This window comes from Brienomyrus brachyistius, unplaced genomic scaffold (genome assembly GCF_023856365.1).
Source record: "Brienomyrus brachyistius isolate T26 unplaced genomic scaffold, BBRACH_0.4 scaffold51, whole genome shotgun sequence".
NCBI lineage: Eukaryota > Metazoa > Chordata > Actinopteri > Osteoglossiformes > Mormyridae > Brienomyrus > Brienomyrus brachyistius.
Window position 1 is genome coordinate 1,819,379 of NW_026042326.1, and position 72,089 is coordinate 1,891,467.

Genomic DNA, 72,089 nt, shown 5'->3' on the forward strand with positions numbered 1-72,089 from the left:
TGGTTAACGGTTACAGTTCAGATGGAGAAAAGTTTCTCAAATATGGTTTAATAGTATCATGGTCCTAGATGCCCAATGCCAGGTACAACTTCTCTACACTGAATTTGTAGTAAATTAAATTTACAATTCAGAATTCAAACAGCACTTCAAAATGGCTGACTCACTATATAGTTGACACTTGGACATTTCAAACACAGCCAAAGATTCTCTAAAGGCGGTAAGAAAACCTTGAGAGTAAAGGGGTGAGACTTCAAGAGAAGGGACACAAGTAGGCAGGGCTGTGCAAAGAGTTTTTGAGGGACAGATGATCAAAGGTTATAAGGGGCACTCAGTATCTTAAAATCTCATGCCAAATGGGCAGGTGCTCAGGCACCCTCCCCCCAACCTCAAAAAAAAAATGTGTCTAGAAGCTGAACCATTAAATGAAAAGGATGGAAGCTGATATGTACATTTATTAATATAGTAATCCATCAACAAAGAGTCTCAGATAAACATTTAACAGATACAGTTAAGACTTCAACATCATGTATATATTCAAAAGGAAACTTGACAGCCGTAACCAAACCAAGTGCAGAGTACAGCTGGACAGGAATAAGACGGCAGTGGGTGCAAACACTGAAGGCCTATTATATACACAGTTACCATCACATTGCCCATAATGCCAAAAACGTGTATGCAAAATACAACCCAAAGAAATTACATCTACAATGATAAATCAGCAATGTTTCTCTTCAAATTGCAGGAGTCACATTATCATACTCATAGTTCACCCGATCACAATATGCATCTCATCACAGGAGAGCTAAACAAATAAAGGGGAAAAATAAATTTAAAACAATTCTTTATATTTACAGTTAGGATACACTTTTTCCAATGGTGACATTACTCTGCTGACCAAGGGATTTGAACAAGTAGCAATCTGAATTGTAACCCACAGAGCCAAACCATTACAAATGTCCCTCTCATATTACACACAAAATCCAGAGCACTAACAAGACTGCTTAATAAGGCAGTGACTAGCCCATACTCAGCCCACATGCAGGCATTTATTCACATTAACTTACAGAACTAGACAATGCTTCAGAAAATAAATAGTTATTGTAGATGTGATTGAACAGAAATTTAAGAGAGTATATTTGTAGAAATACTTGTCAGTACATTTCACGAGGCAAATACATTAAAAAAACATACATGTTGTTTGAGTCCTTGAATCACAAAGTACAAAAATATTAGGTTGAATAAGAAGATAAAACCGATGATATAAAACAGAGATGATAAACTCCAAATTTACCTGGGTGTGTTCCCTACCCTCTTTCAACATGATGGAGCACTCTGAATAGGGGCACTTTCTCAAAGACCATAACCATTCCCCATGGACTCCACTCACTGGACTTTAATGTTAATAGTTCCACAACAGCTTTCCCTTCCCTGGACAGGCAGCCCTCAAAAGACCTTTGAAGGAGCCAGGTAGCACATATAAACAGTCCAAAAGACCCAGAAGACGGGGTAAAAATGACCTCATACACTCCAGCTGTCATGCCCGGCTCGTCCGCTCCTCGTGTGTGCCACGCCCCCTGATTTCTCCAGCTTTGTCCGTTTCCTTTGATTAGTCCATGTGTATTTAAGTCCTGGTCTGACCTGTTCCCCTTGTCTGTCATTGTTGTGCTAACTGTTGTTGTACGGTTAGTCATGGATCTTGTATGATTTGTTCCTGCCTGATGTCCTTTAATCCCTCGTCCCTGATTAAACCCCGAGTTACCCCGATCTCGACCTGTCTGCCTGCTGCTTGCTCGCCTTACCCGCACGATCGCTGCATACCTCCACCGTGATCGTGACACCAGCTATCTTGACACAACGGTGTCAACAGGCTGCCCGTAACAAAGACAGTGATCCAGGCAATGGATGAAATAGTGCACATTATATTCAGCGTAATGTTCTTGAATGACTCCTTGTTTTATATTTGGTAACTGAAATGGTACTTGGAGAGCATGTGTTTACATTATGCACAAAAAGCTTAATAATCTATTTTTCAGGGTTGTAGTCAGACTCAAGTTCTGTCTCAAGACATTTTTCTATCATTTTGGACTTCTTGGTATTAGCCCTTGGACTTGTCTGAATCTTAACCATAGGTCTCACCAAATATTATTCTCAACCAAGTCCAACTGCTTTTAAAAATGTTTATATATTTTTTTCTCAAACAACTCCTCCTTCAAACAAAATCATTGATTAAGCAAACTTATTCAGAAAACAAGCATTAGTTTAATTAATTCAAAATCCAAAATGGGTAGACCGGCTGGTAACCAATTTTATGCCTGCCAAATCTCCACGATGTATCCATGCTCATCCTGCAGTACTGTTATACTGCAATTGCTTTTTGATCTTAAAAAAATACTGCAGAATGATCATCTTAAAACAGAAGATATACTCTGTCTCAAGTATTACACAAAAATTATAAACAGTGAAGTAAGTGGTATAAAAGAGGATTTTTTTCTTTCTCGGTCTTGATCGTCTCTCTCATTTGGGTTTGGTATTGACTTGGACTCAAACCTCTCTGGACTTGACTCAGTCCTGGTTCTGGGCTTGTCTTGAACTTGACAAAGGTGGTCTTGACTACAGTTCTGCTATTTCTGAAGTATAGCACATCTCACAGGAATTTTGCATGTTTGTGGACTTGCACTTCATGAGTGTAAGCGCCTAAAGTACACAACCTGAAGATCAGAGTTAGAATTTACAAGTACACACATCCATGCTTTATACAATATGTAACTGAATAAATAAAATACAGTAACAATGAGACAGGTTCAGAAGACTACACAGCAAACTGAAATATAATGTGTACAAATCATAACCTCATATGCTTGTAAATCATTATATATAACAAATGTTTCAAAAATAGAGGGTACAACAGGCTAGGCTAAGAGCATTAAAAATTGCAAGGGAATTTTGGGTAGTCCTATAGCTGTGATCTGTGATCTCGAGTGAGCAACCTTGAAGATCCTGTTGACCTGCACCATACAGTAAAAGGGTGGGCTAGTTGTGGGCACAGATGGGATGTGGTTCTCCACCAGGTTCTTCTGTATGTTTGCTATGTTGTCCTTTGACAGGTTGGCCTTGAGGTACAGCAGGGCGCAGACATGCTCTTCTCTTGGAGAGGGAACATGATTATCACACCACATGGATTATGATGAAGATCATGCCAGTAGTGATACTTAATATTGGAGGCTTTAAGGGGTCCTACTATATCATAAATTTACTATCCATCAATATTTATTCTGTCTATAATTCTATCTGAGCCTTAAGTGTCACCCCGATGAGTCCAGTGTGCTCTGATTAGTCAGCTTGCCCTATACGTTCCACCCCTGTCTTGCAGTTTGCAGACGGACCTTTGCAGAGTTACACCTTTTGGCATCTACTTTAGGCCTTTAAGACTTTGCAGATTGCTTATATGCGCATAAAGCTTCATAGCACACTAAAGGATAGGGAAAAGCAGGAAAAGCGTAATAAGGCCCAATTAATGCCATTTATTATTTGCTATATGCTTGCCAGGACTATTCACTAGCTCATTTTCTGTATAATCCTCAGAGATGGGAATGTCAAGGAGGATATTTGGCTCCAAATCAGGGGCAGAGTATTGTGACTGTGGTCTAGTGGTCTTTGAAATGTGCCATCCCACAGGCCCTCACCTGATGTCTGGATACTTCTGAGCCAGTGAGACAACCTCCAGCTTAATGGCCTCTGGGTCTTGCAGCTTCAGAAGTTCAGCAATTCCAAGGAGAACAGAACTCAGCCACTCCTCCTTGGAGCCCTGGATAAAAACAAAGAGTCAGAGGGCTATGGAAGTTTTATTGGACTCTATTATTTGTAACCCACAGAAAACAATCCAAAAATATGTACCATGCTGCACAAATATTTCACTGACCAAAAATATGTATTTCTTTTGTGTTGTGTGAAATCATATTCACAAAAATAAGGAGCAATTTGTACATGTGAAACATGTTTTGCACATAGATTTTAACAGGTCTGGATGCTGTTCAGCAATGGCTATTTCACTATTAGTTTAAATACTAGAACTCGTGGCCATAAGTGGAAATTAGCAGGAGAACATTTTTAAATGAATTTGAGGAAGCACTTCTTTACACAGAGTGTAGTTAGAGTATGGAATAGTCTTCCTGCTAGTGCAGCCCTGGGTTCCTTTAAATCAGAGCTAGATAAGATTTTAATAACTCCAAGATATTAGTTACGATCTCCCCAAACGAATTTGATGGCTGAATGGCCTCCTCTCCATTGTAAATTTCTTATGTTCTTATGTTACATGTATTACTTATCTCCTGTTTATTTGCAGATTTTTGCCCAATGCATATCACAGCTGATCGGTAGAAAAAATCCACAAATATGAGGTGCAGTTACTAGCTACACCAGCAGGTGCCGCAAAAAGATTTAATGACAAAATCAAGCAAAGCCTTGCTGCATTTTGTCTCAGCAAAAGACTAAATAAACGTTGTTACTCCACAAAAGCATCATGTGAGTCAGTTGATTTCCTTGGCCATCTCAGGTATTTCTGAGCTCATTTCTATGGTTCACCAAACTAATTTTCAATGATGTGAAGAATTTCCCGATGGTAATGCGCCTATAAGCAATAACAACTCTTCTAGAATATGAGTACATTTACTCCTTAAGTCTTCTGATCCCTCCTGGTGACGGCCCACCAGTGCTGCCAATCAGAATACATTACAGCACAGGATCTGCAGACATAGCCGGTGTACCAATGACTGTGGGGGGTGGGCACTAACACTAACCTCCTGGCTGAACAAGTCATTCAGGGACTGGCTATCCTCACACAGCCTCTCCACCAGCCTTTCCTCTTCTTGTCGCGACTTCAGCCTCAGCTTCCTCTTCATCAGCTTCCTCACGTACTCCACCATCATTTGCAGGTGCAGGTGTGCTACCAGTGCCTTACGGTGCACACATATGTAATGAGTAACACAATACCCTGATAATGCTATCTGTGTAAAAATGTCCCTGAAGCGTCCAGATCAGGCATGGCAAAACTATGGGGCCAATGCATTTTGCCCCAGCGTGAATTTTAAAAATAAAATGGAATATGACCAGTTAGAACATAGTATCTAACAATAAATTGCACTATATGTACACTGCACTTCTTCATTACAACCACAGTCAGTTCTGCTACAACTTGTGATATCAGTACCCAAGTCCAATAGAAAGCGGAATCGCATTTTAATTTTATGATTTTTAATCGGAGCAAAAAGCACTTCTCGAACTACAATGCCATATACTCTGAACAACAAATACAACTTGTGCACAAAAACAACTATCCAAGTGAACAAATCATCCCTTTAAATTGGTTCTTTACAATGAATTGACCTAAATGATTGTCATATCTAAAAGAATCATACCTTTTGTACATCCACGTATTGCACAGGTCAAAATTTTAAATTCTTAAAATGGTAAAATATCTGACAAATTATAATATACAAACACTGCAGCATTTTGTAAATTTACTTAAATTTGCTCTTTGCAGACTGTCTGTAGCCATGTTGCCTTCAATGTCCCTCCACATACTGTAATCCATTGTGCTTGTGGTGTGTTCATGCCCAGAGGCAAGGTGACCCTGGCTCACTACACCCAACTAATGATGACCAAAACGGTTTTGGCACGTTTGACTGCAGCGCTTAATAAGCAATTCTCGCGAGACCCATAAGACAAAGGAGATGTTTATCACATAATTTATTAATGTGATATTATTATTATTTATTAATTAAAATGCATTGAGTTACATATTTGGTCTCTGGTATGACTGTTTTTATAATTAAATTCATTTTCTTTGATGTAAGTTGCTAAGTTTTGAAGTCGAATTTCCTATCCCTGATGTTCCCATTGGATATGTGTATTTTAGTAAGTGATTTTAGTGAACATGTGGTTTTTAATGAACACATTAGTCACGTTAGAGCAGAACTACTGTACTATACTACACTGGCAAACACATCTAGTGTTGAAACTAACTTGTACCATGGTGATTAAACATGGCATAACTGAGAAGATGGGAAAAAGCAAGGGAGTTCAGAAAATTTCAGACACCATCGCAAAATGAATAATTTTCATCATAATCATTAAGTTGGACACTTGGACCCTGCAGTGTATTCACTAAGAGCTATGTAGGAATGGTGGAAACTGCCTTGTCACTTTCATCATCTTTTCTACTGTTTCCGTTTTGCACTCAGCTTATTTTGCACTGTTTTTTGAATGAGAGTTTTAAAGAGTTTTATTGTATTAAATTAAATTAAAGATACAGAAATGCCTACTGTAATATATATATATATATATATATATATATATATATATATATATATATATATATATATATATATATACATATATATATATATATATATACATATATATATATATATATATATATATATATATATACTACATTACTAGGCTACTGTAATGTCAACAGTTAAACTGTTCAATAGCATCATATGGTTATTATGATATAAAATGAATTTTCAATGGCACAGGCGATTTCTGGTCTAAGAATAGTTTTTCTTGCAGCGTAACTGGTAGAAAATGGCCACACTTAATATTGTTTGGCCCCTGACTACTTGAAATTTTTCTGTTTGTGGCCCAAAACCAAAAAAGTAGCCACTCTTAATCTAGATCATTCTTCTAAAGGGAATCAGACCTGCAGGCAGTTGGGCCTCATGTCCTTGTGGTCTTCCACATTTTCTCTAATCTTCATTAGCAGCTTCTCCATCATGCTGCCATCACTCAGCCATGATTCTGTCCCCAGATGTCTATAATGTGGCTGTGGGAATATGAAGGCACATGCGGGCTTCAAGTCAGGTTCCACGACTGTCCACTTGTTCACCATACCCCGACTTGCAAAAAATTTTAGAATTTTAGTGATTGATTGTCATTGTTGACACATGATAGCACACAATGCACAACAAGAAATGTGTCCTCTGCATTTAACCCATATGTGACAGTGTGACGTAGCATGGGGCAGCTAATTCAGCGCCCGGGGAGCAGTGCTTGGGGGTGGTACTCTGGGGGTGGTTAATTCAGTGGTACCTTGTTGGTCATGGATTTGAAATATATACAGTGCTCACAGAAAGGCCTGGGAACATTCGGCGGAATTCACTAAAATTCTGACTTGCTTAATTCCATCAAAATACTGCAAATTTATTGGTTTTACAACAAAAATCTGTACCACTTTAAAACAAGGTTCTGTTCTGCCACTTATAAATGAAAGTAGCTCATTAATAAAAAAACTGTGTTATAACTTGTTTATAATTGTCTATTAATGATTTACAAATTTGATTATAAACTATTCAAAAACCCTTTACTGTATAACGGTAGTCGTATTGTAATGTGGTATCCAACAGAAGTGGAGATTTCAGGTCGGGGGTACAAATCCAGACCAAGTACTCTTTGGACCTGATATATCCACCCCTGGGTTTACAAAAATATATATATTGCATTAGAAACAACCAGTAATATTAAGTAGAACATTCATTTTGAGTTGTAATAAATTGAAATCCAAGTTATAGTTTTAAAAGAGCTGCTCTGAGTTAAAAGGTCATTGCCAAGCAGTCTGATTGGGTTCTTTTTAATTAGCAACACTGTTGCAATACCATGGAACGCCAAACATTAGCATTTAGTATGTCTTTGGGTGCCAATGACTACAATTATAATTAAAAGCAAAATGGTAAGAACAGAACTGAATGAGTCAATCAAAAAATTATGAAACTTAATAAAAAGAAAATGTCTGTGTGGAAGATATGCGCAGATATGTTAAACATTGCCTGTCAATGGGCTTATGAAACCAATAAATTTGCACAACTATTACAAAATTCAGCAAGTGTCCCAAGACTTTCTCTGTGCACTGTACAGTAAGCTATTCATTATTTAGTTCATCTGAGAGAAAGTGACGATGTGGCTGCCTGTGAAGTGAAACCATTTTCCAGTACCTTTATGTCACTTTGTATGCTGTTTAGCAGGTACTTATAGCACTGCTTCTCCATGTCATTTACTATGTTCAGGTACCTGACCCTCACATCGGCAAGCTGGGGGTCCATGGAAACCACAATATAGTCCCTGTGGAAAATTCACCTGTCTGGTTATTGTAAAAAAAACAATGCACTCCATCACTGTACTACACACATAAGCTAGTACTGTCCTTTGGAAAAAGAGATTCCACTACAGTACAGGAAGAGGTAGATAGATCAGGTCCAGAATCAAAATTTTGTTTCAGTCAACCAGTTAAGTATAAAAATACACAGATTACTCAACTGGCTGGTCGAAACAGATTCTTGGTCTGGATTTTTTATTTTTGGACCTGAACTATCCACATCTGAGTATAAGCCTTACTTTAAGACAGTGGAGCAATTTAATAAACAATGGCTCTTACTTTTTAAAGACACATTCCTTTCTTCTGCACGACTCATTACACATGCAATTTTTTATATAAGTAGGTAGACCATGACCTTCTAACTGTAAATAAGAGCGGGTGTCTTTGGACTGACATGCTGCCATGATCCGTGACCAGATACCCAGTGCATAACCACACAAAGCTCCAAATACAAAACCACTGCACAAATCAACTCCACACCGGACCATCTTCAGTTAGATTTTGCATAGAACTGTAACAACACTGTCACATTGGTATCTGAGTTTGATGCTTTTGACTTTTGGCATTTTTAGATTTTTTACTTTGTTCACAGATTTTTACAAAATTCTTGTGGGGACAGAAAAAATGTCCCCATAAGATATGAAGTTACAGGTTTTTGTCACATTGTGGATACAACTGGTCCCCAGATTAAAATAGTTAAAAAAATATACAAACACACACATGCAGCTAAAGCCTCTTGTATTTAGATGACTTACCTGAGCTGGAAGATGCCTGCTAAGCTGCCCTTTACTATCGGTTTCACATTGATCTGTTTGACTTTCATTTGATTCTTCAGGGATTCCCTATAGCTGTAATGCATAATGAGGCAGGTGCCTTAATAAATATACAGACCCAGCAGCAAATTGAAAGACAACACATAGGTCCTGGGAAGTAGCTATACATTTCTGTGAGTATATTTCTATATTTATTAGTTAGTAAAAATGTTGCAGATTAATTGGTTTCATAACAAAAGTCAATTGACAAGCAATGTTTAACATATCAGCACATATTTTTTGCACAGATTTCTTTTTTTTTTTTTTTTTGACTGACACTTTTCAGTTCTGTTCTTGCAATTTTGAGATTATTTGCAATTCAGGTCAGATCCATCCATCTCCCAGATGGATACTAAACGCTGATGTTGTGGCCAAAAGTTTTGAGAATGACACAAATATTGGTTTTCACAAAGCTTGCTGCTTCAGTTTGTGTAAATCTTTTTGTCAGATATTTGTATGGTATACTGAAGTATAAGTACAAGCATTTCATAAGTGTCAATGGCTGTTATTGACAATTACATTAAGTTTATGCAAAGAGTCAGTATTTGCAGTGTGGGGCCTTCTTTTTCAAGACCTTTGCAATTGGTATGCTGTTAGTCAAGTTCTGGGCCAAATCCTGACTAATGGCAGCCTAATCCTGCATAATAAATGCATGGAGTCAGAATTTGTGGGTTTCTATTTGTCTACCCTCCGCTTGAGGATTGCCCACAAGTTCTCAATGGGATTAAGGTCTAGTGAGTTTCCTGGCCAGGGACCCAAAATGTCTTAGCCTTATGGCATGGTGCTCCATCATGCTGGAAAAGGCATTGTTCGTTACCATACTCTTCTTGGATGGTTGGCAGAAGTTGCTCTCAGAGTAGGTTTTGGTACCATTCTTTATTCATGGCTCTATTCTTAGACAAATTTCTGAGTGAGCCCACTTGCTTTGCTGAGAAGCAACCCCACACATGAATGGTCTCAGGATGCTTTACTGTTGGCATGACACAGGACTGATGGTAGCGCTCACCTTTTCTTCTCCAGACAATCTTATATCCAGTTGGCCCAAACAATAGAAAAGGGCATTCATCAGAGAAAATGACTTTACCCCAGTTCTTAGAAGTCCAATCCCTGTACCTTTTGTAGAATATCAGTCTGTCCCTGATGTTTTTCTTGGAGAGAAGTGGCTTATTTACTGTCCTTCTTGACACCAGGCTATCCTACAAAAGCATTCGCATCAATGCAGATGCACTCACACTTTCCTGTTGCCATTCCTGAGTAAGCTCTGCACTGGTGGTTCCCCGATTCCACTGCTGAATCAACTTTAGGAGATGGTCCTGGCACTTGCTGGACTTTCTTGGGCACCCTGAAGCCTTCTTCACAACAATTGAACATCTTTCCTTGAAGTTCTTGATGATCCAATAAATGGATGATTTAGGTGCAGTGCCTTGCCTGTGAAGCCCTTTTTGTGCAAAGCAATGATGACTGCACATGTTGCCTTGCAGGTAACTATGGTTAACAAAAACAATAATTCCAAGTACCACCCTCCTTCTAAAGCATCCAGTCTGCTATTCTAACTCAGTCAGCATGACCGAATGATCTCCTGCTTTGTCCTCGTCAACACTCTCACCTGTGTTAACAAGAGAATCACTGAAATGATGTCAGCAGGTCCCTTTGTGGCAGGGCTGAAGTTTAGTAGAAATGGGTTTCTTGGGATTAAGTTCATTTTCATGGCATAGAGGGACTTTGCAATTAATTGCAATTCATCTGATCATCTGAACAATTCATCTAAAGTGTATGCAAACTGGCATCATAAAAACTGAGGCAGCAGATTTTGTGAAAATTAATATTTTGTGTCATTCTCAAAACTTTTGGCCATGACTGTATGTTGTTGTAAAGGTGTTACTAATTTAAAAGCATCAAATGAAACTGCTTGTTAATTAACTTTTTAACTCGGAACAGCTTTTTTAGAATTACAATTTTGGTTTCCCATTAATTACTAACTGAAATGAAAGTTTTACTCACATTTTTTTCTAATGTGATATACACTGCTCAAAAAAATTAAAGGAACACTTTTTAACCAGAGTATAGCATCATGTCAATTAATCTTTTGGGATAGTGATCTGGTCATTTAAGCAGCAGAGGGGCTTGTTAATCAGTTTCAACTGCTTTGGTGTTAGTGAAATTAACAACAGGTGCACGAGAGGGGTAACAATTAGATGACCCCAAAAACAGAATGGTTTAACAGGTGAAGGCCACTGACATTTTCCCCTCCTGGTCTTTTCTGACTGTTTTTGCACTGGTTTTGCATTTGGCTACGGTCAGTGTCACTACTGGTAGCATGAGGTAATACCACTCTGCAGAGGTTGCACAGGTAGTCCAACTCCTCCAAGATAGCACATCAATACGTGCCATTGACAGAGGGTTTGCTGTGTCTCCCAGTCATAAGGGCATGGAGGAAATTCCAGGAGACAGGCAATTACTCTAGGAGAGCTGAACAGGGCCGTAGAGGTCCTTAACCCATCAGCAGGACCAGTATCTGTTCCTTTGTGCAAGAAAGAACAGGATGAACACTACCAGAGCCCTACAAAATGACCTCCGGCAGGCCACTGGTGTGAATGTCTGACCAAACAATTAGAAACAAACTTCATGAGGGTGGCCTGAGGGCCTGACCTCCTCTAGTGGGCCCTGTGCTCACTGCTCGGCACCGTGAAGCTCGATTGGCATTTGCCATAGAATATTCGAATTGGCAGGTTCGTCATTCGTACCCTGTGCTTTTCACAGATGACAGTAGCAACACCAACACAACCCTCGGCAACCTTCAGGGTCTTATCACGGAAGGTCTCCCACATCACATTACAAAATGTGTGCAACCTCATCAGAAACAGCTTGATCTTGGAGTCCGGCTAAGTCCAGCCTCAATTTCCTAGTAAGTGGTAGATCTATTCTGGATGTTCAGAGTAGCAACTACAAGTCTGTAGTTAGAATTCACAAACTGGGTACTTCTGTAGACCCTACGTTCTGCAGGAGCCTCCATCTGCCCACGAGGATATGATCAATCTCCTTCACCGCACCATCAGTTTTGGAGTACCAAGTCCAACGATGTGGCTCAGGACGTTGGAACCAGGATTCAGCAACCCATAGCCCCTGACCTTTTGCAAAGTCAAGGAACATGGAGCCACTTTGACCCCGGTCTCCAGACCCATGGGGACGGACACAATCCTCATAACCAACTCTGTCAGTGCCAGTGATCGCACTAAATTCACCCATGACCAGAGGAGTGTCACCTCATTGGCACCCATCAACCACCGAGCAAAGTTGCGAGTAAAATGTCTCCCTCAATGACAGATCACTCACCATGGTCGGAGTATACACTAAGACAACAGACAAGACACCGAAGGAGTGTCTTTGCCTGAGTCTCATTATACGTTCATTGAAAGGAGTGACATCAGACACCATTGGAAGGAGCCGATCCAGTATAACAACAGCTACTCCCTGAGTATGACAGTTATCAGACTAACTAGACCAAAAGTAGATATACCCACCTACAGAGATTTGGCCACTCCCTGGTCTGCGTATCTCAGAGAGTGCTGCCACTGAAACATGGAGTTCACAAAGCTCCCCCGACAGCAGAGGAAGTTGGTTATCGTGTCGGAGAGACAAGACGTTCCACACGCCTACTGAGATGGGTTGCCTTAAACTGAGACCCAAGTGCCGCCATGCAACAGGCGATGCCTCAGCTCCCCACCAGCCTGATCCCCAACAGGCCTGACCCTATTGGCTCTCCGACGGTTTTCAACTCGTTCGGGGGTGGGGCGCCCGAAGGCTTCCCCCATCTCCTTCATGGTGGAGAACATCCCACAGAGAGCAGAAGAGTAATGTGCTTGTTTAAATTGACCAGTTCTGAGTCGTTTTACAGTGGCTGGAGTGCCAATCCCACCAGCAACCCCCAAAGAAATTGTTTCCCTGCAAGTTGCAGGATCGCTAGGAAGGTTGGATGCAATTTAACGTCAGTTGCTACGATGAAATTTTGGCAAAATGGACTAGCCTGCTGCATCATTTTTTCACTTCAATTTTTTGTCTTTGAATTCAGCCCTCTGTAGGTTGAAAATGTTAATTTCCTTCAAATAATGTGGCATCCTTTCATTCCTAACACATTACCCAGTCCATATCAGTCTAGATATCCAGTATGATTGTTTTTCGCATTGAGATCTGATGTTTTCAAAATGTTCCTTTAATTTTTTTGAGCAGTGTATAAACATAATCCATAACCCATTCTTAATAAAGCACCATGTTTACAGACATTTCACAAAATGGGGTAGAGTGTAAAACTTTTTAAAGTAATCCTATTATTTTCTTTAAAGGAACATGATTTACAGCAAAGGTGGATAGTTCAGGTCTAGAAAGTACAAATCCTGACTAAGATTTTGTTTCAACCAACCAGCTAAGTACTCTGTGATCGTACCTCGTAATACTCACCTGGTTGGTTGAAACAAAATCATTGTCTGGATTTTTACTTTCTCGTAGTGTTGGGGAGTAGCTAAACTAAAGTCATCAATGTTACTATCTTTACTTTTTTCCAATAGCTTATGTTTTTTCTGTAGCTTTTTTTTAATAAATAACGATGAAGTGTGGTAAAACGCTACATCATTAAAAAATACTACAGGTTGTTATGGACTTACGACCTATATAACTTATGACTGATCAATTTTATGACCAACCGAGATCGCACATATGTGACCACAACTGCACCGCATTGCCCACCGTGAGAGTATGACAGTTTCACCCTGAAATGCCAGCAGCATGAGCGTCCCACAAGATGCTCATTGATTCATACTGTGCTCAGGCTACCATTCGGAGCGCTCACAATACAGTTTATATTCATGCCTGTTTGTGTTTTAGCAGCTTAAATGGTGATAAAAAGGTCAAACAATGCCAAGTAATATGACTTAAAGATGATATTATTTTATTATACAGTATAGTACATATGATAATTTTTGCATAGAAAATAAAAATCTGACAGTCGGAACAAATTGTTGTCTTAAGTCAAGGAAAACATATATTATTTTTCTCTCTTTACAAAGATATGTATTTTCAGCTAGCAGGCGTTTCTGATTGGTGTTTTTTTGCTTGAATAATCTGGGGATGGATGTTAAATGGTTGAAAAATAAATAAGAAAACAATATTTTAGACACTTTCATTAAAATGCATAGGACCACTTTAGTTCTTCAACAGATTCTCAAAATGTCTTTTTTTTTTGTTGTAACCCTTCTAATTTTCAAACAGCAATTGTGATTGCGAAATGTCTTGGTTTACACAAATTGTCATGCCCTGCTCGTCGGCTCCTCATGTGTGCCACGCCCCCCTGCTTACCAACGTGTGCTTCCCTGATTGTTTCCATCTGTGTCCGATTACTTTGATCAGTCCTGTGTATTTAAGTCCGAGTCTTGCTTGTCACCGTGGTTCGTCATTGCGTGACTCTTATGCGTAGTGTTGGTCTTCCCTAGTTTCCATGTTCCCGGTGTTCCTTTCCCCTAATAAACCCCCGATCTCCCCGATCCTGCCGCGTCTGCCTGGTTTTTGGCCAACCGCCCGCACGATCACCTGTTCGCCCGAACCGGATCGTGACACCAATACAGAAACTGTTTTGAAACCTAATTATGATTTCATGTTACGTTGTTAAAAAAATTTAGATTTTCATTTCCACTTTTAGCATCATGTTTCATATTTTTTAATCAATTTGCTTTAAGAGTATCCTACAGCACAAATATTAAATATTACCAGATGAAATAGCTTCGATGTAGTTCGCTACTTTTTCTCTGTAGCTTGTAGTGTAGCTAGCTACAATACTAATACAGTAGCTTGGCTGTTGCTTAGTTACTTTTAATCATAAGTAACTTGTAGCTTGAACAGCTACCATTTAAAAGTAGCTTCCCCAACAGTGCTTTCAGGACCTGAACTACTCACTTCTGAATTAGTTTGTTTGTCAGTCAGTGGTCATGGCTGGATTTTAAGCCATACCTTTGTAAAAATGGCCCCAGCTGACACACAATCCTCTGAGCCTTCGCATTGTCTCCCAGAATGGTGCCTGCCTTCTTTATGCAGTCATCAACAAGCTGTGATAGGGGATGGCAAAATTCAGGTAACGTTAGGGAAGTGCCACCTACAGTTTGGTCTGACACACTTTGATCAAAAAGTCAGAACAAGGAAATAATGTGTGACATGCCAAGGAAGAACTGAGAAAATAATCACACAAACAACAAAGAGACAGACAGGAATTAAATGAGCCATACACAGCTCAGTCTACAGATCCTCAATCTCAGCTGGGAATTAAAGGAATTTAAATTAAAATTCATACTGTCCTGAGTCCCCCCATTAATGATTATTGTATTTTGCGTTATGAATGTTTACTGTGTATTTGTACAGTATACAGTAATATTTATTCTGTTACAAGACAGCAGCTGCACATACTGATTATTATGAGCTGAATGCGGGTACTATTAGTGACAACAGCAACCTGTAAATCTTTATAAATGTCAATGAATGTATCTGCCACTGTATGTGTAAACATAAGCGCCAGAAATATAGTATTACAGTATGAATGATTCCTAGACTCATTAGGAAACAGGAAGAAGGGGCACACTTCAGAGGAGCAAATGGTGCAGCAAAGGAAAGACGTTTTGTTTTTTACCTTAATGACTAGAAAAGTCATGGCTGTAGTATAATATCCGTCCTCCTTTTCAGGCAAATCTCTTTTTTTCCATGCCGCATTCTCATTGGTCAGGGCCTTGGATATCCACGTGCTTAGCTGGCTCTGAAAGGCACCATGACCTTGGTTACAGTGTTGCCAACTTAGGGACTTTGTCGCTAGATTTAGCGACTTTTTAGACCCCCTTGACGACTTTTTTTCAAAAAAGCGCCTAGTGACAAATCTAGTGACTTTTGGACAAACCTTAGCAACTTTCCAAATGTGGCCAGTACTGTCCTGTAAGCGTGAGGTCTTGCTTTCCCGGTACAGTTACTCATCTCCCTGTGTCTGCTCTGATCAATGAGCTCTAGCTCCGGCTGAAAGGAGCAGCATATTTCTCATGCCGCACGGCAGCTGACATAGATGCGAATTAGCTGCACATGTGCAACGGTGTTGCCACGGACCAATCACTTATCTGCTTCTCCTTTGCTTGAAATAAAACTATTTAATTTGACCGTTTCTTCTTATTTTTTCCTATTTATTTATTTTTTCTTCTTATTTCATTGCAGAGGATGTAACTGCTGGTTAATAAGTTCCATTGTGTTGTCTGGCAGAAAATATGTAACGTAATTGACAGTTTTATATTGGACACGTGAGGAAGGATTAGGGATGCAAATACATGTTTGCATACATGATGTATGCAAATACAACGTAATTATGTCATCAATATGCAAATATACGCATGACGTCATCTAGCGACATTTGGCGACTTTTCGAGCAGACTTTAGCTACTTTCCATTGAAAATAGTTGGCAACACTGCTTGGTTACACACTTACCTTTAGATACTGTCAGAAATGGTTCAGACTGCACACGCTTTTATGTTGAAGTTACATATAAGTATTGCTTAGATGCCTAAGTTGTGTCCATGGTGATTTTCACAAAATGGAGCTTAAACAACTTCATCAAAGCCAGCAGAAACTATAGCCCAAACAGAGTCTTTCTACTACCCAGGGTCTGCTGGAAATTCACTGTCAGAATGAGACACTACCTCAACATGGGAGAGGTACTGCTGTTCCAAGGGCAGGAGCACATCTTCAGGCAGTAGAGGTCCAAGTGCCTGTAGGTCTATGCTTGTTTGAAGGCTTTTGTGCCCCAATACATTGCTGAAATAAAATAAAAAAACAATTATGGGTTCAGAATCATTCAGAACTTATAAATTTTACGCTATAAATTTAACTGCTATCGAGTGAAGTGAAGCCAGAACAGGGGTAATATGCTCAAGAACCCTTGATCTTGTAAGTACACTGCAGCATTTTGTACCAACTGAAGATGAGCAATGAAAGAACTGTACGAACTGTTCAGTGAAGCAAATAGAGCATTACAGTAGTCCAAGCGAGATGGAATAGAAGTGTGTATGACTAGTTCTGTATCGTTAGAGGAAAGAAATGCTCTAACTTTCATAGTATTCCTCAGTTGATAAAAGCTAGACTGTACCTCTTTATTAACATGGGGTTTAAAATTAAACTGGAATTGGAGATCACGCCTAAGTTTCTAAATAGTGGTTTAATATTGTGTGCCAATGAACCCAAGACCTGCTTCACATGAGCTGTATTACACTGCAGCCCAATTACTAAAATCTCAGTTTCGTCGGTGTTAAGCTGAAGTTACAGGACAAGGACAAGTACAGCTGTAGATCCTCAGCATAATAAAATGAATGCCATATCACCGGGGAACATGTTCAAGAGGGAGCATAAACGGGGCTTTTTTTTTAATAGTGTGTCACATGGCATGACCTGGCCAACTGACCTAAACACAGCAGAAATGGTTATTGGAGCTAAGGGTCTGCTCAAGGACCCAATAGTGAAATCATGGTTGACCCTGCTCTGTGACCTCAGCTTACCTCACTTATATGTGGACAAAAGTATTTGCCAAATAAGTGCATGTGTGCTCCTGAGTTTGGTTCTCAAATTCATACTCATTAAACAACCATGATTTTTTAAAATTAGAAAGGGGGGCTGTCTGAACAACAGCATTGTATTCCCCGGACAGTCCCATCACCTGCTCCCCCCATTTACTCTGCCCTCATCACACACTCACCAACCTGTACAATTTATAGAATTACGGGAAGGATCACCTGGGAATGTGAAAGTTAAGAAATATGTTATTACCTGAATGCTGTGAGTCCTTGTTGTGGTTGATATGTAGGTCTAAAACGATTTAGCAAAATCTGTCCAACCAATTACAGTAAGTGGTTGCTTGTATTCCTTTGTGTATGTTTTAATGTTTATGTTTGAAAATGTAATTTATATTATTTGTATGTTTAAATTTGTTTAAATATGTTAATATTCCCTTTATTTCTCTATTGCACAAAGATCAACATGTTACGTGACACAAAAGTAAGAACTGTATCAGATACACTCATGCTGTACAGGGCCCTTTGTTTTTTTTCAGACACATGATGTACCTTTAACTCATTAACATTTAACTGACACTTTTATACAAAAAGGTTTACAACAAAGGATTTGAACCCACAAGGTCTGTTAAGCTACTGAGTACCACTGTCATTAGAGTAAGTAAATTTTTTAGTGCCCAAAAAATTACTTACTTGAGTCACGTGGTCAGAAAAAAAGAGACAAATCGCGTCCCATATTGGTTCACAATAGGACACAGAGTTTTACTTTACTCGCAATTTAAGGGATGGGTGCAAATTATGTATGGTCGGGTTGATGGCCAGTTTTTTCGCTGGTACTCGTGACTAGCGACATGGTATATTGCAACAGCAATAAAGGGTTTCATCAAAAAAAATAAAAAATTCTAATCCTCACATTTCAGAGACTTAATTCCACAAGATTTAATTCCACAACTACATGGGCATGTTCCTTCTGCGCAACAAAAAACTGAAGAAAAGCAAATATTCTTATTTGTAGTTTATACAAAGATTTAGTTACAGTCAACAAGATTAGTATTTATAAATCTGAGTATTTCTAGCTCTTGTTCTTGCACTTAGAGTATACCAATTCCCTTCCCACAAATCAATAATAAATACTGGCAAACAAGTGACTTCATCTTGTGTGATGGCTGAACTCATGTACTGAATGATTAAACACTTTCCCTTTCAGCCATACTCAGACAAACACACATATACACTTTTTAGAGCAGAGCTTGGGGTGTATGGTAAAGTCATTTATCCAGTGACAAATTTATCCATGATAAATTCCACTGAGTTTCCCAACTACCGGATAAAATTTGCCAAGCGAAAAGGCTAGCAAAAAACAAACACACACACAAAATCAACTTTATTACAGGATATTTAGAAAATCATCTTGTGTCCCATGTATTGTTTCAGAATCACTGACCTGTACATTGTTCTTGGGAAATTGTAAAAAAGATCCACAGCACAAGTTCAGATCAGATCACTGTGTTCACAAGAAAGACGGCTACAGGCACCATTTTCACTCACAGCTGCCCTAGCAGTTCTAATTTTTCAATTCTGAGGTGATTTAAAATGTACATTTTCAGGTGTAGATTTTGATCCATATACTAAGTTTGTGAAGTAATAAATAGATCCATGAAAGATGAAATACTGAGAATTCAATACTAATAACAATTAGAGTGATCCTGTTCAGAAGGATAAGACTCTAATCTCACCCTTCTCTTTGCTGTCACTAAGTGCCATTGCTTCAATTTTAAGAACATAAAAAATTTACAAATGAGAGGACGCCATTTGGTCCATGAAGCTTGTTTGGGGAGAATTCAACTAAGAGCCTCTAATGCTTGCCTCTTAGCAAGTCTAATATTTTTTTACTCAACCTGTAGTAGAGCTGGGCAATTAATCGAAAATTGAAAACCTCTAATCTAATTTTGTCACTTTGTTTTTTTGAAGAATTCTGTTAATACTTTCCCTACTGTGTGTTCATGTACTGTCCCCTTAAAAACACATCACTGCGTGTTTGGTCACATGACTCCACCCTGTCCAGTCTGCAACATTTTTTCCTTGCCTACTTTGTCTTGCGGTAACCCGTCTGCACAGAAAAAACATCAGGAAAAAGTAATTTTCTCTCAATTACGAATGCAGACTCATCAAAGTTTCTGATAAACTGCAAAAAACGAGCCAACGAGATGCAGTAGCTAAACTACCATAAGCTACATTTTATGTACAGTACTGCACTGTATTATAGTGTATTTGAATTATACATAGTTCAGTAATTTAATTTGTGCAGTACTGTAATTTGAAGTTTTTGAAACAGCTGTACTATATTTTGACAGTCAATAGCAACACAGTGTATTTTATCACCTTATATTCTTGTAATAAATATACAAATGTCAATGAGATGGCAATCTGCCTAAGACAAAGATAAAGTATCGGTTACAATGATCATCTGTTTATAGTGATCAATTTTACTCAGGCACATGATCGCAATTAATGTTTTTGTTTTGTTCGCAAGAAATGCAAACAATATATTTTCTACTTCTTTAGTGAACTTGTCTTTTACATTTAAACTAAAATTTGACCTTTTTCATTAGACGTTTTTTATTTCAAGCGATTTGTGTATGATTTCAGTTGCTCGAAATTAGGGCTGCCACTAACAACTACTGTATTTTTCAATCGGTTAATATATTGACTCTTTTACCGACTCGTCAATTACTCTAAATGATTAATTCAATTTTATTTCGACACAAACAGTTTGTTACTGCAGGGCTTTAGATAATGAACACCAGCTTTTTGTCACTTTACGTACCTTATTTATGCACACAATTCGATATTCATATTAAGCTGACTACTGCCGGAACAGGGAAAAAAAGATTGGAAAATGTCCTCCTGGCCCTGACTGGCTACCAAGCAAGGGCAACTGCGCCCTTTCCATGCAGCGCCATGTTCCCCCACTAGTGTTTACTGTACCCCTACAATGCGTCTGCAACGTTTGAATGAAATTTGCAACATACTATCAGGCTGGGTGGCACCAATATAGTTTAACTTTTAAACTGAGTTAAATCAAGATTTATGTACTAATCCTGTTGCACCAAACTTTAATTCTAGTTTAAATTTAGTTTACAATTAATCCTGGTTATATCTAAACATTTGGTAATCTCAGTTTAATTTCCACTTAAACCTAATTCAAGTCTGTTGCACCAGTGAATGTAAACCTAGTATAAAGCTGGATTAAAAGTCATATTGAAATCACCGCTTGAGGAGGTTTATGTTAGGTTTCTTTCAGTTTCATTGACAACATGGTTACATTTCTTGCTGGTTTGGATTGGAGGAGAGTCCCATATAGGGAAATTGATCGGCCAAAAACTTGTTGAGTCACAGATAAGACATTATTGATCCCACACTGGGGAAATTTACTTGTTGCAACAGCCAGTAAATAAAATGCAATAGAAAAGAAATAGACCAAAAAAAACTATAACAAATACAATAAATAATAAAATTAGTAATTAATAATCAAATAATTAATGATTGAATAAATATGAGAAATATTTATATATGAGAAAAATTTTGGAGCCACGTTCTCCCTTGCCCGGACGCGGGTCACCGGGGCCCCCCCCTGGAGCCAGGCCTGGGGGTGGGGCTCGATGGCGAGCGCCTGGCGGCCAGGCCTACACCCATGGGGCCTGGTCGGGCGCAGCCCGAACAAGGCACGTGAGTCCCCCCTCCAATGGGCTCACCACCCATGGGAGGGGCCATAGGGGTCGGGTGCGAGGTGATCTGGGTGGCGGCCAAAGGCGGGGACCTTGGCGGTCCGATCCTCGGCTGCAGAAGCTAGCTCTAGGGACATGGAATGTCATCTCTCTGATGGGGAAAGAGCCTGAGCTGGTGCGCGAGGTTGTGAAGTTCCGGCTAGATATAGTCGGACTCACCTCGACGCACGGCTTGGGCTCTGGAACCAGTCTCCTTGAGGGGGGTTGGACCCTTTTCCACTCTGGAGTTGCCCGCGGGGAGAGGCGCCGAGCGGGCGTGGGCATACTTATTGCCCCCAGGCTGGGCGCCTGTACATTGGGGTTTACCGCAGTGGACGAGAGGGTAGCCTCCCTCCGCCTTCGGGTGGGGGGACGGGTCCTGACTGTTGTTTGCGCTTATGCGCCAAACAGCAGTTCGGAATACCCACCCTTTTTGGAGTCCTTGGAAGGGGTGTTGGAGAGCGCTCCTCCTGGGGACTCCCTTGTTCTGCTGGGGGACTTCAGTGCTCACGTGGGCAGCGACAGTGAGACCTGGAGGGGCGTGATTGGGAGGAACGGCCCCCCCGATCTGAACCCGAGCGGTGTTTTGTTATTGGATTTCTGTGCTCGTCACGGACTGTCCATAATGAACACCATGTTCAAGCATAAGGGTGTCCATATGTGCACGTGGCACCAGGACACCCTAGGCCGCAGTTCGATGATCGACTTTGTAGTCGTGTCGTCGGACTTGCGGCCGCATGTTTTGGACACTCGGGTGAAGAGAGGGGCGGAGCTGTCAACCGATCACTACCTGGTGGTGGGTTGGCTCCGCTGGTGGGGGAGGAAGCCGGCCAGGCCTGGCAGGCCCAAGCGTATAGTGAGGGTCTGCTGGGAACGTCTGGCGGAATCCCCGGTCAGGGAGAGTTTCAACTCCTACCTCCAGCAGAACTTCTCCCATATCCCGAGGGAGGCGGGGGACATTGAGTCCGAATGGGCCATGTTCCGTGCCTCCATTGTGGAGGCGGCTGACCGGAGCTGCGGCCGTAAGGTGGTCGGTGCCTGTCGCGGCGGTAATCCCCGAACCCGCTGGTGGACACCGGTGGTAAGGGATGCCGTCAAGCTGAAGAAGGAGTCTTATCGGGCCTTTCTGGCCTGTGGGACTCTAGACGCAGCTGACGGCTACCGGCAGGCCAAGCGGAATGCGGCTTTGGCGGTCGCTGAGGCAAAAACTCGGGTGTGGGAGGAGTTTGGTGAGGCCATGGAGAACGACTTCCGGACGGCTTCGAGGAAATTCTGGTCCACCATCCGGCGGCTCCGGGCGGGAAAGCGGTGCAGCATCAACACTATTTATGGTGGGGATGGTGCGCTGCTGACCTCAGCTCGGGACGTTTTGGGTCGGTGGAGGGAGTACTTCGAAGACCTCCTCAATCCCACCGACACGCCTTCCAATATGGAAGCAGAGTGTGGGGACTTGGGGGTGGACTCGCCTATCTCGGGGGTGGAGGTCGCTGAGGTGGTCAAAAAGCTCCTCGGTGGCCGGGCCCCGGGGGTGGACGAGATTCGCCCAGAGTTCCTCAAGGCTGTGGATGCTGCGGGGCTGTCCTGGCTGACACGCATCTGCAGCATCGCGTGGACATCGGGGGCAGTGCCTCTGGATTGGCAGACCGGGGTGGTGGTCCCCCTCTTTAAGAAGGGGGACCGGAGGGTGTGCTCCAACTACAGGGGGATCACACTCCTCAGCCTCCCTGGTAAGGTCTATTCGGGGGTCCTGGAAAGGATCCGCCGGATTGTCGAACCTCGGATTCAGGAGGAGAAGTGTGGTTTTCGCCCTGGCCGTGGAACAGTGGACCAGCTCTATACTCTCAGCAGGGTTCTGGAGGGTTCATGGGAGTTTGCCCGACCAGTCTACATGTGTTTTGTGGACTTGGAAAAGGCATTCGACCGTGTCCCTCGTGGGGTCCTGTGGGGAGTGCTCCGGGAGTATGGGGTACCGGGCTCCCTTTTAAGGGCGGTTCGGTCCCTGTATGACCGGTGCCAGAGTTTGGTCCGCATGGGCGGCAATAAGTCGGACTCGTTTCCGGTGAGGGTTGGACTCCGTCAGGGCTGCCCTTTGTCACCGATTCTGTTCATAGTTTTTATGGACAGAATTTCTAGGCGCAGCCAGGGCGTTGAGGGCGTCCGGTTCGGTGACCTCAGGATTGGGTCTCTGCTTTTTGCGGATGATGTTGTTCTGTTGGCCTCATCGAGCCGTGACCTTCAGCTCTCACTGGAGCAGTTCGCAGCCGAGTGCGAAGCGGCTGGGGTGAGAATCAGCACCTCCAAATCCGAGACCATGGTTCTCAGCCGGAAAAGGGTAGAGTGCTCTCTCCGGGTTGGGGATGGGGTCCTCCCCCAAGTGGAGGAGTTTAAGTATCTCGGGATCTTGTTCACGAGTGGGGGAACGATGGAGCGGGAGATCGACAGGCGGTTCGGTGCGGCGTCAGCAGTCATGCGGGCGCTGCATCGGTCTGTCATGGTGAAGAGAGAGCTGAGCCAAAAGGCGAAGCTCTCGATTTACCAATCGATCTACGTTCCTACCCTCACCTATGGTCATGAGCTTTGGGTAGTGACCGAAAGAACGAGATCGCGGGTACAAGCGGCCGAAATGAGTTTCCTCCGCAGGGTGGCTGGGCTCTCCCTTAGAGATAGGGTGAGGAGCTCAGTCATTCGGGAGGGACTCAGAGTAGAGCCGCTGCTCCTCCGCATCGAGAGGAGCCAGATGAGGTGGCTCGGGCATCTGATCAGGATGCCTCCGGGACGCCTCCCTGGGGAGGTATTCCGGGCATGTCCCACTGGGAGGAGGCCCCGGGGAAGACCCAGGACACGCTGGAGAGACTATGTCTCTCGGCTGGCCTGGGAACGCCTCGGGGTCCCCCCAGAGGAGCTGGACGAAGTGGCCGGGGAGAGGGAAGTCTGGGTCTCCCTGCTGAGGCTGCTGCCCCCGCGACCCGACTCCGGATTAAGCGGGAGATGATGGATGGATGGATGGATAAATATATAAATACATCCATCCATCCATTTTCCAAACTGCTTTTTCCTACTGGAAATGGGCATGAGGCAGGGAACAACCCAGGATGGGGGGCCAGCCAATCGCTAGGCGCACACACACACCATTCACTCTCACATGCATTCCTACGGGCAATTTAGCCACTCCAATTAGCCTCAGCATGTTTTTGCACTGTGGGGGGAAACCGGAGTACCTGGGTGACGACCCAGTGGCATAGTCATAAATCCAAACTTAACTCACACCGGCACCATTCACTCATTCGCATTCCCAACAGGTTCTCCCTACTCAGAGACGCTTGTTGAAAGTGCTCTGGTATTTGAAGATTCTTTTCTAAGAAACGTGAGAGTAGCGACTCCAGTGACCATAGTAAACTGTCTTCCTGATGCCAGAGCAACTGACATCTCAACATATTTAAAAGTGCAGGCTAACAGTAAGCGTAAATACACTCATATTGTTTTCCAAGTCAGCGCTAACGAGGTCCGATAGAGGCAATAGGAGATCACCAAGACAAATTTCATAGAAGTGTGCAACCTCCTAGATGTGGCGATGAAATATACAGCAGATTATTGTCGCTGCATCGCTGGCTGTCCGAATGGTGCCCGATAACTGGTGTGACCTATATAGACAGTTGGTGAGTGTTTGGGGGTAAAAGTAGTGAATGATTTGCTTATGGCTTCTGACTGTGGCTGTATATCTTTGTTGGTATTACTAGACTTAACTGCAGCATTTGATTGCTTAACTGCAGCAATTTCTTCTTTGCGGCGGCGCCACGAGCAGGCAGCGGCTAACAGAGCTCCGGTGAATTCAGTGTTTTACTGAACTTTTTCTTTTCTACTTTCCATTTGTTTGTGATCGAATCACGATGTGTATCACCTACAACAGACACATCCTGCTCCAAATTGAAAGAAAATGCACGATTCCACCGCTAAATCTACCGTTGGAGACGCTACGGATCCTAGGCGAGGCAGCGAAGCGCAGCTGGCCGAAATGTAAACAAAAGCGAGGAAAGCGCGCGGGCGCTAGCGCGAGGCTAAAAGCTAACCCCGTCCGACCGGCACTTCCATCTGTCCTCCTCTCCAACGTCCGCTCACTGGACAACAAGATGGACTATCTGTGGCTCAAGCAGGCAAGCCAACGTGAGATAAAGAACTGCTGCGTCTTTATTTTCACGGAAACGTGGCTGAACGCGGGCATCGCGGACTCCGCTATCCAGCTAAAGGAGTTAGTATGCTATCGGGCCGATAGAGAAGCTTCATTGTCCGGTAAGAGCCGTGGAGGCGGTGTGTGCGTCTACATCAACAAACTCTGGTGCACAAACTCTGCTGAATTGACTCGCCACTGCTCACCACAGATAGAGTTTTTGGTGATAAAGTGCCGCCCGTTCTACCTGCCGAGAGAATTCTCCATGGTGCTAGTCATAGCTGTGTACCTGCCACCTAGCGTGAATGCTAACCAGGCGCTAGCCGAACTGTATGAGGCTGTTAATAAACTCCAGACTGTGCACCCGGATGGCTTTCTCATCATCGCTGGCGACTTCAACCACGCAGACATGAAGTTAGTTCTCCTCAAATTCCATCAACATGTAGACTTTGCTACGAGGGGGGAGAACTCGTCCCCACACATCGGCTCTTCTGACCACACGACGGTGATGCTACTGCCCACATACTCATCTCTGCTAAAACGCACAAGACCTTCCAAAAAAACCATCAGAGTCTGGCCCAGTGGAGCTGTCTCAGCAATCCAGGACTGCTTTGAGTGCACGGACTGGGATGTTTTTAAAGAGGCAGCGACGCTCAATGGTTGCATCAACCTGGACGAGTTTGCAGAATCTGTGACCTGCTACATCAGCAAGTGCATAGAGGATGTTACTGTCCTTAAGAACATGACCACCAGAGCCAACGAGAAACCCTGGTTCACAGCACAGGTGCGTGCACGGCTAAGAGAGAGAGACGCTGCTTTCAGGTCTGGGAACAAAGTTGCTCTTAAAACAGCCAGAGCAAACCTCTCTCGCTCCATCCGACAGGCAAAGCGAGCACACACACAAAAGATCCACAACCACTTCAGGGACACAAAAGACTCTCGCAGTTTATGGCAAGGCATCCAGGCTGTCTCTCAATACAAGCCAGCACCAAGCAGCTGTGAGGGAGATGCCACACTTCCCGAGGAGCTGAACAAGTTCTATGCACGATTCGATGCACTGAACAACACACACATGTCGAAAGCCACGCCTCCCATCACTGACAAGATCATCTCTCTGCCTGCAGCCGACGTGAGGAGAGCCTTTGCCAAAGTCAACCCACGGAAGGCTGCTGGTCCAGACAACATTCCTGCTCGCGTGCTCAGAGACTGCGCTGATCAGCTGGCTGAGGTCTTCTCAGACATCTTCAACACATCACTGAGCCAGATGATCGTCCCAGCATGCTTCAAATCCACCACCATCATCCCAGTGCCAAAGAAGTCTTCAGTCTCCTGCCTGAATGACTACCGTCCCATCGCTCTGACACCCATCGCCATGAAGTGCTTCGAAAGACTCGTCATGTCGCAGGTGAAAAGCAACCTCCCCCGATCACTGGACCCGCTACAGTTTGCCTATCGCACAAATAGGTCAACCGAGGACGCCATATCCACCGCACTTCACCTTTCCCTCTCTCATCTGGACAATAAAGACTCTTACGTGCGACTACTGTTCATAGACTTTAGTTCAGCCTTCAACACCATCATTCCACAAAGACTGTGTGTGAAACTGAGCGGATTGGGACTGAGCACCTCACTCTGCAACTGGATTCTGGATTTTCTCTCAGAGAGGCCTCAGTCTGTCCGAATCGGCAACAGCGTTTCCAGCACCATCAGACTGAGCACAGGTGCTCCTCAGGGCTGCGTTCTCAGTCCACTTCTTTTCAGACTCCTGACCCATGACTGCACCGCCCTGCACAGCTCAAACCACATCATCAAATTCGCAGACGACGCGACGGTGGTGGGGCTCATCAGCAACAACGATGAGTCGGCGTACAGAGATGAGGTTCAGCAGCTGTCCACGTGATGCAGTGAGAACAACCTGTCGCTTAATGTGGACAAAACCAAGGAAATGGTTGTCGACTTCAGGAGAACTCGCCCCAGCCACACACCACTCAGCATCCACGGTTCCACGGTTGAGATGGTAAAAAACACCAAGTTCCTGGGAGTTCACATCTCAGACGACCTCACCTGAACCACCAACACCACCTCCATCACCAAAAAGGCCCAGCAACGTCTCCACTTCCTGAGACGGCTTAAGCGAGCCAACCTCCCACCCTTACCGTGTTCTACAGGGGCGCCATAGAAAGCCTCCTGACCAGCTGCATCTCCGTCTGGTTTGGAAACAGCACGGTTTCCGATAACCGACGGCTTCAAAGGATCATCAAAGCAGCTGGGAACATCATCGGTGTGTCTCTCCCATCACTGCAAGACATCTTCAACAAGCACTGCATCAGGAGGGCCTCCTGCATCGTGCTTGACTCCTCTCATCCTTTACACGGACTCTTCACACTCCTCCCATCTGGCAGACGCTATCGCAGCATCAGGACTCGATCTTCCAGGCTGCGGGATAGCTTTTTCCCACTAGCCATTAGACTCCTGAACACACTTGCCCCCCCACACACACCCGGACTGTGAACAAATTGACTCCTGCACATCTGCACTTTACACACAAACTCTGCTACAACCATTTTTGCACTTCTGCCACTTATTTGCACATTTTCCATATACAACTATTGTAACCTCCTCTACCTCTATCTCCAAGTATAGTATATTTTTTGTATACCTTATATTTATTTACTTTGTTTACCACGTGCCTATTTGTTACATTTCTTTCTCTCGTCTGCACTGGAAAAAAAACTGGAGCCACGTCATCTCATCTCTCTATGTACCTGTACAGTATATAGCAGAGATGACAATAAAGTTTACTTTGACTTTTGACTTTGATACTGTAGATCATAATATCCTCTTGGACCAGCTAGAATCTGTCATTGGCATTAAGGAGACAGCCCTCTCTTGGTTTCACTCATATTTAACTGATCGTTATCAGTTTGTCCACATGAACCATGAATCTTCCAAGATCACCAAAGTTGAGTATGGTATCCCACAGGGATCAGTGTTGGCCTCCCTACTTTTGCTAATTGCACATTATATTTCCCCTACCCCTCCTGGGGTGTGCTACCTGGAGACCCCAAATTTACAAGATATCCTGCCTACCCTACTGCTGTCTCCACTATCTGCGACGCCCTTCCGGCCTGATCACCCTTCTGCATGTAATGTCTTCCCTGTATGCCCAGCTGTGATCTGAAGCAGATCCAGCACTTCTCTCTCATCACCTCCCTGCCCGCCACTTTGTCTCTCGTTTTTAAGACTGGGAAAAAGTACTTTGACTTTCCCTGCCAGCCCCAGAAGGACAGGCTGCCCCTCTGAGTCTGGTTCCTTCTAAGGTGTCTTCCTTCTAGGGAGTTTTTCCTTGCCATGGACGCCTCTAGCTTGTTCACTGGGAGCTTTGGGTGGAGATGCTGTAAAGAACTTTGAGACAATGTATTGTTGTGAATAAAAAAATAAACAACTGCTCTAAGTGAGAGCCGAAGGTCACGGTCCGATGAAGCCAACAGAACCACATCACCTGCAAAGAACAGAGACCTAATCCTGAGGTCACCAAACCGGACACCCTCAACACCCTGGCTGCACCTAGAAATTCTGTCTGCAAAAGTTATGGACAGAATTGGTGACAAAGAGCAGTCCTGGCGGAGTCCAACCCTCACCAGAAACAAGTCCAACTTACTGCTGACAATGCGGACCAAGCTCTGACACCAGTCATCCAGGGATCAAACAGCACCCCATACTCCCGGAGCACTCCCCACAGGACTCCCCGAGGGACAAGGTCGAATGCCTTCTCCAAGTCCACAAAGCACATGTAGACTGGTTGGGCAAACTCCCACGCACCCTCCAGGACCCGACCGAGAGTATAGAGCTGGTCCACTGTTCCAAGGCCAGGGCGAAAACCACACTGCTCCTCTGGAATCTGATGTTTGACAATCCAGCGGACCCTCCTTTCCAGGACCCCTGAATAGACCTTACCAGGGAGGCTGAGGAGTGTGATACCCCTACAGTTGCAACACACCCTCCAGTCCCCCTTCTTGAAGAGGGGAACCACCACCCCAGTGGGCCAGTTCAGAGGCACTGCCCCCGATGTCCATGCGATGCTGCAGATGAGTGTCAACCAGGACAGCTGTGCAAAAAAAAACATTACCTGGTACATTGGGCGAAGCTTAATGCTCTCCCCATCTATGACGTCATAAGCGGGAGGGGGAGTATCTATACTGGATTTCAAATATTATAACAAGTATTTATCTGAGAGCAGGACTCTGGCATAATAGATACATGTTCCACCAGGATGCCATGACTAATGATCAAATCAAGGGTATGGTTACAGGCATGAGTAGGCCCGACTACATTGTGACATACACCTACAGAGTCAAGAATAGCTGCAAACGCTATTTTTAAAGGACTACTATCCTTCTCCATATGAATGTTAAAATCACCAACAATAACAGCTTTGTCAGTACTGACCACCGAGTTTGTTAAAAAATCAGCAAACTCCTTAAGAAAATTACTGTACACCCCAGGAGGTCAATACACAGTAACAATGGTGATTTAGAGTGAAGAGCTACAAAGAGATAAGCCAGCAAGGCGAAGAACAAGAGTTTCAAATGTGCTGAAGCTAAAACTACATTTTTCAGACACTCCTAAGTTGGACTGAAAAATTGCAGCAACACCACCACCTTTGCGATTTGGTCGAGGGTTATGCTTATAACTGTATTCTTCTGGAGTAGATTCATTTAGTGCCATGAATTCATCCAGTTTAAGCCAGGTCTAAGTAAGGCACAGGGCACCAAGACTAAAATCAGTAATGCCTGCCGCCTGGACTTGGCTCTAGTTAGTCAGCGATTTGCCTGGAGACTATGAGCTATGCTTTTAGACAGGAGGTCGGCACCAGCCCGCGAGGGGTGGATGCCGTCCCTCTTCAAAAGCCCAGGCCTACCCCAGAACATTCACCAGTTGTCTATATAACCCACACCATTTATTGGGCACCGTTCCGACAGCCAGCGATGTAGTGATGATAATGTGCTGTACATTTCATCACCACGTCTAGCAGGGATATGGCCAGAGCACGTTGCTGACACACACATCTTCTTTGCAAGGTTGCACACCTTTTTAAATTTTGCCTTAGTGATCTCCGATTGCCTCAATCGGACATCATTAGTGCCAGCGTGGATAATAATCTGAGAGTATTTACTTTTACTTTTAGCCAGCACTTTTAAATTTGCAGAAATGTCGGTCGCTCTGGCACCAGGAAGAAAATTTACTATGGTCGCTGGAGTCGCTACTCTCACGTTTCTTATAACAGAATCGCCAATTACTAGAGCACTTCCAACAGATGTCTCAGTGGGAGTTTCACTGAGTGGGGAGAACCTGTTGGAAACGCGAATAGGCGAATGGTGCCAGTGTGAGTTTGGTTTGGAATTACGGCTAAGCCGCCGGGTCGTCACCCACTCACCTTGCTGCGAAGGCTCTGCTGCCGGAGCGGGGGAAGACTGACTGGCTATCGCGGACATATCCAGAGCCGCTAATACTGAATTGATAAAACTCTCATTCTCCTGAATGTTATGTAACGTCCGGATACATCCCTCTATCACTACAATCTTCTCCGTTAGCCTAGCAACTAACCGACACTTCTCACATGTATTTAGGCAACAAGATTTGAGGAAGAACCTAAATTGCGGCTAGAAATGACCGACCAGGCAGGCAGAAGTGTACTTTTATCTCACAAGCCATGAAAGGGTGGGATGGGGGAACACATAAGTGTGGGGTAGGAACTGTGGAATCAGGCAAGGGTGTGAGAATTTAGGATATATTTTTGTTTATATTAACTATCAAGCAGGCTGCAGGTCAGTTACCATTGTCAACTTAACATGGTACTCCAGCAAGCATCTCAAATAAAGCTTGTAGATGATATAAGCTGGGGCCATGGGGACACCATGTAGGATGTCTTTATTTAAACAACTAAGGCATTATTATTTAATGTTTTTAATGTGTATTCCCTGCATGATGCTAAATACAGCTTACTAGTTCCTATTAAATGTAATGAAATAATCATGTCCACCTTATTTAAAATAACAAAAATGTATCCTAAATACCCTTGCCTGATTCCACAGTGCCTATACCCCCTACCCATCCATGGCTTGTAAGATAAGAAAAGCACAATTCTGTCTGCCCGGTCGATCATTTCTAGCCGCTATTTAGGTTCTTCCTCAAATCTTGTTGCCTAAATGACTTATATCACACTCATACTAATTCAAAATCAAAACGATCCTTATACATTTTAATAAAAAACATAAAACTATATATGTCTGGTGTTTTTTGATTGAGTTTGATTATCAGTCTCTTAAGGCCCTCCCTTGAGTGCGTTCTTGTGGGCATGTCCGATACAACTGAAGTCTGCATACCTTTAAACATTAAGAAAAACAGTTAATGTCTTTTCTTAAAATTTCACAAGTCTCTTTCTGTCTGATTTTTCGCGATAAGTTAGTGAACAACTAAGTATGTTTTGGGGGTCTGAATACACATCACGGTCTTATACTTTCACAGACCTAAAGCCTCCTGACCACCGATGTGTGTGTGTGTTTGTGCACAATATTTACTCAAAAAATTGTGTTTATTAAAATAACTAAAATAACTTTATCTGTCAAAGTTTTTAAAAGAGCCCCAGAGCTGTGGTGTTAGAAATCGACTTTTATTTAAATTATAAATATATTATTTTATACTATTTACAAATAATACAGATTTATAAATAGAGTAATGTGCTTTCTGCCAAGATGGGACTGCTGGCTGTGTGCTTCTTACACCCAGGGCCAGCGGTTAAACGAGACATTACAGTCACTCTGTAGGCACCTGTCATGCCCGGCTCGTCCGATCCTCGTGTGTGCCACACCCCCTGATTATCCACGTGTGCTTCCCTGATCTAGCCCAGCTGTGTCTGATTATTTTTGCCCAGTCCTGTCTATTTCAGTCCATGTCTTGCCTTTGTTCCTTGTCCATCATTGATGTTAGATGTTAGTCTACGTCAGATGTTTCCTGGTCCCCGTTCCCAGCTAATAAATCCCCATTTTCCCCAACTTTGCCTGCTTACTGCCTGTTGTCTGCCCGTGCGATCACCCGCGTAACCAGCGATCACGCCCGCATCCTGACAGAATGACGAACCACATAAAAAGGAGAATTTGGCTCCCGACTGGAAGCGAGGAAGAGGAGGAGCCCCTCCTGCTCTCGGAACCGGAGCCGTTCACCGCGGAGCTGCAGCTGCCCCTCGAGCGGTATTTTTACCAGCCAGAGCGACTGGCCAACAAAGGGGCCAGCGCGGTGAGAGACTCCATCCCGCGGGTACCCCGGATCCTTAAAAGGGGTCTCGCCTGTGTGGGACCTGCACGTCCCGCCACCTGCAGCCGCCCGGCCCGAGGCGCTCCCTTCACCTCTGCCTGCCGCAAACGCTGAGTCCCCGCTGGAGGTCCCGGCTATGCCCAAGGCCACCATTAACCAGTACTTCACCCTCCAGGGACTTTATTGGAGGGTGATGGACGAACCAGCCATACAGGGCTCCCCGGAGGAGGACCAGCTCGCCGCACAGCTGCGGCGTGACTTCGCCGCATTCTCTCCTGCCTCTCCGCAGGGTGACCTGGAGAAATTAGCAGAGGGCCTCAGGAGGCTGATCCAGCTCCGGGGAGCCCCGGCCGCTGCTATACCGCCCGAGCTGGAGGTCCCGGTGCCTGCGCCCAAGCGGCCGCCTCTGCCTGCAGCTCCCACGCCCACGCCCTAGGCGCTCCCTCTGCCTGTGACTCCCATTCCTGACCCCGCTCCAGTCCCTTCTGCCCCAGTCCCTGGGGAGGTCCTGGACAGTCCAATCACCACTCCTCTCTCCTTGGAGGTAGAGGAGCTGGAATGGGACCCCTCGGGGACCCTCTTGGTGACTCCTCCACCCTCGCCCTGGCCAGCTCGACCCCGGCCAAGGGTCCGAATGTCTGTGTCCCGTAAGGGGAGAGGACACAAGGGCAGGGCTGGAGTCCCACCCACCCTGCCCCCTGGCTCGCCCTCCCTCGCCTGTGCTGGGGCTCGGACGGCGCCTGCGGGTCCTGGCCCGCCGGGTCAGCTGTCGCCTACGGGTCCCCCTCCGAGGCCTCGTTGCCCTGCCTCGCTCCCAGCTCCGGCGCCTCGTCGGTCGCCTGCGGGCTCCCCTGATTTGTCCCCCCTCCTTCTCTCCCTGGTCTTTGTCCCTCCTGTCGCCGTTCCTCGTCCCTTTACCCCTCCTGTTTCTGCTCCTCGTTCCCCAGTGTTCCCTCCGTTTACTCCTGGCCCTTTCGTCCCGCCTGTTCCCTCCGTATCCCCTTTCCTGATCTGTCCGTCCGCCTTCCCCGTCCTGTGTCAGGTCCTGTCATGGCTTATGCCCCTGTGTCAGTTTTGTCTGTCCATCCTGTTCCCAGTGCCTCGTTAATGTTTTTTTTTCTTGTTTTCCAGGTCCTGGTTCCCCAGTCTTGTCTCGTCCGTTGCCTCCCCTGAGGCGTGCCCAGAGAGCGTGCCTTTGGGGGGGGGGGTTCTGTCATGCCCGGCTTGTCCGATCCTCATGTGTGCCACGCCCCCTGATTATCCATGTGTGCTTCCCCGATCTAGCCCAGCTGTGTCTAATTATTTTCGCCCAGGCCTGTCTATTTCAGTCCATGTCTTGCCTTTGTTCCTTGTCCGTCATTGATGTTAGATGTTAGTCTACGTCAGATGTTTCCTGGTCCTCGTTCCCAGCTAATAAATCCCCGTTTTCCCAGACTTTGCCTGCCTTGCCTGCTTATTGCCTGTTGTCTGCCCGTGCGATCACCCGCGTAACCAGTGATCACGCCCACATCCTGACAGCACTCTACAACAATTTGTCAACCGCCAGCCATCTTGTTTAACTGACGCTTCCTTCTCATGGGCTTATCGTTCACGGCTCCAAAAGCTCTTGCTCCAAGGGCCCGTTACCCACCGCCGCAGTCATTAGCTGACCGACATGTCTAGACATGCAATACACATAAATCCCCCCCTTTTCCTTGATTCTTGTTGTCGAAAGGCTTAGGATATTTTATTTTAAATAACACATTAGCTAAAAAAGAGTTTCATTACTTAAAAAACGATGTGGTTAAAGGGTCTTATTTGGAATAAATGGGCAGCATGTGTCCCCATTGTTGTCGCCATTTTAAAATGTGTGTCTGCGTGAGTGCGCATGCGCAACATTGGTGCTGTCTCAGGCAATCATTTCATTCGCATTGTTCAAACAGGCCGGTACCAGAGCTGTGCTGTTTTGTCGAACCATTACTGAGGCTGATACACGGTTATTTAGGTTCTTCCTCAATTCTTATTGTCTAAATGATTTATAACCCACTCATACTAATTTAAAATAGCGCTATAACAAAAAGAGCTAAATGTGTCCTAAATTCTTGGACGTTTCTACACGATAACAAAAAACCCCTCTGACTATCTGGCCTATCTAGCATGACAGTACATAGTCCGAGCACTTGGGGGTTTAATCTACCAAAGTTTTAAAAATGTTTTTTGATGTATGTTGCTAAATATCGTTCACTAGTTCGTACAGCTATTAAATCAATAAACTAACAAAATACAACTGAATTGTTTTTATTTATTAAATGTTATTGTTTAAAAATTTATACTAATGTGTCATACATCTTTTCAAGTTATTGTGCCTTATTCCTTTTGATTAACCAGACGTAGATAAATTTAGCTAAATGTAGCGAAACAATCTGGGGCTGTTGTGTTAGAGATCGACTTTTATTTAAATTAGAAATTGATTATTTTATACTATTTACAAATAAGCAAGATTAACATATAGTTAATGTGCATTCTGCCAGGATGGTGGTGTGCTTCTCACAATCCAGGGCCAACGGTTAGCATCACGACAACAATTTCCGCTGGTAGCCATTTTGTTTCCAATTTGACAGCTACTTGACGCTGTAGCTCTTTAAAGAAAATCTGTGTGATTGCGCATGCGGCCACTTCAATCTATCATTTCGACTGCGTTGTTCAAACAGACCAGTCGCATATGGCTGAGCTCCGGGACTTGCTCATTTCGTCTTATTCTTCCTAAAAGTTTACTGTTTAAATGCTTTCTTCAACCTAACAACCAAATAAAATACTGGTAAATACCACTAAAGTCTTTCTTTTTCTTCTTTTAACGTTGGTTAAATATATTGAGTTTAAGTGTTGCCTTCTTTTAAAATGACATGCTGTATGTTAATTGGTTTCGCTTGTGCTTGTTTAAACTCTTTCTTTTAAAATAGGCCGTGGCGCTTGTGAGTACAGCCAGACAGACCTCCGCTGGACATGTATGCGCTAGCTTGCATTCATCCTGCTGTTTTACTACTCCTTAAAAACGTAATTAAAAGTAACACACAAATAAATACATGTGATGTATTTTTATTCTATTAGTTTAACGGCAACCCTTATCTCCCAAACAATATAGCCCCTATCGGAAACACGTGGCATAAGCATGTATGGTATATGGTGATAACCCCCCAACCAATCAGAATAAGGGATACGCCCCCCCTCCCATTTATGTCGTCATAGATGGGGAGAGCATTAAGCTCCGCCCAATGTACCAGGTAATATTTTTTTCCTGCAACATCCAGAGCTTTGAGGAACTCCGAGCAGATCTCATCCTCATGGCAATAACCTTCATCTGGTTCTTCACCCAGGACCTGTTTGCCTAGGGTGAACCTACCAAGGGCATAAAACCCTGAGCAACTTAGCTCCTGGGATCATTGGAACACGCCAACCCCTCCACCATGATAAGGTGTCAGCTTCAGGAGAGGTGTGAAGTGCATACATACAAATACTGAAATATATTACAAATGATGAAAAACATTACAGCTGAAAAACTGCATATAAGCCACTTTAACACAGTTTTGGATTTAAGGTATAAGCTCAAACCTGCTTCCTGTAATATTTCAGAAGAGATCCACATATCCATAAATATATCATCAAGCCAGAATACCTGGGAGGTATATCCGAAAGTGGTTTTGGGTTTAAACCTTATCTATCACACCGCAGTAAAGTTAGCTTTATATTTAGTGTTCTGGCTGTATTATCTTTCATCAAAAGCAAGCAACCCACCTTGGTTTTCCAGATTTCTTTACAGGCGAATTTTAATTAATATTTCTATGGGGACATTCGAAAAAGCTAAAAACATGAAAAAGCTTAATGTGGCTAAATGTACCAAAACAGTGACCAATAATCACCAAATTTCAGTCAGATATATCTAGTCATAAACACTTCTACCTGGCAAAAAATCAGAACTGAAATGGTAGGAATATGGACATTATCTCACATTAAGCATTTTCCTCCACTGAAGCCCATTATAAGGAAACACACCTCGTTCCCTCGATTGATCTATGCTCTCTCTAATTTCAAACAACCCCTGAATACAGTTAGTAAGTTATTCACCTTCAATAGCCCAGCTGTCTTTACAGTCACTGATGGTGAATAGTGCAAGTATTAATAAATACGTATAAAAACACACATATGAAAGTTACACGGTGTGCATTGTCCCCTGTAGTTTAATGCTTAAAGTACATTTCACTGGACATGTGTGTATCATTTAGATTTATGCTATTAGTCTATTAATTCTATCTTCCATACTTTAAATGGACACAGAACATTTATTAATAACAGAAAAGTATGACGAGAGAATGCAAAACTATCGCGTTCCCTTGCAATACTATTGCATTGTATTTTTATTTGTTTTGTGTAAAATCATAACAACATTTGTACACATTTATACATGTGAAAAGGGTTTTGCAGATTTGTTGATCACTTCCTGTCTATTTGTCAGTCACATTACATTTGTGACTTACCACCTATTCATTTGCGGATTGATCTATAGAAAAAAATCCATAAATATGAGGTGCAGCTGTGATATATATCATTATCAGGATATAAGATGACTCATATAAGGAAATTAGATTTTTGTTATAGCACACAGCCCTACGTCTTAATGGTATCAAGTGTCAAAACTGTCCACTTTTTTCTATCACTATGCAGTGCTGTTTCAGTTTTGGGGAAATCGGTCTCAAATTTAACTAGTTCCATTTCAGTGCCCATTCAATGCCTCTGCAGTTTGAAAAAAAGATCTTTGAAGTTATTTGAGTTATTAATCAGGAAATACAAAAGTCTGAGGGAGTATTTTATAAATCGTCATTTCAACGACGCTCTGAACTGTATAACTTACAAAAAATGTATACATTACAAAACAGTGGTTATGAGTATTAGATGAGCTTGATGAACTCAATGTCATAATTGGCTGTCCTTACTCTAGTGATCTCTACATCTTCAGCAGATTCCCCAGTAAAGTCATGTGGCCTTGTTAAAGAATAAAAGACTCAAAAGAGTAAACAGGCATAAAATTCACTGCACAGGAGGCGACTGGCTTACTTTGGGTAGTGATCATACACCCAGGAGATGAAATAGGTGCAGTCCTCTATTTCCATGGGAGACGTGGCTAAATCCTGCAGACGTTCAGAGAAAGCCTGGTGATACAACCTAGCGTACAGGTTACATACGTCAAACTCTTCTGGGTAGCAGTTCTTCACATTCTGCACCACCCTCAGCAGGTCATCTTTCACCAGTTTGCCCATCTTGCAGATGTCCATCTTCAGGCTGGAGGACAGGTTCTCCACCACCTGCACATTGTCCAGCCGGTTTATCCGCAGAGTCACAAGCTCTTCCAGCATACGATCGTGGGTCTTTCTCCACCTCTGTGGCCTCCATGGTGGAATCTGATCCTCCATTGCCTTATGCCACCGCTCATCTCGCTTCTCCTCCTCCACAATGGCACTCACTGCTGACTTGAGGGAGCTCTCCGTGGTCTTGCAATCCAGGGTGTCTCGCACCACCTCCTGGACCTTAAGGAGCAGGGCCTTGTAGTGCTTGCGCAGTGCAGCCTCCTTGGTTTCCCGCTCAGCCTCCTTCTCTCCAGTTGAACCAAACAGCTGTTCCTCTCGGGTGATCAGCTGCTGGCCTGCCTCCCATAGACGCAGCTGGGATAGATTCTCCTCAAAAGGAGGTGCAGCTGAAATGTGGTATGAGAAGCAGACTATGAAACACTATTACAACTCTCCTATTGATAAAAAGATTAATAAACTTTGTGACTAGCAGGCAAAAGGTTCACAAATCCTGGAGTAATAGTGCTAATACTAATTGAATTAATAAAATATTTGTTAATCAGAACGAGAACTAAAACTGCAAATTGCTTTTAATAAATCAACATAAGTCAATGGATGGGCGTAGATGTATGCAGCCCCCAATTTGGCTTTAATCAAACCCCAATAAACACATCCTTGCATTATTATTTATTACTGAACAGTGTGCAGCCAATATCAAATTCTCTCCTATGCCGCTGTCAACGCACGTATCTCAGCTACGGGAACCGTAGCCTACCTGTCTGAGTACCACCTTCAGACGATGTGCTTCTTCGGACACCGGTGTCACCTTTCCTTTTCTGGATAAAACTAAACTTCATCGTCAGTCTAGGGAAGAAATTTCGGCCATCTCCCCCGATCGTATTTTCAGGTGGCGCTTCAGCTCCGTCTTCTTTCATCGTTACTTCGTTTTGGCCTAGCTGTGGGCTTTCTTCACTTTCTCTTTCTCTGACTAATAATACAAGAAACATTTCCAAATTTAACTGAAATTGAGCTATTTATTTCGGCAGGCGACTATATTTTACGTGTTTTATGAAAGTCTACGCGGTCTTCTTCATGAAAAAAAAGAATCGAGCTTTTTAGGCAAAGCTGGGCGTGTACAGTAGGCTAAAAGCAGATGCGTGAAACAATGGGACAACGGGAGAAATATTTCGGAAAAATGTTTATAAATAATTTTAACATTTTTACACAAAACTTTACGAAAATACGGCACTATTTTCTAAACAACCGATATTGCCTCCATCCAAAGAATCTGTTGTGCCAAATTTATGTAAATACAAACATGTATACGAAATATATACGTAAATGTACAGAAATACCGCAAAAAATCATTAAACATTTCTTGCGATTTGATTTAAAAGTCATAGAATATGTCAATATGGAATATGCTAATAAAACTGCCAATATGTCAGTTTTCGGGACTGTGCTGAAGCATGCGTTACATTCGGAACAAAATGTTTACGTTTAAAGTAAATTCATCATATCATCAATATGATTAATGAAAATCAGATCAGGTTAAATTAAAGCTATCTGCCAAATGATTCAATTCGAAAGAAAAATTTTAAATATTAATTAAAACATCTGAAACATCCGATAGCTTATTTAAAGATTGATTTTTGGAACGATAATTAATAAAATATAAATATGTGATTCGCACCAATTTAAATCAGCTATGTACACCTACCTTGAGTTCGGTGTTTCGGACTGCCTGCTGGCGCAGATTATTTTAATACGCCTCCCCCCTCCCCCGTCTGCTTGGGCGGCGCAAGAGGAGTGGTTTAAAAAAATCAAAAGTAAAATCAGATGTTATGAGCGGCCGTTAGGGACTTTATTCAGAATTACTATACATTTACATATGTGAAACCCTGCATGAACCTATATGAAACCAGAATCCTTCACACAGTATACTGAAAACTGCACACACAAGTGAAAGTATACACTACTGAAAGACTCAGAACATAAACAACTGAAACCCTCTCATATAAACTGGTAGGATGTCTTTATTAAAATAACTAAGGCCTTATTCTTTAAAGTTTTTAATGTGTATCTGATGCATGATGCTAAATGCAGCTTACTATAGTTCCTATTAAATGTAATGAAATAATCATGTCCACTTTATTTAAAATAACAAAAATGTATCCTAAATTTTTATACCCTTGCCTGATTCCACAGTTCCTACACCCCCTACCCATCCATGACTTGTAAGATAAGAAAAGCACAATTCTGTCCGCCCGGTCGATCATCTCTAGCTGCTAATTTGGTTCTTCCTCAAGTCATGTTGCCTAAATGACTTATGTCACACTCATACTAATTTAAAATTTCACTATAACAAAGCGGCCAGAAAAATAAGAAGCGCACTAGAAACGGTGAATCGAGCCCAAGGTGGCGAGAAGGATCAGTTATTAGTCCTTTGTTTTCTCTCTGCATGCTGCCATTAGGTAGCATAATGAGACAATATGTTAATTATCACTCCTATCCCAAAAACAACAATAAATTTATTTTTGTATAGCGCATTATCACAACATTACATTGTCTCAAAGCACTTTACAGCATCCTTACCCAAAGCCCCCAGTGAGTAAGCTGTAGGCGACAGTGGCAAGGAAAAACTCCCTAGAAGGAAGAAACCTTGGGAGGGACCAGACTCAAAGGGGAAGCCCAAACCTTCAGGGGCCGGCAGGGAGAATCAAATTGGAGAGATGGCTAAGTGCCAAGTCACACCATCTAAGTCATATGATTTGAGACACAACTAGGGAGCAGGAAGGTGATGACAAGCCAGTGTCAATGCTCCTTCTGATCGCCAGGCAACCAGTAGTAAGGCAGGAGGGCAGACATGGAGAACGACGCAGGCAGAACGGCGAGATGGATACAAGGACGTCATGGGTAGTGGTGACATCACATGTAGCAGGGTGTGCTAAGGTCGATGGGAGGCTATACTGGATTTCAAATGTCAACAAAGCATAGGACTCTGAGGTATAATAGATACATGTTCCACCACGATGACTAATAATCAAACAAGGGTATGGTTACAGGCATGAGTAGGCCCGACTACATTCTGACATACAGCTACAGAGTCAAGAATAGCTGCAAACACTATTTTTAAAGGATCACTGTCTTTCTCCATATGAATGTTAAAATCACCAACAATAACAGCTTAGTCAGTACTGACCACCAAGTTTGTTAGAAAATCAGCAAACTCCTTAAGAAAATTACTGTACACCCCAGGAGGTCAATACACAGTAACAATGGTGATTTAGAGTGAAGAGCTACAAAGAGATAAGCCAGCAAGGCGAAGAACAAGAGTTTCAAATGTGCTGAAGCTAAAACATTTTTCAGACACTCCTAAGTTGGACTGAAAAATTGCAGCAACACCACCACCTTTGCGATTTGGTCGAGGGTTATGCTTATAACTGTATTCCGCTGGAGTAGACTCATTTAGTGCCATGAATTCATTCGGTTTAAGTCAGTAAAGCATAGGGCACCAAGACTAAAATCAGTCATTATTTCATTAATTAATAGTGCCTTAGTAGCCAGTGATTTTACATTGAGAAGTCCAAATTTAAGTTTAAGCCTTGCATCACAACTGTTTTTTAGTAACGGATTCATTGTCATTTTTATTAAGTTTTTATGGCATACACTACAGTGGAATAGACTTCCATGATTCAAAATGCGGGGAACAGACAGTCTCAATAAAATGAACCCTAGGTGACAACTCCAAGCGACTAGCAGTTTATGCTGGTTTGCCTGCTACCTGGGCTTGGCTCTAGTTAGTCAGCGATTTGCCTGGAGACTATGAGCTATGCTTTTAGACAGAAGGTCGGCATCAGCCCGCGAGGGGTGAATATCGTCCCTCTTCAAAAGCCTAGGCCTACCCCAGAACATCCGCCAGTTGTCTATATAACCCACACCATTTATCAGGCACCGTTCCGACAGCCAGCGATGAAGTGATGATAATGTGCTGTACATTTCATTGCCACGTCTAGCAGGGATGCGGCCAGAGCACGTTATTGACACACACATCTTCTTCGCAAGGTTGCACACCTCTTTAAATTTTGCCTTAGTGATCTCCGATTGCCTCAATCGGACATCATTAGTGCCAACGTGGACAATAATATTAGCATTTGCATTTAGTTTTAGCCAGCACTTTTAAATTTACCAAGATGTCGGTCGCCCTGGCACCAGGGAGACAATTTAGAGTCGCTACTCTCATGTTTCTTACCAAAGAATCGCCAGTTACTAGACCACTTTCAACAGGTGTCTCAGCGGGAGTTTCACTGAGTGGGGAGAACCTGTTGGAAACGCGAATAGACAAATGGTGCCAGTGTGAGTTTGGTTTGGAATTACGGCTATGCCGCCAGGTCGTCACTTACTCGCCTTGTTGCGAAGGCTCTGCTGCCGAAGCGGGGGGAGACTGATTAGCTAAGGCAGACATATCCAGAGCTGCTAACACTGAATGGATAAAACTCTCATTCTCCAGAACGTCTGGATATGTCTCTCTAACACTACAATCTTCTCCGTCAGCCTAGTGACTAACTGACACTTCTCACATGTAAATGTACTGCTAATGACTGGAGAAGAATAACTAAAAATATTGCACTCAGAACACGGAACAGGAGACATTAACATTTCAATTTATTAAAACATTTCTTAAAACATTAGAGCATTATTACCAGAAAAGGCCAATCTTAAGAGATTCAATAGGATTTCTATGTTAGACTGAAGTTAATAATCACTGCAATAGTTTTTACTTAGGTATTTCAGTGCACCAATTTGACTTTAATGTTGAAATAGATTCTAAAACATGGAATGATTTCATAACTAGAGAAAAACTAGCAAAGGTAGCTTATAGTTAAGCTTACTTCAGTGAGCAAGGAACGATTTAGCACCAGCAATATTAGACAAAACTATATCGGAATTCAATCTGTAATTCATATAGGAAAACTGTGTTGCTGCTTCTACTACCCTGGCTGCAGCTAGGACACCAAACTATTCATCCATTGCTGCGATGTATACACTACCCAGAAGAGTCCTAGCCATCACTCCTGAGCACTACTGCAGTCGTACTAGATAGAAGCACCAATGGCGAGGGTGAGGGTAGACATGCTGGGCTGTTTTCCCTGTAGAAATCCTGGGAATTGCTATTTCTTGGTAGGCATGAATTATTACACCGAGTGACCAAAGGCATACACGGTTCCTAACTAGAGCACAGCAACCAAGCTTGTGGTGGAGGAGTTCTGCTGCCTCAGCATGCCGAAGTGCACAGTGACCAGGGTTGGACTTTGGTAGCACAGGCACACGGTGAGGTCTGCAAGCACTAGGCATTTTGAAGAACTATACTACCCCTTCATCCCCAAAGTGACGTGCTGGTGGATGGGTTTCATCATACGCTTCTTCTGCAGCTTGACATCCTCATCACCCAACACTAGTGCAAATGGGACCACCACCTGTCTCTGGACCTGTGGACATATCGAATACCGGGCAATGTTGCCAGAGAGCATTCGGTTGGGGGTCACCGAGGACAGCTGACTCCTCAGATGGGAGTAATATGACATCATGGGGCCAGTCAGCAAAGACTGATTATGCGGGTTATTAGGCATGTAACGATGAATCGCGAATGTAATGTATGACAATTTAAACCAGCTGATGTGGAAAATGAATCGCTACTTTAGGAGTACTTCATGGTACTTTACTTAACAGAAAAACTGGGGTAATATTACATTTGATTTCACGACGTCAGTTTGACATCAGATGTCACTGCGTATTCACGTCGACGTCGTACATTAGTTTTTGGTTTTGATCGAAGGCGAGATGGTGAGCGAATTTGAAATTGAGGATACACCCCCTGATCTTAAATCGGTGGTGTGGCAGCATTTCAGTTTTCCGGTAATCACAAATGAAAACAGCGAGAAGAGAAAAGCAAAGCCAAGACAAAAACTGCGTGCAAACATTGTAAAAGACTGGTAACATACACAAATAGCACAACGCTTCAGCATGTCCACTGGCACCAGTGAGCTCAATTCACCACTACCACCGCGAAGATTAATAAAAGGGCAAACCACGCTAAAAAGCAGCACACGTAAGCCTTAGTTTATTTGGTAACACTTTATATTTTGAGTGGCTTTCATTGGGTTACAGGTGTATTGTTAATACAGTCATTGCTGTGTAAAAATGATTCACTGCACCCTCAACAGTATATGTACTGTGGAGTTAATTGATGTTTGAACCCTATTCAGAGTTATTGCAAATTCTGTCATCCTTTCCACAGAATCAGTTTTTATAGTAGTATATACGGAGGACAGCCCAGTGACTCAGTGGACGTCGCTGCTGACTCACAGCTCCAGGGCTGTGCTTCTAAAACCCACCCCCAGACTGTGTGCATAGATTTTGTGTGTTCTCCCTGAGATCTCTTCCAGGTACTCTGGCTTCTTCTCACAGTCCAAAAGAATGTGGTTCAGTGAAGTGATGCTTCCGCTTCACCCACACTGGTGCCCGCTGCAGGATATATCCTACCTTGTAGCTTTTGATGGGTGTGAGGAAAAATGCCTGGATGAAATAAGAGGATCTTTAACACCCTTACCAGGGCAGATGCCAATCTTGATCTTGTTCTCTCTAATAACCAGGACAGGATTGGTAAATTAGACGTTTTAGAACCACTTCACAGTAGCGATCATAACATGGTCAAATTTGAGGTTAAGTTTAGTGTTCGAAGAGCTAAGTCCAAATCAAAATTATATAATGTTAGGAAGGCTGACTTTAAGTGTATGAGACTAAAACTAGAAACTGTGAACTGGATGGAGTTAAATTGTTGAAGAGGCCTGGGAATTTTTTAAAAGCACATTATTGCAAGTGCAAGAGGACTTCATACCTGTTTCCAGCAAGAATAAATCTAGGAAATTGCAACCTAGGTGGTTTACTAGGGAAATAAAGTATAAAGTAGGGAGGAAAAGGGCTTTGTTCCAGCAATGGAAAATAACTGATGATGACAGAATTAAGCAGGAATATCTAAGTCTACAGGCTGAGTTAAAAAATGATATTAGACGAGCTAAAAGAAATGTCGAAAGGATGGTTGCATTGGAAGCTAAGGATGACGTTAAAAGTTTCTTCCAGTATTTTAACTCTAAAAGAGCTCTAAAACCTGAAATTACTAATCTGCAGGATAGTAAGGGTCTTATAATAGTAAACGACATTGATATAGTAAATGAGTTCAATGATAGTTTTGCATGGGTTTTCACTGTTGAGGACCTTAGTAATTTACCAGTTATTACCTATCCAGCATTGTCTATAGCTAATATATATATATATAACTGAAGCAGATGTTTTGCAAAGCCTAGCTAAGCTCAAAATAAATAAATCACAGGGCCCTAAAGGCATTCTACCTGTAGTGTTAAAATAGATGAGGGATAGAAGTAATTTGTCTAACTATAGGCCAATCAGTCTAACTTGTATAACTGGTAAAGTTATGGAGGCTATAATCAAAGAGAAAATGGTAGATTACCTGGACTCCAATAATATTTTGCGGGATAGCCAGCATGGATTTAGGAGAGGTAGATCCTGTTTAACAAATCTGTTGGAGTTTTTTGAGGAAGCTACTCAGGAAGTTGATGATAAGAAGGCCTATGATGTCATCTACTTGGATTTTCAAAAGGCTTTTGATGTGGTCCCCCACAAGAAGCTCCTACTTAAACTCAAAGCGACAGGTATTTTAGGTACCGCAGCGACCTGGATTGATAACTGGTTAACAGATAGGAAACAGCGAGTAGTTATAAGAGGCACAATGTCACAGTGGGCTTGCGTTCATAGTGGGGTACCGCAGGGTTCGATTTTAGGATCACTATTGTTCCTAATTTACATAAATGATATGGATACCAATATATACAGTAAACTGGTGAAGTTTGCAGATGACACCAAGGTGGGTGGTGTAGCAGATACTGAATTAGCGGCTCAGCAGCTACAGCGGGATCTTGATTTAATTAGTGACTGGGCCGATACCTGGCAGATGAAATTTAACGTCGATAAATGTAAGGTACTCCATCTAGGGAGCAGAAATATAAAGTACAGGTATTTCATGGGTGTCACTGAAATAAAGGTAGCTGATCATGAGAAAGACCTTGGTGTGTATGTTGATGCTTCCATGTCCCATTCTCGCCAGTGTGGGGAAGCAATAAAAAAGGCCAATAGGATGTGTGGAGTTTAAGTCAAGGGAGGTAATGCTAAGATTATACAATTCCTTGGTGAGACCTCACCTAGAATATTGTGTGCAGGTTTGGCCACCATATCTTAAAAAGGACATTGTGGCCTTAGAAAAGGTGCAGCGTAGGGCCACAAAAATGATTCCTGGTCTTAGAGGAATGTCATACGAGGAACGGTTACTTGAGCTAAATCTGTTCAGTCTCAAGCAAAGGAGACTCAGGGGGGACATGATCCAGGTATATAAGATTCTAACAGGTTTGGATGCTGTTCAACCAAATAGTTACTTCAGCATTAGTTTAAATACACAAACTCGTGGCCATAGGTGGAAATTAGCGGGAGAACATTTCAAGCTGGATTTAAGGAAGCACTTCTTTACATAGCGTGTAGTCAGAGTATAGAATAGCCTTCCTGATAATGTAGTGCAAGCTGAATCCTTGGGTTCCTTTAAATCAGAGCTAGATAAGATTTTAACGACTCTGAGCTATTAGTTTAGTTCTCCCCAAGCGAGCTTGATGGGCCGAATGGCCTCCTCTCATTTGTATAGTTCTTATGTTATGATCTTGTTTGGATGGGAAGACTAGCACAGGCAACAGGTGGAATGACGTCAATGGCTGGATTGGGGCAAACGAGGCAGACAGACACTTTTAACCAAAGACTAACAAACAACAGGAGACAAGAGGTTTAGGCAGACATGACTGACAGGATATGTCAGTGAGATGTATTAACTGGCATCAGACTTGGCCTTTATGAAGGCAAACCAAGGAAGTCACTTATCTTCTCAGTCCTTTTTTTCGATGAGAACCCAGTGAGACCATAAGGCAGGATCATATACTTGCTGACACTGAACTATCGATGTCCTGCTTATATTAATTGCTATTTTTGTTCAGAGAAATTTCTGTCATGTTGGTGCTTTAGGCAAATACATAAAGTCTTCTTAGATATCGATGCCAAGTTTTCCTTTGTCATCAGTACTAAGAGCACTGTGCCAGGAGCTGTATGGAAGCAAAGATGTCTCTTACTATTTAGGCTTGTAAAATGTCATAATGAAACGTAGACATACTACCACAATTATAATTAATGGATTTTCTGCGTAGACAGGAACTTGTTAGGTTAGTTATATCCAGCTTCATATTACCATGACCTCATTAAGCAGACCATCAGGCAGCATAACATGCAGACACTCCCAATCGATTCCTGCTCAACTTCTGTTGTGAAACTGACACACCTGTATTTCATCTTCTTGCTAATTGGTATGGTTTACAGGCACCTGGTAGTACATTACTGCCTTCAAGGTATTTGAAAGCCCCATGGTATAGAGTGCTGGTTTCATCATTTGCTTTTCTGTGAATGACTCCTACTCGCTTTCCTGATTTTCTTCATGTAGTGGTTTGCATTGTTTCTCATCCAGCTGTCTACTTTCAAGTGAAGACCAATCAAGTGGATGTAATTTGAAATATATCCATATACAAGTATAGAGTGGTATGTATAGGGCATATATGTATACAGTACATTTATGTATACAGTGGCATCCCCTCATGACTCTATTGTGACATACAGAGAGTGAGTGACAAGCAGCGATGGACTAACTTTTCTGGGTGTCCTAGGATGACGTGGGTAGGGAGCCCCCCTAAGTGGGCTATTTGAACTATTTTTTTGGAGCCATAATAGGCACTGGTGCCAGCAGTGAACCTTAATGAGTAGTTTGGGGGTGGGAGTGCTGTAAGTTAAATTAAGTTAAAAAATAAGGGGGGATCATGCAGATGGATCGATGGGCCAAATTTAAGAAGTTTAACTCTTTTGCTAAGATTAATCTTGAATTTTAGCATGCACTTGTTTAATTGTGTTCTCTTCATGTCTGTTCACAATATGTGTACCACTCTAGCAGGATATCACGTATCAGAAGACGTGGGAGATATGTTAGGACAGAATGTTAGTCTTGTGTCTTTGCACTTCTTGGCTACTCTCCTGAGCATGGGGTGTGTCTCAGTGGATTAACCTTCTTTCTTTGTGATGCCGATTTCAACCTTGGCCTTGGCAGAACATTTCCATTTGGCCCTTAATTAAGATTTTCAGTGGCTTGGGGTACCAGAAACAGTAAGTGGCATTGCAAATAGATCCCAAGCTTCTTTCTGAATTGTATCTGTTTGTAAGTCAATACCAACCTGTTTTTGATTATGCAATATTAAAGCATAACAGGATATGTGAGAAGAAGCGTTCCAATATACTTTGGAAAATAAAGGATCATTTCCTTTCATATATGTGTAAGTAGTGTGTTCACCTACTGGTGGATGGAGTGTCTTAAAAATATTCAGGCTCTGTATAGTGACAGATTCCATTTTCAACTACTTATTGAACAATCAACATGGATTTGCAAACCGAACAAATGAAAAAAACTTCCTACTTACTGCCTGCTGTCTTGGTCCTATTTGTCAACATTGTCTAAACTCAGACGAACAAAGTAATACAACACTTCCAATCAACAGAGTCTGAACAGTATTAAGATTTAAATAAGAAGATAGCATAGCTGAGTTAATTCAGTTAACACACACCCGCCTATTACTGTCAGCCTCAGCTGCTCAGAGCCCTTCCCATGCTTTATAACTCTCGCCGTTTCCTAGAAACCACGTGACTTCACTCCTCCTGCTCCCTCTTCAGGCCAGACATGTGGAGTATGGAAAATCAGAGGGGGGAGGGTGTGCACTGGCTAGGCGTGTGACAGGCAAATGGATGGCAGTGATTCTGGGCCAAATGGGGGGGGGGGGGGGGGGGGGGGGGGGGGCAGAGAATAGAGGGGATGAGTGGAAGTCCCCAAAACATTGGCTGGATGTAGTCAGCAGTCTGGTCGGTTTCCCAGGACGTCAGCTTTTTTGTCTATTTTGTCGAAGAGCCAGTATTATTTCGTATGAGAAGCCATGCATCGGTGGGGTTGTCACGTTACATGTACCCTGTTTTAAAGGTTTGGCATGGCTGCTTACACACTAACATCGATCACAGGGCTTGTCCTGCTCTCTGCTGGGGAAGCTGGGAAAGCACAGGGATGATCATGCAGAACAAAAAATGAAATGTGAGCTTGGTGCCCTGACCAGAGTTGTGAGTATTCCGATATACAGCACCAATCAAAAGAAACTCACATTTTTATATTGCATGTACTTTTCCTTGAGTGCTGTAGCATTCTGCACTGTATAGCCTCACAACTTGCTGGGCTTTAAATCCTGCCTCTGCTGTGAGTATGCATGTGGATAATGTTTATATTACATTGTGAGGGCCAAATGTCCCCCACAATGTAATAAAACCCTGTTTTTTTTACATTGTGGAGACCATTTTTCAGGTCCCCACAAAGATCTGTGAATGTATTCAAAAAGTAAAAATGCAAAAAGTCTCATATTTTGTTTGGTTACTTATGGTTAAGGTTATGGCTGTGTACGGCTGTGTTTTGCTCATCATGTTTCCCCATATAAATGAAAGGAGAGTCCCCACAAAGATATAATTACAAACCTTTGTGTGTGTGTTTGTGTGTGTGTGTGTGTGTATAACCTTATCTTAGTTTCTTAATGTTTGATTGTGTTCTTATTTAATAAATTTATCTAGGATTCTCTTTTGTTTTTATTCTTTTTATTTTCATTCTTTGTTATTTGCACTCCCTGTAAAGCACTTTGAACTGAATTCAGAAGTATGAAAGGTACTACGTAAAGAAAGCTATTATTTTTATTATTATTATTAGTAGTATCATTATTTATTATTGGTGTGCCCCAGCCTTCCGCCCAATGTAGGGAGTACTCCAGCCTTGTGCCCTGTGTATGGTGCGCATTAACAGTGTTCCCTATGCTACCTGGGATATCCTATTCCTGGAAACCCAGACCACAATAAATGGTTAGAAGATGGATGTGCCCTGGTGCCTAAGTGTACTAGGCTCAAGTCTATAAATAATAAAGTCCTATATTTCTTCATTCTGTTCTATTATCATGTCAAAAACAACCCCTCTGCACTTCTCCAGGTTTTGAATAACTTAGGCAATGGTCATGCATTCACCCTTTCTGTGCATAAAAATACTCAAGTTACCCAAATATTTCAGATTTTGGCTACTAAATTCAAAGGCTATTTCTTCTTAATTCAAAAGTGCATATGGTCTAAAGCAGGATTTTGATTTCAGGTAAGTGTCCTCAGACTATTGACTGGTCCTGTTCATCTTCATTTTATATAAGTGTTTTTCCTTTATGAATCACTGAGCCCTGACTCACACACACACACACACAATTTCCCGGCATATGATTATTCACACTGCTTTTATGTTTCGATGTAAGGGAACCTTTAGTAATGCAAGCAATCTAATTCCCACTATGAAAAGGTAGAAAAGAAACAAGGAAATTGTTTTGGTGCAGGTGGTGGCATGAAGTGAAAAACCGAACATCCATCCATCCTCCATTACAGATCTGGGTATGGGTCGCGAGGGCAGCAGTCTACAATGAGGTGCCCAGACCTCCCTCTCACCAGCCTCCTGCACTAGCTCCACTGGGGGGATACAAAAGCATTCCCAGGCCAGGCGAAAGATATAATCCCCCGAGTGTGTCCTGGGTCTGCATCGGCGCCTCCTCCCAGTTGGACATGCCCGGAACACCTCAGGAACGTGACCAGGAGGCATCCTAGATAGATTCCCAAACCACCTCAACTGGCTCCTTTCGATGCGGAGGAACAGTGGCTCTACTTTGAGCCTCTCCTGAATGAGCTGCTCACCTTCTCTCTAAGGCTGTGCCCAAACATCCTGCAGAGGAAATTAATTTCTGCTGCGTGTATCCGCAATTTCATTCTTTCAATCACTATCCAAAAGTTGTGGCCATAGGTGAGTGTAAGAATTTAGATCGACCAGTCAATCTATAGCTTTGTTTTTTGACTCTGCTCTCTCTACACCATGATAGACGAGTACAAAGTCTGTGTTACTGCTAGCACTGCAGTGATCCAAGAGTTGATCTCTCCCATTCATTCTTCCCTCACTCAAAAAAGACAAACGCACAGAAAACATGTAAAATAAAACAGGTAGAAATAGAAATTATGGTGTGAAAATAATATAAGTATAATACAGAAAAAACACTCCCAAACCACTATGCTACTGCAAGGTTCATATGAATTTGGTTTTTGTCAAATGAAAATCCTTTTAAGTGAAATGATCAAAGATTAATTGTCTTCAAGCCATTGAGAAGCATATAGAAATTTAGCCTGTAGTGTCTGCTGAGCTCCAGGTTGAGTTCAGCATCATACAGGACCAGGCCTGCCATGTGTATTGTTTGTACCCAGAGAAAAGATTATCTCCAAGCCCCCCCCCCCCCCCCCCCCCCAGCACACATTTCCGCACTGCACTCAGGATATACGTACACACAATGTATGTTAAATTTGCGCACAGTAAAAGAACTCTTACTGAAATAGTAGACCAAATAATTTTTTGCTATTTATTTTATGAAGAGTTTGCATTGTTTGCAAGGAAATTCATTTTTGACCACTATGTCAAGGAAAAATAGGAAGATTGTCAGCCAAGCTCTCGCAGGGAAGCACGGACCCAGAAGTGTGGAACCAATTGATCTTTATTGGATCAATCAGGCAAAGGGCTTTCAAGGGGTGAGACGAATAGAATGGTCGTGGACGTGGAGAAGGTCAGAAGCCAGGGTGGTCAGTCCTACGGGCAGGCACGAGACACGTAGACACAGGGAAGGGGAGACGAGAGATCCTGGGACTGGCAGGGAAGGCAGGGCAGGAGGTTCAGGGTCGAGGGCTGGTCTGGGGAAGGAAGGTAAACAGGGTAAGGTGCACACAAAGGGTAGATGGAAGCGGTAGGAAATGTGGGAAAGACAACAGACAAGAAAACGCTCGGTACTGCTATTGAACATAGGCAAATACTTTGCAACCTTAGTTGCGTGTGTCGAGCCTTTGTAGTCTCCCGTATTAGTCTCTAATTGGACGTCTCCGCCGGTCTACGCCCGGGAGGTGTGACAAAGATAAAGAAATAATAAGGTTTTATGTGATTCACAAATACTATATAAAGTTTTCACAAATATCTATTTTTGAAAAATTATTCCAGCACATTATTTAAAGGTGAGGGTCTGGAATCAACTTGACTTAAATTCCCCCTTTTTGGAAGTCTTGTAATGGTGAGCATGACTTTCTTTGTTTTGCTTCACTGTCATGCTTTGTTTTACTTCATTTACCTACGTTTGCTAAGGGTCTTTCAACAAGGTGAGAGAGGCCTGCAGGCTTCCTGGACAATCCAATACTCTACATTATGAAGAAACAGGCAGACTTTCTGACAAGAAGGCTTATAATCCCATTTCAAACTGGACAAATAGCCTAGAAAAAGCAAGTTTTACTCCTCTCCATGCCTCTTTTGCTTATCTACAGCTCGCTGTGCTGATGACAAAATCACCTTCTAAAAGGGACAAATTATATCGAAAATTAAAAGGAAAAATGTTAGTAATACAATCCACAAACCATTTCTCTTCAGATCATGCATACATTCCCACTGTCAAATGTTTCCTGAGTTGTACTAGATATGCTTCTTCCTCTTCAGCTGTTCAGGGGTGGGGGTCTCTGTCCTCTGTGTAGGGCTTGACTTTCTCCTTTTATTCTTTGTTTTCTGGAACCCTTAATTAGGTGCAAATTCTTAGCAAACAGGGACATATGTAGCAACAATCTACAGCACCCAGGAACCATCCATCCATTTTCCAACCCGCTTATCCTTCTGGGTCGCAGGGGGTCCTGAATATACCCCGGAAGCTACGGGAACGAGGCAGCCCAAACGCAACTCCTTCGATCGCTCGGCCCTCAAGAACTATATGACAAACATAATTTCAACACAAACCACAATGGCAGTTCAAGCAAACATTCACTTCCATTTTACACAGGACCATGCCACCAAAGCCATAGTCAGAATTCTAGCCAATTTCTATTGTAACTGACAGCACAGTAGAGAAACCGAGTCACGCCCTAGCTGTCTTGACAAATGCCTTAAGCGAAAGGAACCAAGCCAGTCTGCCAATCCTTACCCTGTGGCTAAATGTTATAACAAACCTAACCCTAACCCTATGCCTAAGTCAATACCTACCTGATTTGGTTGATGCAATATTAAAGCTACTCATCCTAATTATCCCTTTATTTGGCCGTCACATCAGCAAAACAACAGAAGCTTGAAACTAGTTATGCCCCGCCCTCCCCTGCGCGTGTTTTCCAACTGAATATTAAAATTAGTATTGGATTATTTTATTCTCTTTGAAGAGGCACTACAAACCATTTTGTCATCAATATCAAATGAGGAAAAATAAGATAGATGCTGTATATTGAAGAAAAACATTTCTCTTCTTCTAATGGATAACAACAGATTTCATCATCAGATCAGATTGCAGCTATATGAGTCCTGACCCAGCTCTTTGTTTATCTGGTGTCTGCCTCTTCTTCCTGTCTTGCAATGGATTCTCCCCATTGTTCAAAAACATGCAGATAGGTGGACTGTCATGTTTAATGATGTTTAATTTATATAGCACCTTTCCAAAGCTCAAGGTTGCTTTGCAAAAATATAACAAAAACATGTAGAAATTCAATTGAAACAATTTAAACAAAACAAATGAAGATGTGAAACAAAACAAAAAATTTAATTTCATGTAAACAATACAGAAATTATGAAGTGGCAGTCTGAAAATGCGAGTAAGATTGTTGGAAAATGTTTTAATATCAGGTACTGTACTCAGCTTTGAAAGTGAAGAGAAAAGAGATATTATGGAGAGACTGTGGGAGGGAGTTCAAGACTTTGGGTGCCATGACACTGAATGGCCTACCACCTTTGGATCAAAAACATAATTGTAAAGTTTAACAAGAATAAAGACAAGCATGTATAGATTTAATGACTACATTTAGGTTAAAAGTTAAAATATCACTTTTGACAGGAGTGAAAAGAAACCGGATGGGTTGCATAGAACCTGAATGAACCTGGATGAACCTGTTTTGCTGCTACAGTCAGGCAATGAGATATCAAGAAATAATGGAGAAACATTACCAAAAATTCCATTTTCTGCCCAGCCCTGGGTTACACAAGGAGGGGACATCCCGCCTCATATCTTCATGGATGAGATACCTCCATTGTATATCCAAAACAAAAACAACAAAAATATGTATTCAGTGACACAAAGCTTTATTTATTTTAATACGGAAACCTCATTCTTCTTAGTCAGGTCAGGTTGGAGAGCGTCCCTTCGGCCTGGTCCACCTGCTCAGGTCCTCAGCAATTAGGACCCTACAAGCTGGATTATCCTCAGGGAAATGCACCACATGGCCGTAGTGCTGTAACTGACGTTCCCTTACAATGCAGGCCATTTGCCTCATAGAGGACTCCTCTAGCAACCACTCGTTCAACACAAAGTCAATCCAACGATACCCAAGGATTCTCCGAAGCCTCAATTGACTCTGTGAAGATCACAGTATCGTTGGCAAAGTCAGGATCAGTAAATCTTTCTTCAGCAACAGATGCCACACAACTGCTAGACCCCATGATCCTGCCCAACACCCAGTCCATACAAGCATTGCACAGAGTAGGAGCAAGAACACACCTCTGGTGAACACCAGAATCAACTGAAGAATGTGCAGGTTCTCCTTCCACTCTGCACAGCACTCACAGTACCAATGTACAGGCCAGCCATGATGTCCAGCAACTTCAGGGGGTTCCTGCAAAGTCTCAAGATGTCCCACAGAGCAACTCAATCAACTGAGTCAACACTTTATGAAAATTTACAAAGGCTGCAAGAACCTCTGCCGATATTCGTACTTGCACTAGATGAGAACCCTCAGTGCCAGGATCTGGTCGATGGTAGACTTCTTAGGCATAAAACCAGACTGCTCCGGTTACTGATAGGCGAGCAAGTGATCACAGATCCTTTCAAGCAGTGTTATCAGCCTATAGTTGCTGCAATTCAGGCAATTACCCTTTCCTTTCCAGATAGGGACTACAAGTTCCGTTTTCCAGTCAGTTGGGATGACGCCTAACTCACAAATGGAAGCAAAGATTTCCTGCAATGCTAGGAGCACAGCCTTACTACCAGCCTGGAGAAGTTCACACCGGATACCACAGATCCCTGTGGCTTTCCCTACCCCCATCTGATTCACCACCCGTGTAATCTCAGTGAGATTGGGTGATTTACAGCTTATTGGAGGATCAGCCTTGAGAACTTTGGACCCAGAGTTGTCCAACATCCTAGCCGGAGAATCAACTTTAAACAACTGCTCAAAGTAGCCAGCCCAGCAGGTCACAACTGCAGTGTCATCCGTAAGGACCGTCCCATCACTAGCCCTGACTGTAAGTCTCTGAGGAACAGATTCAGATGTGCGTAATGCTTTGATTCCTCTGTAAGAAGGACATGGGTCATTAGACTACAGATGGTGTGTCACCTGTTCACAGATTCATTAAACAAATGTCTCTTTATCTGCCCTCATAGCCATCCTCCTCACTTCCCAGTTTAGACAAAAGTTGTCACAAAGTTGGGCGCGGTGACTCCTCTCGATAATATCCAGGATGCTTTGAGAGATGAAATACCTCCTTCTGGGAACACTAGCAACACCAATACAACCCTCAGCAACCTCCAGGGTCTTATCACAGAAGGTCCCCCACATCACATTAGAGTCTGCAAGTTCTTCACACAAACTGCATGCACACTCATCTGAAACAGCTTGATCTTGGAGTCTGGCCAAGTCCAGCCTCATTCTCCTAGTCGGTGGTAGCCTACTTACAGTAGAAGCCCTTCTAAGGTCTTTTTTTCTCTAAAAGCCAGGATAGGCTTGGAAAATTAGAAGATTTAGAACCACATTGTCATGCCCGGCTCGTCCGCTCCTCCTGTGTGCCACGCCCCCTGCTTACCCACGTGTGTTTCTCGGATCGTACCCAGCTGTGTCCGTTTGCTTTCAATCAGTCTTGTATATTTAAGTCCTGGTCTCCCCAGTTTTCCTTGTCTGTCATTGATGTCTGTTGCCGTCCTGTGTTCCCTGCCCTGGATTTCTTTATTAAAACCCCGTTTACCCCGTCTTCAGCCTGCTTGCCTGTTCCTGCTCGCTCGCCCGCCTGCACGCTCACCGAGCGATCGCGAGCTACCGTGACACACATAACATGGTCAAATTTGAGCTTAATTTTAGTCCAAAACAAAAGTATACAATGTTAGTGTGGCGTTCTTAGGGGAGGAAGCAGCAAGGGAATACGGAAATGGACAACCCGACTACGCCACTCTGGGAATTGCACCCAGAGAATTAGAATACCGGAGTTCAAAACGCACTCCAATATAAAAGGACACAGATTCGTAATCACCATAGGGGAGACATGAAGACCATAAGCGCGAAGGAGCGCGAAGACACTGTGCTGTCCCGAATGAAATTCGGGCCACAATTATAGACCATGTCATAAACCATGGCCTCACAATGGCAGAGGCAGGTCATCGAGTGCAGCCTAATGTGCTTCGCTTTACAGTCTCCTCCATCATCCAAACCTTTCGCAGGGAAAACAGGTATGTACTCTATGTAATCTATGATGGAATTATATGTTGTATAGGACAGGGCACTGTGCGTGAGGCAAAAAATGTATAACTTACTGTAGAGATTTTGTGTGCATCTGCCTACAGTAGTAGGTCTATACTAGCAGGTGGAGAGGACTAGTGGAATGTTTTGATACTAAATATGACAAGAAATATATTGAACAAATTACTGTAAACTATGGAATTACATAATTTATACAGTTTATAGTAGTATTCCAGTCACTGTGCAATGTTGCATTAGGATTGTGGTGAAGTTACTGTGAGTAAAACAATACAATTACACTGGCAACTTACTGTATTCTGTTCTTTGTGTAGGATTGGACGACAACCTCGCGTGGGTGGCAGAGGAAAACTGCTCAATGAACAACAGGAAAGAGAGATTTATAACATGGTGATGGCAAATAATGCCATCACATTGAGACAGATCCGTGATGCCATCCTTCAGGACAATCATATATTCCAGAATATAAACACAATAAGCATCTCCACAATAGACCGGGTTTTGAAGAAGCATCAGATGACAATGAAACAAATCTACAGGGTACCATTTGAGAGGAACTCTGACAGAGTGAAGGAGCTGCGGTACCAGTATGTAAATGTAAGTCAGTTACTGGTTGTCTCTCATTATAACCTTACCTATAATCACAGTAAGCAGTAGTTCACTTATTTGGTTTCAATACCTCCTTTACCTGATTTCAGAATCAGTATTTGCTTCATCTGACTTCAACAATTTCAACAGAAAACTGCAGTTTACTGTATGATACAATTATCATTATAATCCTTATTTTGTCTCCCAATCAAATCTATCCAATACTGTAGGTTTTACTGTAACATCTCAGTAAGTCATCAGTATTTCCCACTCCCCTTTCTATCAAATACCCCTGTAGTACTTCCTCATAGGCCTATCACTAGTTTAGAACCACTGGAGTAGTGGCCTGTAGTATATTGAACCTGTGGGGGAGAACATGTAATTGTCTAACTGTAGTATATGACTCTTCTGTATGACTGATTTTATGTTCTTTACTCTATTTTAGAGAATAATGGCATTGGAAGGAAATGAGACCCCTCACATCCTGGTGTTCGTGGATGAAGCTGGCTTCAACCTGGCCAAGGGCCGAAGACGTGGCCGTAATATTATTGGCCACCGGGCCACAGTGGATGTCCCAGGTCAGCGAGGGGGCAATATAACTATGTGTGCTGTCATTTCTGAAAATGGTGTGGCCACTCACATCCCCAGTCTTGGCCCATACAACACACACAAGCTCCTCATCTTCTTGGATCGCCTTTATACCGATTTTATCCCTGAAAATGAGAGATGTCTCATAGGGCCTCACCTACCCATTTATGTAATTGTGTGGGACAATGTCAATTTCCACCATAGCCCACTCATTAGGGGCTGGTTTGCAATGCATCCAGGAATGGTCATGGAGTTCCTACCACCTTACTCTCCTTTCCATCTCCTTCCATCTATGACCATCTCCTTCGTCTTGCTGGCGTTGATTCGGAGAGCATTAGTCTCACACCAGCCGACAAAGTCACTGATGACCCCCCTGTATTCCTGATCATTCCTGTCTGATACATATCCGACGATAGCCGTATCATCCGAGAACTTCTGTAGGTGACACAGGTCCGAATTATAACGGAAGTCGGAAGTATACAGGCTGAATAGGAAGGGTGAGAGAACCGTGCCTTGCGGCGCGCCCGTGCTACAGATTGCCGTCTCGGACACACAGTTGTGGAGCCTCACATACTGCGGTCTATTGGTTAGATAATCAATAGTCCATGCAATCAGCTACTTGCATACACCGGCTCCCTCCAACTTCCTTCTTAATAGTGTAGGCTGGATAGTGTTGAAAGCACTGGAGAAGTCAAAGAACATGACTCTCACAGTGCTCCCTGCCTGCTCCAAGTGAGAGACAGTACGGTGCAACATGTAGATGACAGCATCATCCACTCCAATTCCAGACCGATATGCAAACTGCAGGGGGTCAATTGCTGAGCTCACCAGTGGGCGAAGGTGGTGCAGTACAAGCCTCTCCAAGGCCTTCATCAAATGAGAAGTCAGGGCCACAGGTCTAAAATGATTGGGCTCCTTGGGGTGTGCTATTTTCGGCACTGGGATGACACAGGAAGTCTTCCACAGTTCAGGAATCCTCTCCAGACTCAGGCTCAGGTTAAAGATATGCTGGACCACCTGACAAAGCTGGTCTGCACAATCCCTGAGCTGTCTGGCGCAGATTCCGTCAGGACCTGCTGCCTTCCTTGCCTTCATCCTCTTAAGCTGGCTTCGCACCTGATCGACTGTGAGGCAGATGTCAGGCTGGGCTGGATTGGGGGATGGGGCTGGTTCACATATGGGTAGATATGTAGATAGGGGTGAGACAGGATGGTGGTGTGAGGAGAGCTCAGGTAACAATGGAATTGCACCAGGACGGAGGGGGGACAGCATAACAAGGGAAGTTGATGAAAGCTGGGGGGTTGGGGAGGTTGTTGATGGCCCTGAGTCGAATCTGTTGAAAAAAAGATTCAAGTCATTGGCCCACCCCTGGTCAGCAGACACTGTGGCTCCTCCAGTGTCCTTGAAGTGACCAGAGATTTTTTTCATGTTCCTCCAGACTTCTCTGACATTGTTTTGTTGGAATTGATTTTCCATCTTCTTCCTGAAGTGCTTCTTGCCACCTCGGATCTTATATTTGAGATCCTTTTGAACTCTCTTCAGCTTTTCTATGTCTCCCGATCTGAAAGCTGTCTTCTTCTCATTCAGCAGAGTCTTCAGTTCTGGGGTCACCCACGGTTTATTGTTAGAGAAACACCATACCTTCTTGGTAGGCACAGTATTCTCAACACAGAAGTTTATGTAGTCCGTGACGCAGTGGGTGAGGGCATCGATGTCCTCACCATGAGGCCTGCATAATTCCTGCCAGTCCGTACGTTCAAAACAGTCTCTCAGGACCTCACTGCATTCCTCAGACCAGAGCCTTATCACCTTCCTAGTGGGGGGTTTCCTTTTCACCAAAGGGGTGTAAATACTTTGAAGGATGACCAGGTTGTGATCTGAGTGGCCAAGCGGGGGGAGGGGTGCTGCGCTGTAAGCCTGCTTTATGTTTTCAAACAATAGGTCCAAGGTATTGTTATCCCTTGTCTGGCAGTCCACATACTGGGAGAAGTTAGGGAGAGTGGCAGGTAGTGAGGCATGATTGAAGTCCCCAGAGATAATAATGAGAGACTGTAGCTGCGAAATCGTACAGTGGATGTGCTCACAGGCTATCGTAACATCAGCCGAGGGAGGGATGTAAACAGTCAGCACAATAACATGAGAAAACTCTCGGGCCAGATGGTATGGCCGAACGCTAACCGCTAACAGTTCAATGTCTCTAGTACAGCGCTGCTCCTTCACAGTGATGTGTCCCGGATTACACCATCTCTCATTGACATACATTGCTAGTCCCCCACCCCTTCTCTTACCACTCTCCATTGCGCTCCTGTCCGCTCTCACCAGTTGAAAGCCATCCAAATTTACAACAGAGTCCAGTATGTGGTCCGTGAGCCAGGTCTAAGTGAACAGCAGGAGGCTACTCTGCTGGTACTCCCACTGCAGTCTGGTTAGCGCCGTTAGCTCTTCCATCTTGTTGGGTAAAGATCTTACATTACCCATGAGAATAGATGGAATGCTCAGTTTGTACCGTCTCCTTCTCTCCCGGTACTTCGCTCCAGCCCTGCATCCCCTCCTCTGACGCCGTAGTTCCTTCGGAATCTCTGGCCGCTACTCCGGGAATACCCTGCTGTTGCGCAGCGCTAATAGCTGCTCCCTGCAGTAAACAGTGCGATGGCCCACAGGTTCTCCCGATGCGGTGGCAAAAAGTCCCAGAAGGAGTAGAAAGCATACTACTATTCTCACGAAACTTTGTGGGTCCATGTCGGATTACAATCGTAAATTAACACTAGAAAGAAAAAAGAAAGAAAAAAGAAAAGAGAAAAGAAAAAAAGAAACTGGGAGCTGAGGTAACCAGCTGCCTACCGTGGTGCCATATTCCTTGTCCCCATAAAGTATCAATTATTATTATTATTAGACTCACTAAGAATGTAGAAAGGAAGATTGCTTTGGAGGCTAAGAATGACATTAAAAGTTTCTCCCAATATTTCTCCCAATAACTCCAAAAGATCTCTAAAAACTGAAATCACTAATTTGTAGGGTACTAAGGGACTTATAACTGAAAATGAAATTCATATAGTAAATTAGTTTAATGATTATTTTACACAGGTGTTCAGAGTAGAGAACACGAGTAACATACCACCATTTAGTACGAATACAGCATCGTCTTTGACCAATATATGCATAACTGAAGCTGATGTGGTACTAAGCCTAGCTAAGCTCAATATAAATAAATCACAAGGCCCTGATGGCATCTTATATAGTTTTAAAAGAGATGAGGGATATTATTAGCCAACCTTTATTACTCCAACTTTAATATTCCAGAAATCCTTATCTGCTGGTGTGGTACCTTCTGATTGGAAGCATGTTAATATAATGCCCATATTCAAAAAAGGGGATAGAAGTAATCCAGCAAACTATAGGCCAATCAGTTTAACTTGCATAACTGGAAAAGTAATGGAAGGTATAATCCAAGTGATAATGGTAGATTACCTGGATTCAAATAACATTCTGAGGGATAGTCAACGTGGATTTAGGAGAGGTAGATACTTTTTAACTAATTTACTTGAGTTCTTTGAGGAAGCTACAAGAGAAATTCATCACAAAAAGGCTTACAATGTGATCTACTTAGATTTCCAGAAGGCTTGGGATCCCCCACAAACGGCTCTTGCGTAAACTCAAAGCTGCAGGGATTTTAGGAAATATAGGAGCTTGGATCAGAAACTGGTTAACAGACAGGAAGCCAGAGTAATTATTAGAGGCACAATGTCACAGTGGGCCTGCATTCATAATGGGGTACCGCAGGGTTCAATTTTAGGACCACTATTGTTCCTAATTTACATTAACATTGTGAGTGGGACAGTGCTAAGTCCTGTCACCTCCGTCGATGACACAGACAGTGGTGTGTTCAGCATGCCCTCTGTGGGCAGAATTCTGCCCTGTCAGTTGGTGTTGCAGGCCTCAAATCGAGCATAAAACTCATTCAACTCACATGGGGGTGTGATTTCACTGTTTATGATCCCCCTGGCTCTGATATCCTGTGCCACATGCATCGGGAATCAGCAGTTTTGTAATACGCTTCCACTTTTAGTCTGTAATGTCTCTTGGCCTGCCTGATTGATCTGTGCAGGTTTATCTTGCAGGTTTAAAGTCCTCAGCCTCAATGGAGTGAGCATGTACTCGTAGCATAGACCACACTTTCCAGGTAAACCAGTTTAATGATTGGGATCAGTCTTACCGCGTTTTGTGGGAATAATGTTCTCAATGCGGGGGCGGCATGATGGTGCAGTGGTTAGCACTGATGCCTCACACCTCTGGGTCCTGTTTTTGAGTCTCCGCCTGTGTCACATGTGTGCGGATTTGCATGTTCTCCCCTTGTCGTCGTGGGGTTTCCTCTGGGTACTCCGGTTTCCTTCCACAATCCAAAGACATGTTGACGCTAACTGGATTTGCCCATAGGAGTGCATGTGTGCATGGATGGTGTGTGAGTGTGTCCTGCAATGGGCTGGCCCCCCATCCTGGGTTGTTCCCTGCCTTGTGCCCATTGCTTCCGGGATAGGCTCTGGACCCCCCGAGACCCAGTGGGATAAGCGGTTTGGAGAATGGATGGATGGATGTTCTCAATTCATGTTCTAATATAGCCAGTTACGCCTGCAGTGTACTCCTCTAAGTGAACCTAATTTTTGTTTCCTTTTCCTTATTTTGTTTGGGTATACTTATAGTAAACAGTACAAGATAAGTTATAAGTGTTTTTTATAAATTTCTTGTTTGAGGAAAATGTTTCCAATAAAATAGTGGTGAGTAGCTACCTCCATGAGTCACGTGGACCGGAACTTGTTAATCAAAAAAGCTGTGCGGTTCACCGGGAGAGACAAGAGAGAACTATACCACGACAGATCGTCATACCGTTTCTACTGCTGGTTTTCAAGTCGTACACGTTTTCACAGTGCTCCATGATTGTGAGGGAGAGGAAAATAAACAGAATTTTTAACCAGGGTAGATACAACCATACAATCTCCCCTCTTAGCAGTAGTTCTAAACACACCCCAGATCTGATTCTTCAATCCACACTTTAATAGTTTTACTTACAGGGGAGCTTGCTTGATGAGGTGTCTGTAGGTTGGGTAGAGGAACACTGAGATGTGGTCTGACTGCCGGAAGGGTAGCAGAGGCACAACTGTATTGGTGTCCTTCACGTTGCGGTACACTTGGTCAAGAATGTTCCTCTCCCTTTTTGGAAAGCACATGTGTTGTTGGCACATGGGGAGGACATTTCTGAGGTTGCAGTGATTAAAATCACCTGCCACAATGAACACAGCATCTGGATGTGCAGTCTCTCATGTGCTAATGACATCATGCAATATCCCAAGAGCAGTCACTTGATCCACCTGTGGTGGAAAGTAAACAGCCTGCAGAAAGACAGCTGTAAACTCCCTTGGTAGGTAAAAGGCTCTGCGCTTCACCATTAATAGTTCAATGTCTGCTGAACAGTGCATTTCAAAAACCTGTACATCCCCACACCATCTGTTGTTCACATACACACAGACAGCGCCTCTCCTGATCTTTCTAGAGGCCGATGTGCGGTCTTCATGGAGGATGGAGTGCATTTGAAGTAGGAGAGCTGAGTCTGGCACACTCTCTGAAAGCCAGGTTTCTGTAAAAATAAGAGCACTGCATTCCCTTATCTCACGCTGTGTTGTACTTCTAATTCTCAACTCATCCATCTTATTTTCAAGTGAGCACACATAAGCTAGCAGCAGGCTAGGTATTGGCGGTCATGTAGCTCGAGCCTATATCCTTGCTTGTAGCCCACCTCTCTTGCCTCACTTCCACCTTGGACACACTGCTCATCAGCTGCACCACTCCCATGATGCTGGTACTGCTGTATCTTGTCGGATGGTGTTGGCTGGGTCCAGTTGTAATAGAAATTCAAAATCCAACAGGCGATGTTTAAGCTCATAATGTACTTTACCGATGTCCAGAAGTTGTTCCCTGCTGTATCTTACTGTTGCAGTAAAAATGCTTTAAAAATGCATAATAACACTGATGCACATACAAAATGACGCTAGTGTCAGGAGAGCGAAGCACGGCAGTCATGGCGGGCGCCATATAGTACATTCCAATTTAAAAAGAGCAGGTATAATTCTGAAGGTGTGTACTTGGTTTTAATATACTGAGCATCCTTTCATTTTTTAACATGTTCAACCTCAAGAGTAGCATATTAAAAGACCTCTGTTAGATATAATTAATTCAAAATATGTATTATGGATATAGATAACTGTCCAGCATGACATGATGGAAAACTCTTACCTAGGTGACAGTGCAGCAAAATGACATCAGATACAGAAATACACAGAAACAAATGCAAAAAGAAACATCTGGCATCAAATCACATTACCAATGAAGTATTTCTGGAAATAAACCTATTCATACAGATGACACTGACATCCTAATGCTGTGTCCCACAAAGAGGCTCACAGATGAGGCTTGATAAGGCTGCGTAAGTCAATGCATGTATCTGTAATGCAGAGGACACAAATCGAGCTCACTGGGTGTGAGGTACACAGTAGTCACTCCACCCTGGGTCACATGTCCATACCATTGGTCCATGCCATCCACAGCACATTTTGCCAGTCACAGGCTAGCGATTATGTCATCTGGGTCACATTTGAGTTGGGCCTATCCAAAGCCACAAGGCAGATATCACACCATTTGAATAGCAGGCCTGGTGTGTTTCAGCAGTTTAACGTGAGCCTTTCGTTTGATTAATTGCTATGGAGTGATTCGGCAGTTTAACATTTGTTTGTGCCCACTGTATCAGGTAAGAACACAGACACCATGAGGAAAGTCTGTAGTGCCGTGTTGATGACAGAGTGCTCATTCAAGATCTGTTCAGCCCATGGCTCCTTGGCCAACTTTATAACAATGACATGCAGGTAAATTCACTGACTGACATAAGTGTCAGCATCAAAGGCTAGTTTTCCCTCCATAATTATCTGGTTATTATTCTCTTAATACTCCTTCTGCTGCCTTACATGCAGCATACAAGGCTTCACGTTGACACCCAAAGAGTGGCGAAATGCAGCTCCTGTCGAGGCCATACAGCTCCCTCTGCATTAAGGAAAACCACAAGAAACAGACAGTACAGGGGAGGGGCAGCCAACTCCTGTTCCTGGGGGCCGCAAAATACCACAGCTTTTCTTCCACCCCTACAAGGAATCAGCAAGAAATCATTGATATCAGCAGATATATATATTTATATCTTCTTGATGATGGTTGAGTTTATATCAATACTGAGATTAGTCTTCAGTATTTATTTGTAACCAGAACTCAGAATCAGCAGGAGAAACTGTAACACTTTACTTGAGTAAAAAAGTGGACTGTCTAGAGGTCCTTGAGGACCAGGTTAGGAAACACCGAAATAAGTAATTTATTAGCTCTGAGGCAGGAAGCTTTCGGCTATGGAGATGTGGAGTATTTCATGTGCATGGCCGGAGGTCCACTGGGATAAGCAAATCCAAGGATCAGTTGAAGCATGAGGAAATGTCCTGAAAAATATTCTGGTTTTTATCATCTTCTATTTGCTTGTCTCATGGGGTGAGTACAAGTGCACAGTCATCCTGTAAGAAGGTGTTCTCTCTACAATCACTGGAAATTAGTATATTTTTACTACACTGGTTAAACATATATTTGACATATAAAAGCAGGTCAAAAATTATAGAGTATCTATGAGGTAGATACAAAATGTCTATAAAACATTTATCTTCTGTACTTGCATGTCCTATTCAGAATCACAGGAGGTCTGGATCCTATGGGCAGAGGGTAGGGAACAACCCAAGATGGGGTGTCAACCCATTACAGGACACACTCATACATCATTCAGTCATATAAGCAGAATTACAGTCACTTCTGTAACTCCAATTCATCTAAGTATGTTTTTGGACTGTGTGGAAAACCAGAGTACCCTGTGGAATCCCCCAGATGATAAGGACAGAATGCGCAAACCCTGGCCCCAGAAGTGCCAGGCAACATTGCTAACCACTATACCACTATGTCAGCAGAGTACAGAATATCAAATAATAGTGTCCTGAGTGCTGATGGCTGCTAATCTTCATGTCTTTCTCTGATCTGAGCATGATCATTTGCATTTTTATAATCCAGCACCGTGGATTTGTGTGTGGTTTCCATGGAGGCAGAAGTTATGACATCATCCTTCTGCTCTTAGTATCTCCAGTTCCCTGCTCCCTTGCTGTTGCCACCCATGTGGCACTTAGTAATTTGATTAGGCTGATATTAGAGAACGATTTGCATTTGGCATAGAGTGAGTAGCCACACCGTCATGTTGCCACTGGAGACGCAACAATAGGCAGGTCGTTTATAAACACTGGTTTGCCCCTTAGCTGTGTAAGTCAGCTATTTCGGCACCTTCATTACTTCTGCCACTATGCGGCACTGTGCCCAGTTCCACACCCTTCTAGAGGCACTGGTGCTGCCCTACTGGGCTGCTGATCTTTCTGCCCATGAGTCAGCTGCAGGAAATCATGATCCAACTATAGACACATTGTGTAGCTCCATTGTCCACTGTAATGTCCACAGGCTCTGACATATGGCAGCCAGGTGCCATTTGGGTACATGCAAATAACTGCATTTGCATCCCTCCTCCTCACCCTCACAGCCAATGGATAATCCAGCTTTCCAAACATGCTGGATAGATAGGTATGGAAATGAAAGAGAAGAGGCTGTCAGACCGCACCCCCAACTAAACAGGGTCCTGAAATTGGGCCACTGGTGTAAGGGCTGTGAGTGGGGGGATCAGATACCCTCTATTACTGTTTGCTTGCAAAAGTCAGCTGTGAGCAATCAGGCCACCACTTAGTATGAAAGGCCAAGGAAACTCTACAATAAAACCTAAGATGAGAAGTAGAATAAAATGTATAAAATAGTAGTAATAGCAGTAATGAGCAACAATCGAGCAGAAAGGAAACACAGAATCCATTCTGAGCCTCAAACAGAACCAGAATCAGGTTTATTGGCTATGTATGTTCACTCTCTCTCACACACACACACACACAGAGAATATAATTCCAGTTGTGACTGGCCCACATACAGGCAAATCTAGACACACTTAAGACAAGGTAATGAGCAGACATCTGATCCCACAACTGGCAGTTTAACAACAGAAAGATCAAATGATTCAAAACAATATGTTTCATAGAAATGTGCTTGTCTTACTATTGTCATATGACATACATGAGATACCGGGGCAAGGGAGTTTCACATCAGGTGTTGCTGACAGGGATGGGGAGGGCCCCCGGTTAACTTCACCAATCTGGGGTGGCAGGGTTCTCTGCAAATTGGTGTGGATTTTCATCTATTATCAAAAGGGGCATTTCATAAAATTTACCAGTTGGAGGTGGAGGGAGGGTTGTTCCCCTTGATAAATTTTGCTGTTATGGGCCCTCTCGTCTCGTTCGCTACTGAGAAGATATAAGGCCCCTTATGTCATACATAACATGCTTCATGTTTAAACTTTAGTTTTACCTTAGCAGATGCCACAGTGACATACAATTAAGGCAAATAGTACCTTAAAAATACAGATGTGATTTTGAAAAAGTAACTTGGATTAAACAGGTTTAGTCATACTAACACCGGTTACGCTCATGATAGCTAATGCTGTAGATTGTAGAGTGCAATCTTTCTCAAAGGCTGTGATTGCAGTCACACCTGGGGTCCAAAACAGGGTTCATCACCAGGTTTCATCAGCCTGTGAGGGTGACAGCACTGCTGCCCTTCTTATCCAGCCAGTCATACACAGTGGAGGCCTCAATCTGCCTCCTTATCCAGCCAATCAAATGCAGAGTAAGCCTCAATCCGCCTCCTTATCCAGCCAATCATATGCAGAGTACGCCTCAATCTACCTCCTTATCCAGCCAGTCATACGCAGTGGAAGTCTCAGCCTGCCTCCTTTTCTATCCAGTCATACTCAACAGAGGCATCAATCTGCCTCCCTAGGAGGGGAAATACAGAAACCTGGTGAAGGACTTTGTTGAGTGGTGCAATAAAATCCAGCTGCAGCTCAACATTGGGAAGACCAAAGAGATGGTGATTAATTTCAGGAGTTGTATTGATGGAGAGGATGTGGAAGTGGTGGGCGTATATAGTTACCTAGAAGTATTACAAGCTGTAGTGGGCTGTGAACACAGAGGTCCTACAGAAAATGGGATTGGGCAGCCTCCCTTCCTGAGGAGACTCCGATCCTTTGGAGTCTGCAGGTCTGCAAGTTATTATATAGAGCATTGATCAGAGTCACATTTCCAGTGATGCTCATTCAATGAGGTCATCTGCTTTGGTCACATTTCAAGTATATAAAGATCTCCACTGTGACAATATCTAAATTGATAACTTTCAGAATAATCTGCAGATTGGTTGGCTAAGGGCACTTTTCCACTGCACCAAGTACTGTACTTTTGGTACTTTTCCTTTTCCATTGACTTCTGGTCAAGTTCCAGTACCAAAAGTTCCAGTATCAAAAGTACCAAACCAGCTGGTTTTGGGTGGAACATGAAATGCTTTCTTTGTTAATTGCTTATGCACATACCCTGCCTCTGAAACTCAATACAAGTTAAGCCTTTAACAGTTACAAACTCAGAAAACAATGATAAACATGGTAAAAAAAAAATATTGTGATCTAGTCCGAAGAACAGATACAACAAAAAGATCAGGATGGCACGACAACATTTTTAAAAAAGATTTTATTTACGATACTATATGCATGCTGTCTTAGCAATGTGATTTTGTTGTAAATATAGCAATGTGATTTTGTTGTAATTAATGTTGGGGTATTTATAAAACAAGAAAAGGAGTTCATAAATTTTTCACAAACCCATCTTCGACTGATTTAAACAGCAAGGATGAAATAATTACAGTCAGATGGTGGCGATCCAGGGTGGCAATGTTCTCTTTAGGCAAACAAAAGGTTAATGGGGGGTGTTTGACATCAACAGCGAGACATGGCAGGCAGCTGGAGGTACTTTTAATTCTCCTATAAATACTACCCCCCTCTCCAGTATGTGGGAGGTCACACAATCTCAGCCACACCCACACATCCAGAGGATGTGCTGCCATAGAACCCCCCAGACCACCATAACTCTCCCTTTCATAACCCACTCTAGGTGCAAATGGCAGCAGCAGAAAGAATTTCAATTCCCTGTCCCCAACCAAACCAGGCAGAAACGCAGAGAGACAAATCCCTGTATGGATGTACTGCTGTCATTTACCAGGCATGCAAACATACATCCAGGAAGGGAGGTCTCCAAATTGGGTCGATGAAGCTTAAATGGTAGATAAACCTGTAACAAAGAGTTAATGGATAGGAAAGTGCAATGGTACAAGACAAGGGCAGAAATAATACTGGTATTTGTGATGGAAATGCTGCAGTGCTGTGGAGGGAGTGCTTGCGTTCTCTGGAGAGGCACACAATGTGCAGAGGTAAAAATTGTACTGTGAAAACTAGAGGCAGAGGGAGATATGACCTCAGTGCAGTGTGCCCCTGCCAGGCAGGAGGGGGAAATTTAGGGGGGGTTCATCTCTGACTCAGGGAGCAGAGGATATCTCCCATAGCAGCCTGCTATCAGTGCACCTCCATTCTCAGCATTGTCATAGCAATTACACAGAGATATTTCCCATTAAAAGGTGCTAATTACAATTTTTATATAAATTTTTTAGATTACTGGTTTGAATCCAGTGAATGCCAGGAGTGATCCTACTCCATTGGGCCCTTGAGTAAGGCCCTTAACCTGCAATTGCTTCATCTTGGGAATGACATTAATCTATATCCAGCCCTATAAGCAGTTCCTCCAACTTGCAGGGAAAACTTCGGGGGTTGGTGGCAGCAGGGGCGCCGCTAGCAATTTTGGGCCCTATGACAAAATATGAGGTTGGGCCCCCCTACCACACCCATTCAGATCTCTGGGGGCCCCTAAAGGGCGTGGGCCCTTAGAATTGTCCCAACTTTCCCCCCCTTAGCGGCGCCCCTGGGTGGCAGGATTGGCACTCCAGCTACCAGAAAAAACTCACATTGTTTCATTCGTATTCCATTCAAACACCAATATGCAGGAAAACAGCAATCTCGCCACTTTCTGTGGATTCATTTTCATCAATCCATCTTCCAAACTGCTTATCCTACTTGGTCGCGGGGGGTCCGGAGCCTATCCCGGAAGCAATGGGCACGAGGCAGGGAACAACCCAGGACGGGGGGCCAGCCAATCATAGGGCACACTCACACACCATTCACACACACATGCACTCCTACGGGCAATTTAGCAAGTCCAATCAGCCTCAGCACGTCTTTGGACTGTGGGGGGGAAACCGGAGTACCTGAAGGAAACCCCACGACAACATGGGGAGAACATACAAACTCCACACACATGTGACGGGCGGAGACTCGAGTCCCAGAGGTGTGAGGCAACAGTGCTGACCGCTGCACCACCATGCCGCCCCTCTTCAATGTCATGACTGATGTGGCACAGACTAGGGAAGTACGGAAAGGAGAGTAATACTGAGGTAAAATAAAGGAGTTTAATAAGGACGAAGGGGCATAGGGAACAAACAGTCTAACAACACATAACACTACAATGACAGAACTAGAGAAACATACTCTGACGTGGACATAAATACACAGAACTAATGAAGACCATTCAAAACAGCTGATAAACATGGAGAATCCACACAGGGTTAATGAGGGGGGCGTAGCCACAAGAGGTTTGGACGAACGGGGCATGACACTTAGCAAGAAAAATATTGAAAGTATTTAAAAAAAAAAAATTAAAAACTTGAGCCTTGAAAGCCCAGTTCATATTCTTATTGAGAGTTTGTGGGTGGCTGAGAATCTGAGACCCCCAGGTAAACCAAAACCCTCCCACATAGATGGGTGTCTGAGTGGGCCAGACTGCGACATATAGAAAGGGATTTGCAGGACACTGGGATTTTTGAAAGATCAAAGGGGTGCACTCGGCAGAGTTCTGTAAACATCAGTTTGCAGACTGGCTTATATATCAGCCCAAAGTGCTGACATAAGAGCAGAGGAATTGCATTTGCAAATGTTCCATGCACTGCAGCTCCTCTTTGTCTCCTTTTCTGCCTCATAGCCCCTCTTTCACCTCCACCTCAATTATATTAGCAGAGGATTGCCATGTTCTAATATGTCACCTTAGTGACTAATGGAAAATAGCTGCCATGTTTTACATGATGGCCATATTTGAAGATGAGCAAATTACCTAGTACCCAGAGTGAAGCATACAATAGCCAACTGACTTATTGCGACTGACTCCACTGACTCCTATGCAAGATTTTGTGTGGTGAATGGAGTCTCTCCTGAAGAGGCTTGGCCTCACAGATGTCACATAAACATAGATATAGCTTAGGTAAATGTGTGGTGCAGGTCAGCTGGTAAGGGGTCTGATCCCATATCCAGGGGTTTGTGGGTTTGATTCTCATAGCGGACAAAGCATACAAATCACCCCTAGGCCCTTCAGCATGACCGTTGATCCCAACTGTTCCAGGGATACTCGCTGACCCTGTGCTCTGTCCCCAAAACTTACTCTCACCTGCATATATGTCTGTGTCTGTCAGGGAGGGCAAGATGGGAACTAACCAATATCCTTTTGGGGATGATTGCAGGACCTCTGTTCTATTAAAGCTACAGTATATGCTTTGCAAGATACTCAGGGCAAACAAGCAATTAAATTATTTAAAAAACATATGGTGCAGGATAGTGAGGAGAGTGTATGTTGTGTGTGTGAGGGAGGACACTGTCTTTGGAAAGCTTTGTTAGTGGACACCAAGGGAGTAGAGATGAAACTGTGCTCGATATTAGGCAGTATCAAAATTCCAAAAGATTGCCTATTATTTTTGTGGAAGACTAGCAAAATGTCAGATGAAAGACTCTAAGGCAAAGAAATTTGTAAGTATTTGTCTAATTCTGAAGCCTTTGTTCTTGAAAATATGCCCTGGGAAAATAGCGTACGCAAAGCTGGTTTATTTTTAATGATAATGCCTCACATA

General features: G+C 43.2%; 1 protein-coding gene across 2 annotated transcripts; it reads right to left on the bottom strand.

Annotated features, from left to right (window-relative positions):
- Nucleotides 1-434: 434 nt before the first annotated feature.
- LOC125723791 (exocyst complex component 3-like) lies at nt 435-48,879 on the bottom strand. 2 transcript variants are annotated; one of them, XM_049000573.1, is made up of 13 exons: nt 48,734-48,879; nt 39,826-39,892; nt 38,881-39,093; nt 37,876-38,512; nt 16,678-16,792; nt 15,632-15,754; nt 14,962-15,056; nt 8,908-9,000; nt 7,992-8,118; nt 6,704-6,826; nt 4,797-4,952; nt 3,684-3,805; nt 435-3,139 (listed from the first exon to the last, which is right to left on the bottom strand). In XM_049000573.1, exons 3-13 carry the CDS (start codon nt 39,038-39,040, stop codon nt 3,031-3,033), a joined length of 1,860 nt encoding a protein of 619 aa, XP_048856530.1. In that variant the 5' UTR covers nt 39,041-39,093; nt 39,826-39,892; nt 48,734-48,879; the 3' UTR covers nt 435-3,030. The 2 variants fall into 2 exon arrangements, with proteins under 2 accessions (XP_048856530.1, XP_048856529.1); XM_049000572.1 differs by having other exon boundaries at nt 435-3,144; nt 48,734-48,878.
- Nucleotides 48,880-72,089: the final 23,210 nt, after the last annotated feature.

Excerpts from the sequence above, each read along its gene's own strand:
- LOC125723791 (XM_049000572.1), bottom strand. The coding sequence starts at position 39,040 with ATGAAAGAAGACGGAGCTGAAGCGCCACCTGAAAATACGATCGGGGGA. Across the intron at positions 38,513-38,880 it reads TGAAGGTGGTACTCAGACAG|CTGCACCTCCTTTTGAGGAG; the intron begins GTAGGCTACGGT and ends ACCACATTTCAG. Across the intron at positions 3,806-4,796 it reads ATGACTTGTTCAGCCAGGAG|GGCTCCAAGGAGGAGTGGCT; the intron begins GTTAGTGTTAGT and ends GTTTTTATCCAG.